Genomic DNA, 72,089 nt, shown 5'->3' on the forward strand with positions numbered 1-72,089 from the left:
CTCGCGAGGATGCAGGGACACTCCTCGGCCCTCGGGCACACGAGGAGCGTCGTGGCGAAAACGACTTCTCTTCTTTCCGCAGAAAGAATGCGCCTTGAGAAGTCTCCTCCTGGCTAGGGAGGTGGCTAACCCTCTAGGCCTAGCGCACTAGGCCGAGAGTACAGCCGAGCCTGGAGCGGCTCTGAGGTCAAGCTCATAGTACCTGACGAATGTCAGGGGCGAGGACCAATTGTCAGGGGCGAGGACCAACCCGCAGCATTGAAGATGTCCTGGAGGGGGACACCTGCTGTCAGAGCTTTTGGAGGCAGGCAGCCTCAGAAGGAGTAAGTCTTGGCTCCCATGGAGCTGGGAGACCAGAGGACTTGGAAGTAGTAGGAATGGCATCTGTGATCCATCTACTGATAGCTCTGAATGTGCCACATGCTTTCTTTGTGGCCGTATGTGCCCAGTGCGCATACTGGACAGATATACTTCCCATTGGTCGCACTCCAAGAATGGAGGTAATAGAGGCTTGAGACCCCTCAGGGTCTCAACCTGAGTGCACCACCGAGGAAACCATACCGACGAGCCACCACGAGGGGCGTGGTAGGCCAATAAGCCGCCACGAACACCCTCAGGATGGAGTGAGCTGGTTTTGTGGGTTTGCGAGGACTCAGTACTGTACCAACGGGCAGTAACTTGGTCTAGATGGTGTTTGTGACACCATGAAGCAAACAGGTTCCACTTAAGGTTTCCTCGTGAAGGGAGCTCTGGAAGGAGCAGGGTCTCAACAACCTCGGTTGAGAGACCCGAGTCTGGTGCACAGTGATCGGGAGAATGTGTACAGACGCAGCCTCAGCCACGCCTGTACTATGGCGTCCAGTCCGGGCGGACCTGGAGGCACTAAGGAGAACCAGAGAGAACCTTGCGATATCTATCGAGTCGCCAGAGGTCCCAACTTCTGAGTCTCCATGCTTCATTACTTCCTGATGAAGCCTCGATCTCCCGACCGTGGAGGAAACGTGTGACCAGGGGGTACTTGCCCACTGAGAGGCCACCTAGAGGGGCGTGGAAGGCGTTTATAGCCGCCACGCAACCCTCAGGGTGGAGTGAGCTAGCCCTGCGGAAAGGCGAGACTGTAGGAACTCCAGAACTGTACCGACCGGGCAGTTGACTGGGTCCAGGTGGTGCTCGCGGCACCATCTCGTGAATAAGTTCCACTTAAGGCCATACAGTTTCCTCGTAGAGGTAGCTCTGGATTGGAGAAGGGTCTCAGCAACCTCGGTTGAGAGACCCGCTCCTATGAGTTGTGCCCCCTCAGGGGCCACACCCATAACCTCCACTTCTCTGGGTGGGGGTGGCATATTGCGCCCCCAGCCTGAGACAGGAGGTCCCTCCTGACGGGAATCTCCCACGGAGAGCCGTCTAGGAGAGATACCAGGTCCGAGAACCATACTCGTGCCGGCCAGTACGGGGCTACTAGTAGCAGCCGCACTTGAAACCGACGGACCCGTTCCAGAACTCCCGGGAGCAGAGCGATCAGGGGAAAGGCGTACAGACGCAGCCTCGGCCACGTCTGTGCCATGGCATCCAGCCCCAGTGGAGCTGGAGGAACTAGAGAGTACCAGAGGGGACAGTGCGATGTCTCTTGAGTCGCAAACAGGTCCACCTGTGCCTGGCCAAATGTTCTCCAGATCTGCTTCACCACCTCTGGGTGAAGCATCCATTCCCCGGGCCTCAGCCCCTGCCTGGCAGGACGTCTGCTCCCACGTCCAGAGATACTGGACTGCTCTCAGGGAGAGAAGTCTTTCCTTAAGACCATAGGAGAATCCGGTACGCCAGCTTATATAAGGGGCGTGAGCGGATACCTTTTGGAAGGAAACACTTCAGGGCGTGGAACACGGCTAGCATCTCTAGGCGATTTGTGTGCCAGGAGAGATGGAATTGCTCCACAGGCCTTGGGTTGAGCGGCCACTCATGACCGCCTCCCCATCCGGTGAGGGATGCGTCCGTCGCTAGCATGACGCGGCGACGAGGAGCTCCCAGAACCGGACCCTGAGAGAGAAACCAGGGTTTCTTCCACATGGCCAAGGCACGTAGGCAGCGCCGCGTGACCTTGATCTTGCGAAATGGGTTTCCCCTCGGGGAGAACCGCCTGGTTTGAGCCACCACTGAAGTGGTCTCATAAGCAGCAGTCCAAAAGGTATCACGTTGGAAGCGGCTGCCATAAGACCTAACAGTACTTGGGACTGTAGACAGTGGGTGACGGGCCTAGCTTGACCGCATTTACTGCAGTAAGGATCGACTCGAACCGAGCAGGTGACATTCGTGCCTGCATCGTGGTCGAATCCCAGACTACACCTAGATAAGTGATTTTTAGAAATCACACCCTTCTTGGTGTTGAGTCTCAACCCCAATTCTTTCATGAGAGCGAGAACAACACCTCGATGTTGAGCCGCTAATTATTCTGAGCTGGCCAGAATCGACCAGTCGAGTATGCGGATGTCCTGGAGTCACGGAGGAGCCAGAGCAACATCCACACACTTCGTGAAAGTTCGGGTGAGAGCTAGGCCGAAAGGAAGTACTCTGTATTGGTGAGCTTTGCCCCTGAAAGCGAGCCTGAGAAACTTCCTGTACTGACTTCCTGTTCCAGACCCTGCTCGGGGTTTACCCCGCTGAAAGGTGTCGGCTTGGCGCCGAACTGAATAGTGTAACCTTTCTCTACAGTACGCAGGACCCACTTTGAAACATTTGGCAGTAGTTTCCACGCTGCCAAAGAGTTTACTTAGGGTACCAGCCTCTCGAGACTGGTGTCTGGATTTACTCGAGGAACTAACTCGGAGACCTGTAACAGCAAGCTGGCAGGAAGCTCCTGAACTAGCTCTTCGAGAGACCCCCGCGGGGGCTGCGAACTCTCCAGGGCCGCTACGTTTCCGGGCGGAACAGCTAGAGGATGTTCGCGGGAGATAGCCGCGCCCTGTAACACTGGCAGGGTTAGCTGACTCATCTCCTGAGGGCCACGAAGGGGTCTGAAACCCGCACCCGGAGGTACGGTGCAAACCCCCTCGCGAGGGGCTGCCCTCAACGGCCCTGAGCCACAACCGTCAGGGCCGTTTAGGCGAGGACTTCCTGGATAGGAGGACGACCCTCAGGTCGAACCTCTTCTTTTTCTTGGAAGCCCCCGACTTAGAGCGTTGCTTTCCGGGTCCTCTAGGCATAGCCGGAGGAACGCGGGCGGCATCGCTCTGTTTCTGATCGGGAAGGACAGAAAGCTCCGTTTTGAAGTGCTGACTTAGTCCGGGCTCATATCTTATTTAGCTAATGCACAGTCAGCACAACCACCAGCTCATCATACTGAGGCGATCAGGGGGGGCGGTTTAATACTTTTGACAACGCACTTTACATCAACCTCCTTGGAGGAAGATATGGAAAGCGTTGAAAACCTTTCCTGGAGGGAAGTAACCGCATTGCGGGCTTCCTCATCCAGAAAAAAGGTTTACCTATCCATCAGATAGGAGAGGAGATAGGGTATTTTTTAAAACACCCGTCTCCAGTCCCTCTAATAGATCGAGCCGCGATCTCAGCGAGTGCAGCAACCGCTCCGCCTCGGCGGAAGCGGGGCCAGACCCGCGAGAAACGCTGGCGAAGGCTCCCTCCTCGAAGAGAACCTTCCGTGGAGCACCCGCAGTGGAGATTTTTACGCTCACACTGTGGGCAGTCAGCCTTTTCGAGGGCTGACCGTGCGTGCTCTAAACTCAAGCAGACCGCACATAGACTGTGTGTATCCCCACCAACAATGAAGCATTGGCAAGGAGGAACACACTATCTATGTGGCTGCTTGTACCGCCTAGTTTCGTAACACTTCTTTCCCCCATGGTTGTATTTTAAAGGTCATACTACTCAAATAAAAGCCGTGCAAACTGGCACGAAAAAACAGCAGTATGACCGGGACAGACACAGAGCGCTCTCGCTGAATGACAAAAGCTGCCGCCGGCTTCAAACGCACGCGTTTTATACTTCCCGGTCGATGACGTCACCGCGCCTGTGACGTCACTCCCGTCATTTCATTGGTTGTTACTTAGACATACTTCAGAGTGCGGCCCGCCAATGGCGTTCCCCATAGCGTTCCTGACGCGGCTCGAGTTCCCGGAAGGGAACTGTTCTTATTTTTTACACTTCACACACACTGTATTATGTTTTAAAGGTGCCATAGAATGCATTGAGAGAATATTTAAAATTGTTCTCTGATATCTACATAGAAGGTATTTGGCATAGGAAAGGGCAAACAATCTCCAGAAATGGTTTTACAGGTCCATTTACAACCCTAGAATTTGCCCCTGGAATGAAATGCTCTGTTATTTGGAAGCTTCATGAATATTAATGAGCTCCGCACTGATTGGATGTTTCACAGATCGGCTCAACTCTATAGCTCGCATATGGATAAAAATATATATTTAATTAGGAGCTCTAGCCGCTTTTAATATGCGGTTTGTTGAATCTGCCGTTTTGAATCGCCGACATTTTAGTCTCATTGCAGTGATCCATGTGCTCTGTGTAACGTTATAATGCAGAAGGAGTGCTTCTTGGCCTACCACACAAGTTGAGCTGCTCCTCAGTGATTCTCCAGATCTGTAAATCATTCGTCATCATCAGGCAGTTATTTCTCCATCATTCACCATCATCAGCGCAGGCATCTCTCTGTTTATGTGGTAAGTGAAATCCTATGTATAGCAATGTAACAGGCTAGCGCTAGCATTAAGCTAACCGTGTCCCTTCAGTGGCTTGCCTTGTTTTACTGATGTACTGACGTTACCGATGATTGGGCGATGCAAATGTTGGAGGCGTAACTATTAACGATCCCCAAGACTGTTTCGTAACAGTCGCTGTTATGTTGGAATTGACCTATTTTTCGGTGGTCTTTTGCAAATACTAGATTTACATAAGAAGGAGGAAACGATGGTGTTTGAGACTCATGGTATGTCATGTCCATGTACTGAACTGTTATTATTTAACTATGCCAAGGTAAATTCAGTTTTCCATTCTATGGCACCTTTAAGAAATAAGAGAATTGCTCTTTAGCTCTCGGTGCTGTCATTTGGTTGCAAGTGCAGTGTCCAAAACCTTAGTGGTCATGTCAGGTGCTAAAATAGGGTGAGCCCTTAAAGAGAGCCACCTGCAGAAGTGCAGACACAATTATACCTGTCCCAGTTATTGCCCTTGCCCTCAATACATTTTAGGTACTCTCAAATGAGTTAAAAGAACAATTTTCGACATAACTTCTGTGCAAGAGGATGCACCCCATGGAGCTTCACATAAAGCTGAGTTCCCTAAATTTATCACCCAAAGCCTTTTGAATCTTGAAGATCCACAGTTATGTACTATTTAGCATCACCTTGGGTGCATTAAGTGAGACTGTATAACACTATAAAAACCAATAGATTTAAGAAAAAACATACTCTCCTCCTACATGTATTTGCATTACCAAAACAGAGTTTTCATCGACTTGTAGAATATTAAACTATCTGGTGCATCTCTCTATTGGACCATTCCCCAGCTAGCTAATGGGCAAAACAGCAAGTATGAGAAGACGCTAACACTGGTATGTCATCATACTCAATTTACTATACTCTGTGGATATAATTCCACTTTGGTAGATTTATTAGCTAAGAAAAACACATGACGCAAATAGACTCTACTGGGGTTTAACATTTTGTTAGACATGGTGATATGTTGATTAGAGAATGTTTAAGGAATTATGAGCAGACAATGTTAAGGTGGCTGGACGCATATGGAAATGAAATTACATCAGGCGGCCTGCAAAAAGCAATGCATTTTTTACAGTCTGGCTTAAATAAAGTGGTATTACAGCTTTAAGTTCATGCAGCACACTATTAATACATGTTTTACCTGCCAACAAAATGTGTACACACTTCAAGGAGCTAATCTGACTTCTAGTAGTACTCGTGTTTCTCTTTGTTTTAAAGTCAGCATGACATGCCATTTGCATCCCAGGTTGACTTTATTGACTGAATCTAAAAGCTAGTGTACATTTCAAACCAGAATGAGTTTAGCTCCATCCCTAATCAAACACACCTGAACAAGCTAATCAAGGTCTTCAAGATCACTTTTTTCAGGGTTGGAGCTAAACTCTGCAGGACATTGACACTCCAGGTCTGATGTTGCCTATCCCTGCTCTAGACTAGAGCAACCAACACTGTCTCATGACCAATTTGTAAGTATTTTACGAGGTGGTTAATTCGTCCGACCTCCACAAATTGGGGAACTCGTAAAATACATACTATTTAGCGAAAATTGCATGAATTTGTATGAGTGAGGTCGTACGAATTAGCCACCTCGTAAAATATGTATGTATTGCTGTGAGATCGGGTTGGAGCAAATAATTATCAATTACTCAAATAATTATTTTCTATTTATTACCTTAGCACAGGGGTTCCCAAACATTTTTGTCAGCTAAACCCCTTAGATGTATTCCCAAATGCACTTTGAAATGAAATACTGAAAACACTGGAATGCAGTTATTTAACTGAATCACAGACTTTGACTCAAGTTATATCCTAATTTTCACATAGTCCCATTTTCAATATATATAATTATTAGCTTTTCATCAGCTGATGAACCCCCTTGCCTTATAACAATATCACATTACAAGACTGTATAACTGCAAAAGTATGAGGTTATGTGGGAACAATATTCAGTATCTTACAAAAGTGAGTACACCCCTCACATTTCAGCAACCATTTTAGTATCTTCTCAAGGGATAATACTATAGAAATGAAACTTGGATATATTTTAGAGCAAGTGTGCAGCTTGTATAGCAGTATAGATTTACTGTCCTCTGAAACCAACTCAACATACAGCCATTATTGTCAAAATAGCTGGCAAAAAAAATGAGTACACCCTAAGTAATAACAGCAGTATGTTATGTTGCAGTATGTTAGCAGTGACCATGCAAAGCCACATGTCCTATTCATTATGTTCATGTTTTGTCTGCTTGACAGGACCATACAAAGTTGTGTATCTTGTATAAGAGCAGTTAAAATTAGGTGCTTTAAGTACAATTGTCTCATACTGACCACTGGATGTTCAACATGGCATCTCATAGCAAAGTTCTCTCTGAGGATTTGAGAATTAGAATTATTGCTCTCCACAAAGATGGCCAAGGCTATTAGAGGTTCAGTAACACCCTGAATCTGAGTTACACTATTGTGGTCAGGGTCATACAGAGGTTTTTCAAGATGGGTTCCATTCAGAACAGGCCTTGCAAGAGTCGATCAACAAAGTTGAGCACTCATTCTGTGTGTCATGTGCGGAACCTGGCTTCAAAAAACAGATGCATGAGTGCTGCCAGCATTGCTTTAAAGGTTGCAGAAGTAGAAGGTCAGCTTGTCGGCACGCTGCAACAAGTCGGCGTTGTCCCAGAAGGAAGCCTCATCTGAAGCTGGCTCACAAGAAATCCCGCAAACAGTTTGCTGAAGACAACCTGTCCAAGAGCATGAATTAGTGGAACCATGTCCTGTGGTCTGATGAGACTATAAGATAAACTTGTTTGGCTCAGATGGTGTCCAGCATGTGTGGCGATGCCCTGGTGAGGAGTACCAAGAAAAGTGTGTCTTGCCTACAGTCAAGCATGGTAGTAGTAGCATCATGGTCTGGGGCAGCATGAGTGCTGCTGGTACTGGGGAGCTGCAGTTCATTGAGGGAAACATGTATTCCATTATGTACTGTACATTCTGAAGCAGAACATGATGTCTTCCCTCCAGAAACTAGGCCGAATGGCAGTTTTCCAACATGATAACGATCCCAAACACACCACCAAAATGACAGCTGCCTTGCTGAGGAAGCTGAAGATGATGGGGTGGCCAAGTATGTCTCCAGACCTGAACCCTATTAAGCACCTGTGGGGCATCCTCAAGCGTAAGGTGGAGAAGCACCATGTGTCTAACGTCCATCAGCTCTGTGAGGGGTGGAACACTGACTACTCTAAAATATATCCAAGTTTCATTTCTATAGTATTGAGAAGATATACTAAAATGGTTGCTGAAATGTGAGGAGTTTATTCACTTTCATGACATACTGTACATATTTTTGACTCAAACCTGTTTAAAATCATAAAGTACATCTGTAAAAACCCAAATTTACCTGACCATTTTTTATAGGCTTTAATTTGGCAGCTAAATTTAGCATTGGATGACTTATATCACAGTTAACATGTGATGAATGAATAGCCCGTGTGGCCTAGGTGACATCAGCTGAAAGTAATTTTAGAGGCAGAATGAGTTATTATATTGTGCAGAATAACATGCAGTGTCAAAAATCAGTTATGATTTCATATTCACTGTAAACCCAGTGCTGCATACTTAAAGGGATAGTTTACCCAGAAATGAAAATTGTGTCATCCTCATGCTGTTCCAAACCCATAAGACCTTTGTTCATCTTCGGAACACAAACTAAGATACTTTTGATGAAATCCAAGAGCTCCCTGACCCTCCATAGAGAAAAGGACCTCCATAGAAAGGTAACAAGAACATTCACAAAATAGTCCGTGCGACATCAGTTGTTCAGGGCAAAATTTATATCACAATATATCACGATATATTCCTATATGAACATTTGTTTTAAAAAAAGCCTCAGAAAAACTGCCATGAACACTAACAACAGATGTCTACCTACAAACCTCTGAAAAATGAATTTGCCAAGTCTATGAAACCTCCTCCTATAAAACTATATGATATATATATATATAAACGGCACAAATAAATGAATGTTCACCTTTTATATTTATCCTTCATACAAACAAGAAATGTGAAATTACTGTCAAATAAACATAAGAGACTCAGACTCACCTTATTAATGGTAATATATTTAACTTTAAACTTTTAACTTTAAACTTTTTTATAACATAAGCAGATTATTCTTATAGATTAAAACAAAAGTGTTCAGTCAGGACAAAGAATATGAAAAGTTCTCAGAGTTGCTGCAGAAAACGGTATGAAAATGAAAATGGTATTAAAACTTTTATGAAAATAGTCAGTTCCCTTCAAAGATACATTTATATAAAACACCCACGCCATGTTTTCATTTTGGAATGTGCAGTGTTCATGTTCGCCACAAATAAATCAATGTATGGGAAACACTGGTAATGTATATTGGAAATGTGTTTAAAAAAATTGTTATTTATGTCACACTAGTCCCATATTGGAGAGTCCCACAAAATTTTCTCTGCACGTAAACGTTCACGTTCATAACATTTTGGCTGAACCACATGGACTATTTTGTCGATGTTCTTGGTAGCTTTCTGGACCTCGAACGTGGAAGGACCCTTGCTGTCTTTGCAGGTCAGAAATCTCTCGAATTTCATCAAATGTATCTTCATTTGTGTTCCGAAAATGAACAAAGGTCTAACAGGTATGGAACGACATGAGGGTGAGTAACAATGACAGAATTTTCATTTTTGGGTGAACTATAGATTTAATAGTGTCCAGTGTCTACAGTCTCTTTACCCACCAAAAATGATCCTGTTACTAATATGATCTTACAGTACGTTCCACATTCTGCCTTCTGTTCAATTTTTCCAGCCATTGCCATGACTGCACCTTGGCATTCAGGCTGCTTTTTGTCTGACTAACTATGCTCACCCTGTGATTGTGGTATGAATTAACATTTCATTTGGCCCAAGTCGTGAGGAGAATTCTTCAAAAGATTTATATTAGTGGAATGTCAAAGGTCTAATATCGTAGGGATATCAATTACTTCACAATTTCTTGTGCGGTAAATGTACCCAGATGAGACTTCCTGTACGGTAAAAAGTAATGTACAATAACTATATGGTAAAAGGGGTGAAAAATCACTTAATACACCAAAGTACAGTATTTCTTTAACATGACTGGTACCACAGCTTGGTGTGCCAGTACCAATTTAATTCCGATTTTTACGTCGAAGCCAGTGACAAGGTAATCCGTACGTCTGGCTAGCACCAGAAGGAAATGTGATCTGTCTTGGCGCAGTGCTTATTTAGATAAGACATGTGGAGTTGGTTATAGAGTCTGAGACAGAGTAACGCTGCATTTATGCTCTTCTCTACAGACTGTCAGCGATAGGCTCTGGCCGAGAACCGCTGCACGTGGATACTGTGACCTTTCAGAACCACCGTTGCTGCCTTAGAACAACAGCTGCCCAATCAAAGAAATATATGTGATTGCTAAAGCAACGTATAACCAATTATATTCAGCAGCTATAAAAGAGCCAAACACAAATCACATGGGAACAGAATGTCCCACCAGCCAATTGCTTGAGTTATACCAATGAGAAAAATGAGTGCATTATAATAGCGAGCCCATCAAACAGCATTAGCTGCAATTAATAAAAGAACTGCTAGATATACCAGACCAAACTGGAAACATAATAGCTGTTTTTCTTTTTCTTCATCTAGGATTATAAACTCAGGCCTGTAACAGCAACTACGCACACATTTCATGGGACAGCGCCATGTACCGCAGTCGTCATATATTTTCCAGTACATGCAATGCTGTATCTGTGACCAAAGTCTAGGAATCAAAACAACAGATCAAGAGGGCGCTGAGACTGTTAACTGAATGACTCAAAAGGCTCATGGTACATGTGATACATTTGCTGACACTGTTTCTATTCAGATCATTCCATGGGAATATAAAACCGATTTTGTCATTTACAGACATACCGTACATCTCTCTGGGCTGTGTTCGTTTTATTGTGTGCTGCAGCGCATTTGTGGCTGTGGTGTTCGTGGTTTCAGATTTGCTCTAATTGGTACTATATTGCAGTAATCTCAAGTTGCCCAATGGTTTTTCATTGGGGCCTGTGAAGAAACTTCAGCTGTTTTTGCAATGAATTTTACAGCTTCATAACCATATATTCTCATTACATTACACAGCATTACTCAGTATTAAGTCAACATATACACTTAGAGCAAAGGAAACAGGAAGTACACATGTAAAAGTACATCTTAGTGCACATATAAAAGTACATTTTCTTGGAAAACTGGGTTTGGAACATCGCTGAGTGTAAGCATAATTTCTTTGAGTGCAAAAACAAGTGGGAATTAACCTGTGTCTTTTATGTGGAAAGTTTTGTACATTTGCAGCATTGTGCAATTTAAGTGAACAACTCGACCTTAACGTGTCCCTTCTTTTTGTGTTTTCCTAGGTGAAAAAAGGGGCTACGTGTAGCTAGTATCAACAAATGTGGTAGCGAGGCTATCTCTGAGGGAAAGGAATTTATGGTGTGTGTTGCTGTGTTATACGCCTGGGCTACTGGAGAGGAATGTGCTGTCTGCTTTAAGGTGTCATATGGGGATGTTCTTTGTGATTACAAAAGCTTGGACTAAAACACCCCTATGTGAGAACATCTGTGCTCTGGTCTGGGTGGGGAAAAAAAGATTTCTCCATAACCATAATTATATGTAATTTAAAAACATATATTTTGCCATAAAATGTTTTTATTCTGAGTTCAGTTTGAGGTGGCACTAAAGGCTAATGTGCTAAATGTATCAAATCTAGCTGCAAATCATCATAATTCAACTTTGTTAAGTGGAGTAAAACATTGGGCATTTTATCTAGAACCATAAAGAATAGTGTATGTATACATCAGTGGTGTGCAGTGTTCTGAATTTTTTTTTTAATCAAATGTAAATTAATGTCCCAATTGCATTTTAATGGTTAAATAAACATTACTTAGTCTATCAGAAGAAAAAAAGTCATCAGATCTTGGTAAATATTAGTCATAGACACAGAGATTTACTTTAAATTTCACTAAAACTTCCACAGATCATGTTTTCATGTTTGCAATTTTTGACATAACAACAGGGTTCTATCTAGGTGTGTGAGTTGATTACTTGCTTTTAAATAGTCTTCCTATCAACGCCATTATATTGTTCGTTCAGACTGGTTCGTGAATGCAAAACATGCACAATCACAAGAGGCAGGATTGATCGCATGAACCAATCACAGCCGGTCATAACCAGTCATATCACGATGAAGGCATTGCCTCCTTTTACGAGACTTTCCCCCATTCACCTCAAAATTACCCCCTAAAAAGCTACAGCACGCTATCTACCTTTTTTTTACGCGGAAATAAACCGTTTTTGTTTTTTTTGTTTTTTCTGTGGATGGGCAAAATTTCCGTTTCATAGCCACTGTGATATACACTGTAAAACTGTTTGCACTACAAACTACCAGTGGTGGGGAAAGTTACTTTTAAAAATAATGCATTACAATATTGAGTTACTCCCTAAAAAAGTAACTAATTACGTTACTTAGTTACTTTATATGGAAAGTAATGCATTACATTGCGTTACTTTTTAAATCTGGGAAGGGCTTGCTTGTTTGTTTTTAATATAAAAAGTTATATTTTTTGCAAATGTAAAAGCCTTTTTACACCAAAAGCCTCAGGCTTAGAGAAAAGTAAATTCCTGTCTGTACAGTAGACCGCAGAAGACAAAATGTCAACTCTTCAAGCAATAAAAAAAGGAAAGCAAATGTTAGATTATCTTGAGTAATTTTTGCTTTTTAGTATGGATGAATTGGATCATCGAAGTCCGGCAGCAAAGACATTGCATGCGTTACTTAGGAAAAAGTAATATTATTGCGTAACTTGTGTTACTTGTAATGCGTTACCCCCAACACTGCAAACCACTGTGCTCATTGTTAAGATTTATACACTTTTTAATGTTACAATTTGTAATATTGGCTTTGTTTTATTTTTGTACTAGCCTACACATTTTTTTCTCATCCAATATTTTGAAGAGACACTACCTCCCTTACCTCCTCTGAGGCAAATCTACCAGTAAATATTTAACAATTAGAAAATTTTAGCTGGAATAATTGTTTATAAATAATATAATAATATTCTAATCAGATATTTCCTTGTTCACCTCCTGTCTTTCCTGTGAGTGAGTGAGTGAGTGAGTGAGTGAGTAAGTAAGTAAATAAATGTATCTATTTAAACTCAAATCAATCTCTCATGCCTATGTAGCCTATTTGTTTATTTGCAGAGCTGGGTAGATTACTTACAAATTGTTCTCTGTTACTGATTCCAAATTACATGACAAAAATTGTAGTGAGTAATGTAATCCATTACATTACAAATTTTAAGGTAATATAATCAGATTACTTTTAGATTACTTTTGACCTAACTTGTTTATCAAATTGATTTAAAAAGCATAATCTTGTACCATGATGTAAAAACACAAAGATTGAGAAAATGTATTCCTTTCTTTGTAATTAACATCATGAAGTGCATTAAACATTATATTACATCAAGCTTTCCCAAACTAGGGTTCGTAAAGGAACTGCAGGGCGTTTAATGAAAGGTAAATCATAAAAATATCAAATTAAAATAAATCATTTAAAAATAACAATCAAAATAATTAACTTACTAAAAAAGAACAAATATGTAATGTTTACCTGCACGCCATATGACCATTAACCAATTTTAGAGAACCGTGAATATGCAATTGTAATACTTAATAGCCTAATTAAAATATTTATTTTAAAATCTCAGGGGTACTTAAGGGGATCATTGATTATGATTTCACTTTTTTAACTAGTTTGTGTGTAATGCTGCTGTTTAAGCATATAACATCTGCAAAGTATTGATGCTCAAAGTTCAGTGCAAATGGAAATATTGTCTTTTACAGAATTGCTGATTGACCACCCCTTTAAAGTAAATATATTAGGTGAAAGAGGTTCAGACAAAAAGTTTGAGAATGTCTGCAAATATGGGAATTTGTGCTTTTTAATGTGTTTTAAAGACAAAGGCCATTTCATAATACATAATAAAATAATAATAAATAACACACTGAGTGATCATTCAAATAAAAATAAATGCGTACATCAGTGGTTGATGCAATGTTGAAACACTTCTTAAACCTGAAATGATTTTTGTGAGTCCATTGGTCAAATGCTGTTTCGCCACCTGACTAGTGACTAGTCTTTGTGTGAATGTCTACAAAACTGGACTTTCTGAGTGTATATAAGCGGCAGACTGTTTAGAAAGAAAAATTTTAAAGATAAAAAAGAGGAATTAGAGAGAATCAATAAATGATGAATAATTCATTATTATTGTGTGAATAATATGTAATCATGTAATCAATAAAAAAGTAACTGTATCTGATTACGAGTATTTAAAATGTAACTTACTCTAATTACATGTACTTAATTTTCGGAATTTTATTACGTAATCCAGATGTAGTTAGCCAGCTCTGTTTATTTGGTAACCTCGAAATAAGCGGAATAATACATTTAATTTTTTCCACAATGTTTACACTACGGGATCAAGGGGAAATAGTTAAGGTGAGTTTCATGAATTAATGTTTTCTTGAAGTTGTTTTAGTTTTAAGTAAAGGACTAACTAGCCTATAAAGTCTTCATAAACTCTTTTACTTTCACCGTATGTTCTAACAAACAGCATTAAACAACTGGACAAAAATAAGCGCCTGCTTTAAACCAGACGGTCCTAGTTAATTACCGGTGCTGTGCTGAGCCTCACCAACGCACCTATAAAATGTTATCCGTGAAATAAGCAGGTTACATATGAGCACTCCACTGGAGATGATCCAGTCCCGCTTGCAGCCAGACGCACAGTAGCTGAATGGACACGAGCCCGCCAGACTCATAGGGAAAGACGAGATTCGCGCTGTATTCATGTTCCGGGGTGCGAAACCCTCTAGTGTTGGGTTGATATAGTGGAGAGACGCAGTCGCTGAGCGCACTGCTGTTGAATATGAGCAGATGGGATGGAAGACACTGACATTATAGTGTCGCTGTAGTTTGACAACTAACAGGAAAACTTTGTAAGTACTTTTACATTTTTAGGCAATTTGCTACAGTTGCTACTGCAATATCGTTAGATGATATTATTAGATTATTAAAGTTTACTTCTTAAACTCAGTATTTAAATACTTTGCCTATTGGTCATATTTTATTTACTTATTAATTTATTTACCGAATACATTGTATAACATTATTTGTGATTTATGTTCTAATTCTAATTGAACAGCCTGTGGCCTGCATATATTATTTTTTAAATCAGAAATACTTCAAGTAACATCCCATTCGTTCACAGGGGCATTATAACAGTATAAGGAAATTTCCTGGACACACTTTGGAGCTATATTGTAATTTGGCACATGGCATTTAATGAACGCACCGCGAGCAGCGATGAACACGGCAGTCTTCAGTAAGTTTGATCAGCTGCACTTTGAGGAGAGCGCACAGAATGTGGAGAGAACCAGCAGAAGCTATTTAGAGGTGATTGATGGACAACATTCAGATTTACTGACAAGCCACAAAGTGATGGGTGGCACCGAAGCTCTCAAACACAGGAGAAATGGGTATGTAGCCCTGTGTGATACACAGTTACCACGCATGAAACGGTCTAAATGTGTGACTGCATGTGATTAGTTGAATAGACGCAGCTTTTGACATATTCTACCACTTCATATGTATAAGTAAATATTCGTTAACAATATGTTGATTTATACTTTTCATATCGGAAGTATTAAAAATGTTATCTCTGTTGTAAATGTAGTGTAACAAACCAGTTTTGTTCTGCTAGCTGATAATGAGAAGCAGAATGAAGATTACTGAATATTGGCAGTAGGTTTGCTTTGGTGGTTTGAATATACATGGTTGGTTTCTCCCTTAATTTATAGGAAAGCAGTAAAATATAGCTCACTATGTAAACACGCAATATATTTCTTACTCTTGCTCCCCAAAAAGCTTATGCGAAAATGACAGAGAGGTAAACCTCAAACCCATAGGCCTACAATATAAGTAAATCCTCATTGGGTTATATACGTGAACCAATCGGCACATCAAATAACTATATGTGTAAGGTAAAGATGCAGCAGGGATGTTACACATACAGTACTTGGTCCACAGTGACATCTGCTGATTGTCTTGGTGCTTGATATCCACGTTTTCTAATTGGAGAGCAACTATTGTCGTTTGGTCTTAATTAGAGATTATGCACTGACAATGCAATCATTTCTGTTAATATAGTGTGGTGAGTGTTATGAATGCTTTGTTGATGGTTTGTCAAAAGTAATTTCTGTCAGCTAGTTTTGCACTAGATTACAAAGAACCATTATAAAATCAGCAAAGTAACTAAGGGAAGAAATTATATAAACAATAACAGCTTGCGGTAAAGACCGCATTTCAGTAAATATGACTAATGATATATTCCATTCCATGCTGAGAAATACAGTATCAGTACAGATGGCTACAGATAACAATATTGTTTTTAAAAAAATTAACAATTATGCTTTAGTTTATAATTAATTGTATTCCACATAGACACTGACATCTGCAATATAATCTGGAATATAAAATTACAACTTTGCCTCTCTGTGTTGTTTTACTTGATCAGTGGAGGGAAGGTGCGGCACAAACGTCAGGCCCTGCAGGATATGGCTCGACCACTGAAGCAGTGGCTTTATAAGCACAGGGACAACCCGTACCCCACTAAGACTGAGAAGATACTGCTGGCTCTGGGCTCCCACATGACCCTGGTTCAGGTAAGGTTAAAACCAACACTGAGACTGAATGAGACTGATATTTGATCAGAACAGACTGGGGTGGTTTTAAGGGAGGACTGGGATGGATTATGAAATAAAAACAGGAATTTACAGCATGTAGAAGTAAAGTTGCGGGAAAAAGACTTGATCCTATTTTTAAAGAAACTATGTACAGTGGTGTTTAAGATACTGATCGGTCACAACCCAAAAATGGGTAGCAGGTCTGTCATTTTTCTGTCAAGCTTATGTTATTATAACAAATGTGCATATTGTTAGGGTCTATGCAGTTCATGGTTATTCTAAGGACATTTGTGCTTAATTTTGTAGACATTAAGTATCTTGCAGACATGGCCATATTGGTGTTACGTATTTTCATGGCCTGCATCTTGTTTAGAGACCCAAATGTACCGGTATTAAACAGTTTCAGCGCATTTGTATTTTTGCAGTGTCTACCTTGAAGGATTTGTTTAGATCACTTCACAGAATTTTAACTGAATTTCAAGGACTTGGCTGAAATAAAAATAACACATTCTTCGCTTTTGTTGTTCGCTTCTGTGTTTTGGGTCAGTGTTGTGTTGCATAAACCGTCCTCTTTTAAGTTTTAGATAACAGACAGATGTGCTGATGCTCTGCTGTATGCTTTCTTGATACAACTTGGAATTCATTAGTCCTTCTGATTGTAAAATGTCCAGGCCCTGAGGCATCAAAACAGCCACCAAATTATCATATTCCCTGAATTATTTTATCACAGCTTGGATGAGTTTTTGGTGCTGGCATGTACAAACATATGGCTGTGTAGAACTAGCTAAAAAATTCAACTTTTTTCTTATCTTTTTACAAACCATTGTTCCAATAGTGCTGTTGTACATTCTTTAACGATTGTGGAACAGGCGTCATATATTTTGGAGATGGTTTAGTGGTTTTCTCTTATAAACTCACATACATTATCAAGTGCACTAGTAGTTTGCTAAAGCCCACTCAGAGGAGTAACAGTCGTGTTGAATTTCTTCCATTTGTAAACTATCGTCCTGATTATGGATGGACCGAGGGCCAAGTCTGGAAATTCTTATGCAACCCTTCTAGTCTTATGAACTTCAACAGGTCTCTTTCTAAGGTCGACTGAAATCTCTTTTGATCGAGTTATATTACACATAAACAGAATCCTTTCTTGAAGAGCGGGGCACTAATGTGTTTTTGATACCGCAGAGCAGGTCAGACTAAATGCATTGAAATATCTGACTGTAGTATCCTTCAGGGTCACATACTTTTTCAACTGATGATCTTAAATGTTTAAATTTTGGGTCCAATAAATTTGTGGCGCTGCAAACCGGTGCATGTGTTATTTGTTAAATAAGTCTGAATTGAATATCATGACATAGATGGAAAATCTGATATCATTTAGTATACACTTAAGGAGAAATCCAGATCATTTTGACATGATTCTTGTTTTATTTTTATATTTTTTTATGAATTGCACTGTGAAGCAGGTCAGGGAAGGCAGGTTTATGTGACTAAACATAATAACTATTTCAAAACTTCACTAAAACTAACCCTAATGTCAAGACAAATACTTGGATTTGATTATTTACTTATTTAATTGCAAGATTATGTTTTAAAACCTCAAAAATTACTAAATAAATCTTGACAAAGCCAGTCTTACCATTGCCAAAAACATTCTATTTACAGAGTAACTACATATAATACATTTCTGCAGTGGAAGCAGGCCAGGTTGGTTGCTTGAATAATATACAAATGCAAAAAAACACCTTGCTGATTTATGTATTACATTTAATTTCTGTTGTAAATTTACTGTATGAATGCATCACTGGTACAACGGGTAAAATTTTGTGACCCCTTCTAATGTCAGGAGTCATATTGGTAGGGTAGAAATATTTCATTTTAAAACGCAGACATGGATTATGTAACCAAACATAAATTGTAGATATTTGTATGTGGACATTTTATATTATTGTTATATATAATGCACTACCAGTCAAAAGTTTTTGAACAGTAAGATTTTAAATGTTTTTTCAAAGAAGTCTCTTCTGCTCACCACTTCATTTATTTGATCCAAAGTACAGCAAAAACAGTAAAAAGTTTTCTATTTAAATACATTTTAAAATGTAATTTATTCCAGTGATTTCAAAGTTGAAAAACATTTATTGTTAAAAACAGCTGAGTAGATTTTTTTTAGGTTTCTTTGATGACTAGAAAGTTTAGAAGAACAGCATTTATCTGAAATAGAAATATTTTGTAACATTATAAATGTCTTTATCATCACTTTTGATCAATTTAAAGCATCTATGCTAAATAAAAGTATTCATTTCTATAATTTATAATTAAATTTTTTTTTTTTAAATTATACTGACTCCAAGCTTTTGGTATAGTGTATAACGTTGCAAATGCTTTTTATTTCAAATAAATGCTAATCTCTTGATCTTTTTATTCATCAAAGAATCCTGAAAAAATGTACTCAACTTTTTTTTAAACACTGATGATAATAATAATAATATTAAGGAAGGATCATGTGACACTGAAGACTGGAGAAATGATGCTGAAAATTTAGATTTGATCACAGGAATAAATTACATTTTAAAATATATTCAAATAGAAAACAGTTATTTTAAATAGTAAAAATGTTTCAGAATTTTACTCTTTTTGCTGATCAAATAAATGCAGGCTTGACAAAAACAAAACAAAACTTAAAAAAAAAAAATCTGTTCAAACACTATCTATACCAGTTCTTTTGACTGTCAAATGTCAAAAATAAACCACAACAGCCTGACTTTGAATAAAGGGATGAAAAACAGCTAACTTGACTGAAACTAAATAGACCATGTATTGCATCATTTGTTAACTTTTCATTGAAACATCACACGTCAATTTTTCAATAATTGTGGTTTTGTATTTTTCAGGTCTCAAACTGGTTTGCGAATGCAAGGCGTAGGCTCAAGAACACAGTTCGACAGCCTGACTTGAGCTGGGCCCTACGCATAAAACTGTACAACAAATATGTACAAGGCAATGCCGAGAGACTCAGCATTAGCAGTGATGACACAACATCAGACGGTACGGATTTAGGTCATTTACCTATTCTATAACAATCAAAAACATGCATTTTGTCTTTACAACAGCAATATAGTAATTTAACCGTTTTGTTATGTAAAGCTGAAGTTGAATATGTTTGTGTTTCGCAGATGGGGAGAATCCTTTACAGATTCAGGCCAGTGAATCAGACTATAACAGACCCATGCACAAGAGCGTTATTCAGGACAGCAGAGGCAAAGGGGTGGGGCGAAGCACAGACCCCTCGGTTTGTGAAGATTATGTGTCACCACCAAAATACAAGAACAGCTTGCTAAACCGCTATCTTAATGATTCACTTCGGCATGTAATGGCGTCCGAAAAAGTTATGGACTCTCGGAAGAGAAACCACTCTGGATCGTTTAGCTCCAACGAGTATGAGGATGATTTTCTCTCACCATCATCAGAAGCCGAGGCAAACTTCACCTACCGTACAGGTAAGAGCTGCCGCAAACTTTCAAGATTTAGAAATGCAATTAATTAAAGAGGATATTGTCAAGGACACACTTTGATGCTTCCTGCTGTGCAATTCAAAACAGTGCTGTTACCTTTTTTGGAAAATTTTAGATTCTTTCTTTAATTCATTTAATGTTTTTGCAAACCTGTGTGATTTTCAAAAGAACGTTTTAGACAGCATTTTCCCACAGCTCTTTTTATGCAACATAAAATTATGCTCTATAAATAGACAAAGCTATTTTATGACTTCAGAGGAATACGCTACTTCACAATGCTTACATGGTGTTTTTTTTTAGAGCATAACAATCCCTGATGACCATACGCTTTCATTGTGGAAAAGTGCATCATCAACATTTGGCTGAACTTCTTAACTTCAAAATCGAGTTTTGAACACCGTAGTTTGCTCTGACTATCTGCTATGTCAAACAGATGGATAAAAAAACATAAATGGATACAAACACAATGAAAGATTTTGTGAATCCCATTAGAATTAAGTATTAAATTGAATGTAAAGCTCTGGTTTCATATGGTTTGATTAGTGAGTGGAACGTTCCTGGATTCGTAGGTTATAGGAACACCTGCTGATGCCTCATGAAAGAAAATGCTTTAGCGTTGCCAAAGGAGTTGAGTCTAATTCATCATTAACATAATTCCACCTCAACATTTCAAAATGTTCTGCTTCTCTGTTTATTTTGTTTCGGTGCCCTTTTGGAATGGTATCGTTTTGGGAAAATGAAGGAATGCTCTGCTTTTTTTTTTTCATTTATTATGAAGTATGATTCCATAAAAACATGCAGGTGTTTTTAATGAAAATAAGCAATCTAACAAAGCAATTTATAATAATATTATAATAATATTATAATAATATATAATGTGAGCTACTACAGAGAACAAATATTTTATGAAAATGAACAAGTTTTTAATATGGTTTTTAAAATTTCAAGTGTGAACTGTACAATTAAAATTTGCTGTTGACAAAAGCTGCCATTTTAATTTAATTTTAATTAATTTATTTTATTTGATATATTATTGTTTTTTATGTTTATTTATTTTACTTCTGAGCCTGACAGCCCCTCATCACCATTCATTAATTTATTTCATTTCACATGGTGTGTGACAATCCTGCTTGGCATTTCAGTTCGGTAATTTGGTAGTTATCAGTAATAAGTCTTGGTAGCTATTTGGGTATTTTAACTATGTTTGCGCCTAACTTGCAATAATAATAAAGTAACAACAAAACTGTTCACTCAAAGTCACTGTTAAAAGAGAGGCTGCTTGCTATAATAAATATATAAAGTAACAAAACTGTTCACTCGAAGACAGTGTAAAAAAAAGAGGCTGTCAGGAATGTTTCCTAAAAATGAAAAAACAGCTGGCAACTGTTAAATTTTTGTTGCTTGTAGACTTGTTCCATTGTTATGCCGTCATTGTCATCAAAATGTTGATTAGCTGTAAATATTTTCTTCATTGATTTTTCATGTTTTAGTTACAAACGTTTCAGCCAATGCTGAAATGTCATTGTTTCATCGAAGCATGCCTGTGACCCCGAGACACACCTTACAGTTTCCTTCGATGGAAAACCACTTGTTTTCCACAAAAATATTGTAAAACAAAAAGGTCACTATTTTCACATAATAATTCCATTCTGTAGTTCGGGATGGATAATATGCTCAGCTACTGATAGCTGTGAGAATAGTGCTCAAAAGCCTGTGATAGAATTTTAAAGGGGATGAGGGAACATTTACGAGCCACACAGAGGCATTCCCACAGGGTAGTGAGTTCAGTTTTGACAAAAACAGTGAAATATGGTGAAGATTTTTTTTAATGTGTGAAAATGAGCAATATCGGGCTTGTTTTGGTCTTTATAGTTGGAGTTGCAGTGAAATTTAATTTTAAAACTGAAACAAGTACTGACCCTCATTACTTTCTTAAAGGGGTCCTATTATGCTCTTTTACAAAGTCGTTATTTTGTTTGGGGGGGGGGGGGGGGGTACTAGATCATCCTCTCATGCTTGTTAGTTTGAAAAACGCATAATTTTTCACATAATTTATTACAATAGCTTTCTCCCCAGGCTGGCACAAGTGGCTCGATTAGTTCCGGGTTTGATGAAGGTGCGTCTTCTGAAAAACAAAATGTGTTGTGATTGGTTAGCAGTCCCACTGTGTTTCAATTGGCGAACAGCTTAGACAGTGTTTCAGTACTGCCACGCCACTTCCCAAAGCAGCAAGTTCTGTGTACAACTGTGCATTAAAGATTAAAGTGATTCCTACGTTTTAAATATTGTTCTTACAAAAACACATAGAATTGCTAAAGGAGGCTTTTACTAGAAATCAGTTCCCTGCAGAAAATAAAAGCACATTTTCTTTTTTGTACAGCAAATCAAATTTAACGAAGAGTCCATTTACAATAATATGTTGTTCCGACCAATGCGTGTATGCGATGCTGTGTTCAAGTGTCACAACACCTTAACCAGCAGCAATATCACCCTGTAGCCCAAGATTGGTTGCCCACTGAAGCTAAGCAGGGTTGAGCCTGGTCAGTACCTGGATGGGAGACCTCCTGGGAAAACTAGGTTGCTGCTGGAAGAGGTGCTAGTGAGGCCAGCAGGGGGTGCTCACCCTGTGGTCTGTGTGGGTCCTAGCACCCCAGTATAGTGACGGGGACGCTATACTGCCAAAAAAAAGCACCGTCCTTTGGATGAGACGTTAAACCGAGGTCCTGACTCTCTGTGGTCATTAAAAATCCCAGGATGTCTTTCGAAAAGAGTAGAGGTGTGACCAAATTTGCCCATTGTCCTCTGAATCATCCCCATATTCCGATTGGCTTCATCACTCTGTTTCCTCTCCACCAGTAAGCTGGTGTGTGGTGGGCGTTCTGGCGCACTATGGCTGCCGTCGCGTCATCCAGGTGGATGCTGCACACTGGTGGTGGTTGAGGAGATACCCTTGACACTGTAAAGCGCTTTGAGTGTCTAGAAAAGCACTATATAAATGTAACTAATTATTATTATTATTATTACCTTGAAAGCACAGATTCAAGCAATAGCCGTAAGTGGTGATTGCGAAAAGAAAACATTCAAAGAAGCATTGACCAGCAAGTTTCAAAATGAGTGGACAGAAACATTTGCTTTTATTGAAAGCTATGTGCTCTACTCTGTCTGGTTTGCTCAGATTAATTGTCGTCGCAAAACTGATTTAAATCCGATCTTCAAATCCTGCATTATATTTCAATTTAAAGGAGATCACATCAAGGAAAGCAACAGATAAGCATTGCATTTGATTAATTATCAGTTTAACTAATTTCAAGATGAAAGACCACAAGCGGAGATAGCGCGGCATCCGCACTGCAAAGATAAGTTCGTCTCACTACTTTTAATGAAGATGACTGTGCGTTGAGCATCTGCCGATGTTTGTTGCATTAGTGCTGTCATAACATGCCATAAAACCTATAAAACGCTCTCATATGTTTGTTATTTTAACATTTTGGGAGGAGTAAAATTTGCATTTGTGGTTTCAGGAACCAGGTACATTTTTTTCTGGAATGCGGCCCAGACTACCTCCTGAAGTGGATCTAAAAAGATCTGAAGTGATCGGATTTAAATCCGTGTCGAAAGCATTTCAGACGGCATTTACACCTGGTTTTTTCACGATCTAATAGATATCCAATCAGAGAAAATGCATGAGGTGACCAGGTGTAAACAAAGTACCCCGTGGGCGAAATGCTATTTTTTTATAGTAAATTAGTTTATTTTAAATTGTATTTGTGACAAAAAAAAAATGTTTTAACCAGAATTTAAAAATGTGAATGTTTTTCATTCATGCATTCAGCATGTGATGCTTTATATTTGTTTATTTTTGAGTTGTACATTGACAAATAAAGGTTTTGTTATTAATATATAATTTTTTAATGGCTCTTTTGAAAAAATGCACTCACCAAAAAAAAAAAAAAAAAAAAAAAATGGTTCTTTGGTGAAAAAAGGTTCCTGACCCCCGCTCTAGTCAATGCTTGTCTTTTGACCCTCTATATCGCACACGTCAACAGCGCAACTCCAGCATGGCTACCAGCGCAGTTTGCAAACACTTTAGTAAATGCTCGCGTTTATATATCCCAGAAGTGTCTGGCTGTCAATGCTACATCGCTAAAGTTAGGGAAATCCCCCACCTCGTCCCTCCCCACCTGCCAATGATTCGGATTTCCGTAGGCGGGATTTATTTGAATGATATTCTAATGGACCGCGTTGGGACATCATAACATCCGGAAAACATACGCTGCAGTCCAAAGGAGCTGTTAGTTGTAATTCTAGAAATGGGATTTTTTTAAAAACTAAATATCTCCCTTTGGAGTGAACTTTGAGATTTGTAACTTTGTAGATGTTTTTTATGGCCAAACATACACACCACACACTGGCTAAAATTCAAAAAGTGAAAAAGCATAATAGGACCCCTTTAATGCATGTTCCTGGTCTTATAGCTGAAAATGTTAACTTGAACTTTCTTCTGAACAACTTCAATGTCAGTAATGTCGGCAGACATTACTTAGGTCACTTTGGCTATACGGAATGATGTTTAAAAAAAGTTGGTGGAAATGCATTTTTGAGACAATTTTTAATGTCTCCGCATAAACTACAAAAATGTGAAGTAGTGAAAACGTCATGTCATGCATGTGTATTACATGTTTGTGTGATGTTTTTTTACAAAGTGACATTGCCAACTACTAACCTGGCATGCATAATACAGCATTTTAAAAGTCGCTTTTGTGAATCTGTGTGAATGAGATTTGTTTGACAGCATTGCTGTCTGTACACAAAAAACATAAAGGAATGATTTTTCAGTTTTCAGCACAAGGTTGTCTTGTAAGCCTACCCCGAAAGCAAAACAGTGACTCAGGCAGGCATTCATTCTGCATTCATTCAGGCTTTTGCATTTAATCCAATCAGCTTTTTTTCCCCCTCATTGAATATCCTGTTTTACTTGGAAATATATCACATTACAGACGTAAATGGGTTGCAAACAGCTATTTATGGCAACTTTAATTGTTAGTTTGTTGAATTTTCCAGAATGAAACCACCATGTGGCACATGGCTAGTTGCAGATTACCTTGCCACATATCCTAAATATTTTGGAATTTGAGAAGATTTATTTTTTTTCCAGTTAAAATTAAATGAAAACACGCATTTGTTAAGAAAACACAGCACATTTTTATCTTTCTTTTTCTTTATTTGTTTTTTTTATGATCTTAGTTTATAGCTAATTTGATTTTGCTTAATAGAGCCCTCCTCATACCTCTTGATGTATTTTCTTTCTGGTATTTTCTGGTGTGTTTTACAGGTTATGTCAATCTAAAGCATCTGTGGACAATAGAAATGAAGTTAAAAAGATGAGAGAAATCCAGTAGCACAAAGGAACCAGAGCCAAATGATTTATTAATGGTTTATAGTAGTTCTTGGCACAAATACTGTTTAAGAAATCCGAGCTGGAGATGTTTTAGGCAAAGAATATTGAAAATAGCATTTTGTGTGCTCATGCCTGTCGTCCAATTTTCCCTCTCATAGCTCCCATAAGAGAGATTTTTCTTTACTGATCTCAATGCTTTCAGCAGAGAAGAGAGGCAGCTTTACTATTACAAACCGATTTATGTAGATCTACCGAACAAAAGACGACATTTAGGCTCATTCCAAAAGATGACTGTGAAAATAAATTTACAATGTCCATGAAAGTTTAATGGATGGAAGCAAATGGATGGATCTAAATTTGTTTGAGCTGTCCTCCCTCATCTAACCAAACATGACGTTTCCTGTCATTCATTTCACACTGCAGGCAATATTAAAAAGTGTGAAAGTGTTCATCTTGGAAATAGTTGTGTGAAGACAGCGTATTACTCTATATCATGTAGTTTAACTGGAAAGAAAACCTCACAATTGTTGAATGCTAGTTTGTTGCTTAGTCAATATTCTGTCATCATTTACCCTTGTTCTAAACCCCCAATTTTGTTTTTCTCCCATGTTTTACAAAAGGAGTAATTTTGAAGAATGAACCAGTCATTCTGTTTCAATTGCAAAGAAAGGGAACAGAGCTTTCAGGTTTCAGAAAGTTTGTGTGATAAACGTATTCTATACTAATCATGCCCCATATTCCAAGTCTTTTATAGCTTTATCTGAAAAACAGATCAAAATTAATTTGAACATCTTTGGCGCTTTGACAGCCAATGAGATAAATAGCGCTTTCTGAATAATGAGCCATAAATAAATTGTTCTTTTGAGTCAGATCTTTCTAATTACCCAGTTAATCTGGTTCACAAAACTGATTCATTCACAAAGCAGACATCACATGCCTTCAGAAGGCATCGAATATACAGCACAATTCTCTCAATGCTCACTATTAACTGGTTGCTTATTAGAATGCATATTTCTAGTGCACTGACTATTTATTAGTATTTATAAAGCACATATTAAATTAGTTCACTTCCAGAACAAATATTTACAGATACTTTACTCACCCACTTGTCATCCAAGATGTTCACGTCTTTTTTTTTCTTCAGTCGTAAAGATATTACATTTTTTGAGGAAAACAATTGGACTGTTTCATTTCAACGGTGCCCGCAAGTTTGAACTTCCAAAATGCAGTTTCAAAGGGCTCTAAATCCCAGACGAGGAAAAAGGGTCTTATCTAGCGAAACGATCAGTCATTTTCTTAAATAAATTCAGATTTATACACTTCATAACCACAAATGCTCATCTTGTCTAGCTCTGCGATGAGCATGTGTACTCCTTTTGCTTCGATTCAATACATCCCATTTTCTCCTTCAAGTTTAAAATAACCGTTTCACTAGTTAAGACCATTTTTTCTTGGCTGGGATCATTTAGAGCCCTTTGAAACTGCATTTTGGAAGTTCAAACTCGCGGGCACCGTTGAAGTTCACTATATGAAGAAATATTTTCCTTAAAAAACAATCCCAGACTGAAGAAAGAAAGACATGAACATCATGGATGACAAGGGCGTGAGTAAATAATCTGTAAATGTTTGTTCTGAAAGTGAACTAATCCTTTAATGCCTTATTTTGCATGATCAAAGTTTAGACTCCTTAGTATTCTTAAACTTAACAACTATCTTACTAACTAATAATTAGCAGCAAATTAGAAGTTAAAGGAATAGTTCACCCAAAAATGAAAATGTTATGTTTATCTGCTTACCCTCAGGGAATCCAAGATATAGGTGACTTTGTTTCTTCAGTAGAACACAAACAAAGATTTTTAACTCAAACCGTTACAGTCTGTCAGCCATATAATGGCAGTCAATGGGCACTAAATCTTTGAAAGTAAAAAAAAACATACACAGACAAAAACAAATTAAACCCTCCGGCTTGTGACGATACATTAAAGGGTTAAGACTCAAAACGATCGGTCTGTGCAAGAAACTGAACAGTATTTATATCATTATTTACCTCTGATCCACCGCGATGGTCAACCGTCCTGAGTGAGTTCACAACAGCCGGCGCGCGATGCGTCAACCTGATCTGCCATAGTAGATGCATGTGCGGAAGCAATCTGTCGCACGTATACTCACTCACTGTTTACACAGTGCATAGCGGCTACTCAAAATGGAAATTACTTGTGCTTATCCTGATTCTGGCAGCCGATTAAAAACTAAAAGATAATGTTTCCTTGTGCGAACTCATTCAGGAGTGTTGACTTTTCACCAACTACATTGCCAGAGCATGACGCGTCGCGCGCCGGCTGTTGTGAACGCGCTCAATACAGCTGGACATTGCCTTGGATCAGAGGTAAATAATGATATAAATACTGTTCAGTTTCTTGCACAGACCCATCGTTTTGTGTCTTAACACCTCAGTGTATCGTAACGAGCCACAGGTTTTAATTTGGCTTTGTCTGTGCATGTTTTTTTTTTTACTCTCAAAGATTTGGTGCCCATTGACTGCCATTATTTCACTGACAGACTGCAACATTTTGAGTTAAAAATCTTCGTTTGTGTTCTACTGAAGAAACAAAGTCCCTGGGGGTAAGCAGATAAACATCCAATTTTCATTTTGGGTTGAACTCATCCTTTAAAAGTTAGTTATTGGTGATAACTGGTTCCCAAACTAAATTGTGACTACACAAGACTACTTTTATGCTGCTTTTGCATTCTTTTTGGAGCTTAAAAACTGTGATTACTCAGACAAAGTGCGTCCTTTTGTATTCCACATAAGAAAGAAAGTCACATAGGATTGGAACGACATAGGGATGTAACGGTATTGTAAATACCGTCGTACCGCAATAACAAATTTTTTCGATACTACCGTGGTCGCATGACTCGATAAAACAATAGGTCTTCTGAGAAAAGTTTGCTCAGGCGAATGGAGCGAACGGGAGGTAGCGGGAACTACATTTCCCATCAGCCCAGGCGTGGCCATCATCCATTGCGGTCTATTGTCGCTATAGACTGTAGCAGCAAGGAACAGAGATGGAAATGGTCGAACCTGCTCCGTCTGAAGTGCGTATGCGTTACGTATTCTTTTCAGCACCCATGTTAACGGATTAGAGCGTTCACACTGCACGCGGTTGCTGTCCGGCAGTACGTCCTAGAAGCGGTGCCTTTGCAGCAGCGCAGCGATCGTTTCGGCACCGTGACCGAGTCTATTTTTGGCTGCGCTGTCTGCGCTGAATTAATGTTACAGTGCATTGTTCGCTGTAAAAATTATCATGGATTGACACGGAAATGTACCATAAATGCATATAAATTTCACAGTCAACACGTGGCTTTTTGGCTAGGTTTAAAATAAGGAAAGGTGCAGTTTTAAATAAACTAGGCGACATAATAGATGCACTTGTCCAGGTAGAAAAGTTTTTTAAAGGATTGTTTTTAATAAAGATTTAATGTGAAAGAAAGGCATGAGAGCCTACTGCACTGCAAAAAAATGCTTTTCTTACTTAGAATTTTGTCTTGTTTCCAGCCAAAATATCTAAATATTATTAAATCAAGAAGGATTTTCTAGACAAGTAAAAATTGTCTTGTTTTTAGTATAACCAGTCAAAATTAAGTGAGTTTTTGTTTAAAACAAGCTAAATAATCTGTCAATGGGGTAAGAAAAAAATCTTATTTCAAGCAGACAACTAGATTCAGACAACTCATTCAGCTAAACTGATTTGACTGTTTTTTACATTCTTTTAATAATTTTTTGTTACTAAAATAGTTACTAAAGTTTCTGTTTCAAAGTTTACAGATAGATGGCAAATGTGTATGCCATTGATATGTTCAGTGTTCATGTAAACTGTTTAATAAACACTTCTGGCACTTTTTTCGTGTCTCTTCATTAGTTTTGTTTTTCCTGTAAATGATTCAATAAATACCGTACCGTGCCATTCATACCGAGGTATTACCGTACCGTGAAGTTTTGATACCGTTACATCCCTAGAACGACATAGTAAATGATGAAGTTTGATGTTGGGTGAACTGTTCCTTTAACGCAACGTCATGACCATTCAAGGAGTCATTAGTCAAAGGAAAAGCTGTAATAATTGAAAAAATGCAAATCAGTCGCAGAGTAGTGGAACAACGTGTCTGTTTCTGACACTGAGCAGATATGCTTTTTCCATCTCGAGAGCACAGGGGAAGCATAATTGCATTTGTTTTGGCTGGAGCGCATGAATGTGGCTGTAGGCACAGCCTGCGGAGCTCCACTTAAATCTCCCTGAGCTCGACAAACACCCACTTATTCACCCATGTACATACATGCACATGTGAAACATGTTTACTCATCGGTTCCATCGATATGAGGCGAGAGCAGCTCAGGGATCTTTCATTAGCAGCATAAATGATGTACCAGCTTTTGGCCAAGTAGCTTTTGTGGCCAGTTTGAATATCCAGTTTATAACTCATTTCACCAAACTCTATTTTCAGTGACGTTGGACTGTGGCACACGCCAAAACGAGAGGTAAGAATGCTATTGCCTAATGAATCATAAGGTTTTTAAGTACTGCTAAAACTCCTCATTAACCATTTCCTTTCTATCTGGCAACAGCGGTGCTCGTAAAGGTGGTGGAGGAGGAAACAACGAGACCTACTGGAAAGAGTTCCACGCCGCCATGGCCCTGACAAACCTGGCCCAAGGGAAGGAGAGCTCAACGCCGGGCACCACCAGCTGTATCATCCAGAAGTCTTCCCATATAGCAGAAATTAAGACTGTCAAAGTGCCCATACAACCCCGACATTAGTGGCTAACAGACTGGACAGCGGTCTGTACTAGGTCATAATTGCTAAAAGACTACCTGAACACTTGAGTATGTACTACATGCAATAATTTTTGTTAAAAAAGATCCACAACAGCCTTTTCTGGGAGGAAAAATACATGTTGACTGACCAGCGTGCCTTTTTTTTTCTTCTTCTTCTTCTTTTTTTCCCACTGTCCGATGTCCTGACCTAGTAAAGAAAGTTTGATATGTGGACAATCACTACCACTAAACACAGGAGCACAAAAATGTAATCATTTCTGAAATACAATTTTTGCCAGTGGCTAAAATGTAATATATTCATATATGTATTCATTTTTTCTAAGTTATGTTAATTTTATTTTATTTCTAATTGACACAGGATTATTGTCATCCTATGGCAATGGCATATACGTGTGGATTCTTGTGTTTAAGTATGGCATATAGAGGAAGTTTCTTTTTTTCCCTTTTTTTTTTAATATTTTATCTATGAGTGAAGCAATCTTTTTTGGTTTGTTATTGGATAGCGTTTAATTTCATTTGGGCCATTGCCTATGAAGATTATTGTGCAAAATACAGTCAGATGAGAGCAAATAAAGTGTTTAAATAGAATACAGTTGTGCTTTAATTAAATTTGCTTCTCTCATTGCCTCAAAGTAAGAAATTGAAAAAAAGATTGAAAATATATATAAAAAAAAGCTGTCACATTGTGGGATATATACTGTTAAAGTCAAAAGTTTACATACACCTTGCAAAATCTGCAAGATGTTAATTATTTGACTAAAATAGAGGGATCATACAAAAAAGCATGTTATTTTTAATAATAAGAATAAGATATTTCACATAAAAAAACATTTACATATAGTCCACAAGAGAAAATAATAGTTGAGCTTATAAAAATGACTCTGTTTAAAAGTGTACATACACTTGATTCTTAATACTGTGTTGTTACCTGAATGATCCTGAACAGTTAAACTGCCTGCTGTTCTTCAGAAAAATCCTTCAGGTCCCACAGATTCTTTGGTTTTTTTAGCATTTTTGTGTATTTGTACCCTCTCCAACAATGACTGTATGATTTTGAGATCCATCTTTTCTTACTGAGAACAACTGAGGGACTCATAGGCAATCCTTACAGAAGTTTCAAATGCTCACTGATGCTTCAGAAGGAAAAACAAAGCATTAAGAATCAGGGGGTGTAAACTTTTGAACGGAATGAAGACGTACACATTTTTATTTTATTTTGCCTAAATATTGTTTTGTTTCATTTTTTCATTTAGCACTGCCCTTCAGAAGATACATGTTTCCCAGAAGACAAAACAAGTTACAGTTTCCCTGGTCTTTAAAGGGGGGGAAAAAAGAAGATATTTAGGCAAAATAAGAAAAATTTACACATCTTCATTCTGTTCAAAAGTTTTCACCCCTGGCTCTTAATGCATCCTGTTTCCTTCTGGAGCATCAGTGAGCATTTGAACCTTCTGTAATAGATGCATCAGAGTAACTTAGTTGTCCTCAGTGTGAAAAGATGGATCTTAAAATCATCAATCTGAAGGATTTTTCTGAAGAACAGTGGGTGGTTTAACTGTTCAGGTCAAACAAAGGACTCATGAACAACTATCACTAAACAAAAAAACACAGCTGTGTATCATTCAGGTAGCAATGTAAGTTTTAAAAAAAAGTGTATGTAAAGTTTTGAACAGGGTCATTTTTATAAATTCAACTATTATTTTCTCTTGTGGACGACATGTAAACGTCTTTTTATGTAAATATATATTAGTATAAAAATAAGTATTTTGTATGGTCCCTCTTATTTTGCCAAAATAATTAACATTTTGCAGATTCTGCAAGGTGTATGTAAACTTTTGACTTCAACTGTAATCATACTGTTACAATAATCAGAAATGATTGCTTGATATGAAGTCACAACTGCAAGATGTAAAGTTGTAATTGCAAAATATACTGTGCATATAAAGTCATAGTTTTTAAAATATAATGTGAGAAACAAAACCACAATTGCAAGATATAGTTACTCTTAAAAGATATGAAGTGCTATATTAGTATTATGTATTGTTACAGTCTCTATTAATATTTTGAATTAGCTTTTATGTTAAATTCTTCAGTTTTCATTTTAATTTTAAAGTGTAAGTTTTTGTCATTTTTTAGTTGTTAGTTTTATTTTTATTTTGTTTTCAGATTTAGTAGTTTTAGTACTTCTGCCTGAAGTCTTTTTTTTTTTTTTTGTTAGTTGCAAAGGCAACCTTTTAAGGCAAATATTAGGCATGTAATATTTATATTTACTTTATTTTCAGCTTTCTTTCAATTAACTAAATGTTTTTTTATATTTTTAGTTTTAGATAAAAATAACAGCACTGAGATGAAGTTGTCATGAATAGAAAGACCTAACAATTACTTTATTTTTTCACCCTTCTAAGGCAGAAGCAGAACTCCATCATTTTTATCTAAGTGTGGAACATAAAGAGTTGAAGCCACATTTTGGTAAAGGCAACTAAAACTTCCATCTGATAAAGAAATAGCACTACCCATGTCAAAACAATTACCCTTGACATCTGCACAGAGCTCAGCTGCTTGTTCTAGGCCATATTGGTTAAGCATTTGCATTTCAGTTATGTACCTGATAGGTCTTCTAGATAAGCTGTTTGAACAGTCCGATATGTTTCAGTCCTGCTGGCTGCTTTAAAACGGTTCAACCAGCAGTAAGAATTTAGAACTGAGTGTACAAGACGGTCTACCCTACAGTATATCTCCTTACAGTCCAGACCACATGCACTATGCTTTGCTCTCAAGTCTTCTTTCTCCCCACCCATGCTTCAAGGAAGGCTAAAACATAATATTCACCATTCTTCTGGCCTTGCCCTCATCTAGAATCATTCAGTGGTCAACTGCACCCACTGTATCAACACAAAGAACCCAATACAAATAGTAAAACACCTCTAAATGAAATGGAGAACTAGCAGGAAAAGTGTAACATCGGTGGAAATCTGTTGATTTTGATGTCGTTTCAGTTCCAGGCATCATAAGGGCCACGGTGATATTTATATAAAAAAAAAAGGTTATGCCACATTAAAGAGTGGAATCTGATTGCTTGCAGAGCTCCTTTGCCAGTGTATTGTACAGCTGCCTGGAAAGTGAACTTTAGACAGATCTTATCGGACACGTAATATCAAAATCACAATTAGAAACGACTCGCTGTATGTATACAAAATGATTCTTAGCAAAACTGAGGTTTTCCATATTTGAAAAGCTTACAGATTGTGGTGCGGTGTGGCTGTATTGAAGTCATTATAAGAAATGTAACTTTGACAATAATTTAGAAGATCTCTCCAGTGTTTACTTTCCAGGAAACTGTACAATGTACTGACAAAGGAGCTCTGCAAGCAATCAGATTCCACTCTTTAATGTGGCATGAGAGCTTATTTATAACTAATTATGTCCGATTTACTTGTGATTTCATTTCACACCCTCCGGAGAGCTGTTCTGTGTAAAATATGTGTAGTGGATAAGAAAACAGCTTACAAAAAAAAAAAAAAAAAACGACTGCCTTTTTATAAGTTGTTATCTTATATAACAATTCGTTTCATTCCACAAATTTGACTGGCCGAGTGGCATTCCTCCCATCCAGCAACCTGTCTTTCACATAAGACTGCAACAAAAGAAAACAACATCGATCCAATGGTCCAATCAATTCCTCACGGATAAAATCAAATCCCATTCACTCAAGAAGCCATTTCATTTGGACGTACATCACAATAGGGAATAAAAGACTATCACAACTTCCGTTTCATGCTGATTTAAAATATAATAAGACTGTTCATGTTTTTTTTTATTTTTATCAATGTGCTTGTCTGTGGTTGTGTTTCAGTAGTGGTGATTTTTTTTCAGCGTTTAGTGGCTCTACAGTTTACATGCAATCATTAAATCCAAATAATCAGACTGATGACTCAATCAGACTGAGAAGTCTTTGTGTAAACATTTCAGTCAAGTCAAATCACTTTCAACAGATTATTTCAAAGCTGCTTTGCAATAATAAATAGGAAAATAACCAAATCAAACATGCAGACTTTATCAAAAATTAGAGATATCAAGCAGCTGTAACAAGACAATAGTATCATTATTTACATAGTGTCTTAAAGGAGTAGTTCACTTACTGAGCAAAAATTTAGCCCCTTTGTCATCCAAGATGTTCATGTCCTTCCTTCTTCAGTCATAAAGAAATGCTGTTTTTTGAGGCAAACATTTCAGGATTTTTCTCTATATAATGGACTTCTAAGGTGCCCCTGAGTTTGAACTTCTAAAATGCAGTTTAAATGCAGCTTCAAAGGGCTCTAAACGATCACAGCCGAGGAAGAAGGGTCTTATCTAGCAAAACAATGGGTTATTTTCTAAAAACAGTTACAACTTATATACTTTTTAGTCTCCAATGCTCGTCTTGCCGAGCTAGACAAAACAAGCATTTGAGTTTTTTTTTTTTTAGAAAATAACCCATCGTTTTGCTAGATAAGACCCTTCTTTCCTCGGCTGTGATCGTTTAGAGCCCTTTGAAGCTGCATTTTGGAAGTTCAAACTCGGGGGCACCATAGAAAACCTGAAATGTTTTCCTCAAAAAACATAATTTCCTTACGACTGAAGAAAGAAAGACATGAACATCTTGGATGACAAGGGGGTGTGTACATTATCTGTAAAAATTTGTTTTGAAAGTGAACTACTCCTTTTAAGTCAGTTCAATATTTGTTCAGTTTAGCCCAATAACTGTGAAATTTATTAATTATGAGTTGCTACTTGGTCTCATTACAAAAACCTGGGGGCACTTATTCGCAAGACACAAAATATGTGCCAAAAAGTACATCCCTGTTGAAAAAAAAAAAAAAAAAAAAACTAAAACCAGCCTCGGCTGGTTGGCTGGTCTTAGCTGGTTTAAGCTGGAAGTAGCTGGTTTTAGCTGGTGACCAGCCTGGTCAGGCTGGGAAAGTGGCCAAAACCCCTTTAAAACCAGCCTGCTGACCAGCTATGTTTTTTTTATTTTTTTTATTTAGTACTGCCCTTTAGAAGATATGTTTCCCAGAAGACAAAATAAGTAAAATTTTCCCTGATCTTTAAAGAAAAAAAAAAAAAAAGAAGATATTTAGGCAAAATAAGAAAAATTTACACATCTTCTTTTTGTTCAAAAGTTTTCACCCCCAGCTCTTAATACATTGTTTTTCTTCTGAAGCATCAGTGAGCAATTGAACCTTCTGTAATAGTTGCATCAGAGTCCCTCAGTTGTTCTCAGTGTGAAAAGATGGATCTCAAAATTATACAGTTATTGTTGGAATGGGCTCAAATAAACAAAAAAGCTGAAAATCCAAAGAATTTGTGGGACCTAAATGATTTTTTCTGAAGAACAGCAGGTGGTTTAACTGTTCAGGTCAAACAAAGGACTCATGAACTATCACTAAATTAAACAAACAAACAAACAAAAAACACACAGCTGTGGATCATTCAGGAAACAACACAGTTTTAAGAATCAAGTGTATGTAAAGTTTTGAACAGGGTAATTTTTGTAAATTCAACTATTGTTTTCACTTGTGGACTATATGTAAACGTCTTTTATGGAAAATATATTAGTAAAAAAAAAACGTATTTTGTATGGTCCCTCTTATTTTGGCAAAATAATTAACATTATGCAGGGTGTATGTAAACTTTTGACTTCAACTGTAATCATACTGTGTTACAGTAATCAGAAATAAACTTATGATTGTATGATATGAAGTCACAACTCGGCTGGTTGGCTGGTCTTAGCTGGTTTTAGCTGGTCTCCCAGCCTGGCCAGGCTGATCAGAAAGCCCCTCTAAAACCAGCCTGGCTGACCAGCTAAAACCAACCTAGGCTGGTTTTAGCTGTTTTTTCAGCAGGGATATAGCTGCAGTTTCCAAAATAAAAAGAACACTAGAGGCAGTAAGAGGCATATCTATGGGTTTTCATAGATGGTAGGCTTACGTAGTACAGAGATGTACTTGAGAGGTGAAGTGTTACAGTTCGACAAAAGAGTTCAAATCTACACACAAGGAAGTTTCTAATGGCGTCAACAAATGCGTTTTATATCGGTTTTGCATTTATTAACACTATCGGGTAGGTTTAGGGTTGGGTTTGGTGTAGGGCACATTTCCAACACGATAGAGCATTAATTTTTAGCAACAGTCCCCGGATAGTTGAACTCTGAACTGCCGCAATACGTACCTGTATCAACGGAATAAAAACGCATCAGGGTTCACGTATTGAACCTGTGTTTTCACTCAGTAGACATTTATTTTTGAAACGTGCTGCTAAAAGGTACCCAGAGGTACTTATTTTTATGAGACTGGGTTGACGAAATGAGTTAAATTCAGCTATAATCAGCTCTACAGAAGACATCTGCATCAGTGCATCATCCAGCTTAAATCAATTCAGGTTTTGTTATCTAAAAGTATTGAGGTCTTGGCTTAGATGATACAACTGAGTTTGACCTGGATGAAATTTTAAATAGATTGGAAGGTGCAGTGTAGATCTGAAACAATCTAATCAACCCAATTTACTTATAGGTATACCTAATTTATGGGTCTGGCTTCCGGTCTCATCCACATCCAGCTATTTTTAGCTGTACAAAACAGCTCATTTTGCTGCTTGATATTACAAATTGGTGTGTCTTACTACGTCTTATTTTAATGCATTATCTTAATTATGAACACACTGGTTTGTAGTGCAAATAGTTTTACTGTTTACTGCACATTGTTATTCTTCCTTGTTATTTCCCGGAAGTCTCGCCTATAGACGGTTTCAACAACAACAACATAATAAACGTTACTGCGCATGCGTGCTTTTGTGGCCCTAACTTAACTTCCGGTAGACATCCAAATAGAATCAATAACAACAGCTAAGTCCTTCTAGAGTAGATTATTTTTTTTATAACAAGCGAAATATGTTGGCTGCGTAAATTAGACTGATTTATTAAAAATGCAAACTCATTCTCTGCCAGCAGGAGGTGCTTTAAGCACGAGAAACGAGGTTTCCCCGGTAATGGCTATAGACAAAGCAGCTCTTAATTTACAAATGCTGCCTTATGCAGGATGAAATGAAAATGACATTTTCTAAAGACAGTCTTTCTTCAGAAATACAGTGATATAAAAACACCCACGCCTCGGTTTGATTTTTAAACGTGCATTACGTGCTCATGTTTATTCAACGAAGCCTATTGGAAAATCGGTCGGTTTTTATATCGTGGCAGGTCGCCACAAATAAATAAATGTTTGGGAAACACATCCCACAGCACAATAACCTGAGACCAACTTCATTACTCATTATTAGCTGTGTTTGTAGCCCGCGACACGAACCAAACAAACACAGACCGGAAGTTAACTTAGGTCCAGGCGCGTGCGCCTGATGAAACCGTCTATAGGCTTACATCCATATTGAAGAATAAGGATAGGAATTATATTGTTTGGCCACAATGATGTAGCCTTCATTTGGCGCAAAAAATGAGAAGCCTTCAACCCTAAGAACACCATCCCCACTGTCAAACATGGTGGTGGGAACCTAATGTTTTGGGGGTGTTTTTCAGCCGGTGGACCAGGGAACCTAATCACAGTAAATGGCACCATGTAAAAGGAGCAATACATCAAAATTCTCAACAACAACATCAGGAAGTCTGCAGAGAAACTTGGCCTTGGGCACCAGTGGAAATTTCAGCACAATGACCCAAAACACACAGCAAATGTGAAGAAATTGTTAGCAGACAAAAACATTAACGTTTTGCAGTGGCCCAGCCAGAGTCCTGACTTAAATCCAATTGAGAATCTGTGGAGGGAGCTAAAGATCAGGGTGATGGCAAGGAGACCCTCCAACCTGAAAGAGTTAGAGCTCATCGCTAAAGATGAATGGGCAAAAATACCAGTGGACATATGCAGAAAGCTGGTCAGCAATTATAGGAAGAGTTTGATTGCAATAATAGCCAATAAAGGCTTTTCTATTGATTATTGAGAAGGGTATGAATAATGCTGGACATGCCGCTTTTTGTTTAAATGTAAATAAAAAATGAGTAATAATTTTTCCACAATGATGCCTCTTGTACATCATCTTATTATCTTCTGGGAGACAGCTGTGTCATTTCTAATAATAATAAAAAAGTCAGAATTTGCTAGGGGTATGAATAATTTCAGGCTTGACTGTATTTAGGCAAAATAAGAAAAAAGTACATTCTATTCGAAAGTTTACACCCCGGCTCTTAATGCATCCTTTTACTTTCTGGAGCATCAGTGAGTGTTTGAACCTTCTGTAATAGTTGCATATGAGTCCCTCAGTTGTCCTCAGTGTGAAAAGATGGATCTCAAAATCATACAATCATTGTTGGAAAGGATTCAAATACATAAAAATGCTAAAAACCAAAGAATCTGTGGGACCTATTCTTCTATGAAGAACAGTAGGCAGTTTAACTGTTCAGGACAAACAAGGGACTCATGAACAACTATCAGTAAACAAAAAAGCACACAGCTGTGAATAATTCAGTTAACAACACAATATTAAGAATGAAGTGTATGTAAACTTTTGAACAGGGTGATTTTTATAATTTAAACTATTTTTTCTCATTTTCTCTAGACTAGGGTAAACATATTTTATGTGAAATATTTTAATCAGGTCAGTACTAAAAAAACTACTGCTTTTGTGTTTTGGACTGTTTTCGTTTCTGACAATCAGAGATCTGTGTAACCAGAGCTTTCAATGAAAGAAGAGACTGCCTGTTAGACCTACAGCTTCATTAAATGACTTGAGGTGCCACAAATCAGTTTGAAAGCACTTGACATTTGTTTTGATTAGTGTTTGTGTATATAGTGCACAGTATAGAAATGTTTCACAGTATACGGCTTGTTAAAACTCATATAAAACTGTAGGTATTCATTTCCTGCTTTGTGTGATCTCCAAAACATCTATGTGTCCATCTGGAGTTCATTTACATGCTAATAATTAAAATATAATTTTGAACAGACATTCACACAGACTTTAACAAAAGGCACTATGCTGTGGTAGATCAAGCTATAAACACTTCTACAAGTTAGATATTTTAATGCAAAAAGAATGAAAGATATATAATTTCTTCTAATTTTCCACTGCATAATGGAAATCGCAAACAGATTAGAACATCTCTGTTGAAGGAATACAGCCAAAATGAAAGCAAACATCTACAAAGCTGAGCATAAGAATTTATGAAAACAGAACTGCTGTATGTGAATTTAACACCTGATAAATTGTAAGAAATCCTAATTAGACTGATGGAACGTCTGGAAAGTAAGCAATTCTTCCTATGACTGAATAAGTCTCTCTGCAGCAGAACAAACACCTCTATTAAGGGAATCAAAGTCATATTAATACTCAAACCTTAGGGTCAAGATATGTTTATAATTAAATGAAATGACCACTTTATCCATGTACCATTGGGCATTTTGACTGGCTACAATAACACACTCTCTCTACAGATTCACAGTGCTGTAGTGGAGATCATATTAAACATGCAGATCTAATAAATATTAAGGCATGACCAAATCTTCAGTTTCAAGTCAGTATGTCAAATGAATCAATAACAAATCACAAGGCGGCGTCTTGATTAAAAACATGACCACAGAAATTCTTTTGGTATCCATTCACATTTAACTAGAAAAGAAAACAAAAATTGGGTCAAAGATTAAAACACAGTGAAGTAAAATGGATCATCTCATGTGTTATTCAGACATAAGTCATCATAGATTACATTATTTAAACATGCTTAATGTACCTCAACTCATGAGTGCTGCAGCTAAACAGAATTTCATAGACTACTGTGTGAATTATGATTCAAAACAGCTACTGAAGACATTATTTACAAAATAATATTTCAAACTCTTCAAGAAGGTAGAATCATGCTAAGCAATATTTCTAATGCCAAATTTTATAAAAAATAACATGGGAGTATGAATTTAAATAAAAAGTGGGAGATTAAAATGAGAGCAGCAGAGAATATGTTAAGCAGATGAAATGTAGTATGGGTACAAAGGACATTTGATGACATTCATGTTAAATGAGTTCATCACACTCCTGCCGTTTCTCCGCCCCTCGGCTCCTATAATCCTATTGGCCTACACACATCAGGTCAAAGACGATGCTAGCATTGAGGGGGAAGCATGTCAACTCTCACCTTGCTGGGAAGGTCATAATATCTGGCATATATCAACATGCTCAGGGTGTAATCTTCTAAAGGACTTGTTTTGCATAATAATGGTTTACATTGGCTACAGGTAAGGTAGCACTGTGATGCATTAATCGAGAATAACAGGACAGAATACTGGGACAGAATGAAACAACATCTGAGTGACAGAAAGTGTGCAAACTGCAAAGGTCCCTTTGACCAGCTCTAAGGGAGCAGACCATTCCCCCTCAGAGGAAGCTCTCATTAAGAAGAAAGAAAACGGTGCTTTCCATCTCAGTTTGTGGTTCTTGGGTCGAGGTGAGGACGTTAAACCAGGGAACAGTAACCCCCACAGGCACCTTGGCGCTGCTGTTCGTGATCGGACAGCTGGACACCGTGGTTCTGGACGCTGCTCTCCCAGAGCCCCGGTGTCTGCAGGATCTTTTCAACTAGTTCTTCAAAGGCACACTGAACTCCGTCCCGCGTCTTTGCGCTAGCCTCTGATAATGGCACCACATAGGTTAAGACAGGAAAGGAGCAGGAAAATAAAACCAAACAGTAAGTTGACTTATAAAGCTAAAAAAATATGTGATGCAGTCAGAGTTCAAACACGATTATATCACACTGATACAACAACCAAAACCAGGGGTGTCCAAACCAGTTCCTGGAGGATCACTGTTCTGCAGAGTTAAGCTCCAACTAATTAAACAAACCTAAACCAGCTAATCAAGGTCTTCAGTCTAGCTAGAAACTTTTAGACAAAAGTTTTAAAGGGTAAGTTCACCCAATTAGCCCATGATTTACTCAGCCTCAAGGCATCCTAGATGTATGTGACGTTCAATCCAATCGGAATTATACTGAAAAGTGTTTTTATTCAACGGTCCAAAAGAAGTCTAATAAAGTGCAACCATCTATAATAAATCTTTGTTTTGTTTTTGTAACTGTCTTAAAGGGGTCATCAGATGCAAAACTCACTTTTGGCGCTTTTCCACTACACAGTACCAGCTCGCCTCGGCTCGACTCGACTCGGCTCGACTCGGCTCAGTTTGGTTTTCCACTGTGTAAAAGTTGTACCTGCACCTCTACAATAGTACCTGGTTTGTCATAGCGACGCTGCAGGAAACTGCCGTGACGTAATCTTCTACGCGAGACACACCCGCTGTCTGCACCTCCTCGTTTGACCACGGCGTATTCTTCCAAGTTGCCATAATATGAAATGGATTGGATATGTCACGCAATCTCTGGCCAAACTTTTTAAAAATGGTGGGGTTATTCTGGATACTATTGCTGTCGCGTGCAATGATGACGCAGTGAATAGTGACGATTCTCTCTGACCAATCAGCAGTCTGCTGTGTTTTCACGTCACATTTAGTATCGCCTCAGCTCGCTTGGAACCTCGCCGGAGGTGGTTCGAAAAAAAGTACCTGGAAGCCGGTACAGGTACAACTTTTACACAGTGGAAAACCAAACAGAGCCGAGTCGAGTCGAGCCGAGGCGAGCTGAGGCGAGCTGGTACTGTGTAGTGGAAAAGCGCCATTTTACATGTTGTTTGAACATAAGTGTTTGTTGGCAGTGTGTGTACAAAACCACCCTACAATGATAAATATCCACCAAGTGGTATTTTTTAATCTTTGAAAGTAATATCGCTCCCACGATAGTTGATTGACACGGCCATCTTACCTTGATGAGCCGTAACAGTCTGAATCTGACCGCCATTGTGTCGACAAGACTGTCTACGATTGAGGTTTTCTGTTCGCAGAGGATTGATGAGCTGTAACAGTCTAAATCTGACCGCCATTGTGTCGACAAGACTGTCTACGATTGAGCGATTGAGGTTTTCTGTTCGCAGAGGATTGACGTTACTTTCTTTTTTGAAGGGAATGCGCCGTTCCCGATCTACATGTGCTTCTATGTTTGTGCGAATCATTTGTGATGCAGCTTCACCCACAGTAGAAGTATAAGGGTTTTTTATGCATCTTTGCAAATCTCCTTTCTTAATAATGTCTTAGCAAGTTTTGCGGCTAAACACGGCAAAAGCTCATCACGCCCTGGCAGAGAGGGGCAGGGTGAGCAGAGCTCATTAGCATTAAAGGAACATGCAACTGAATGGATCACTCTAAAAAGCACTGAGTTTGACAAGGTAAAAAGGGAGTTTTTTACACTACCACTGAGAAATTTTAACCAAAGTATATTATAGAATTCTCATTAAGACCTTTAGGGAACCTGGGAAAATGGGCAACTTTTGGAAAATGGGCATCCAATGACCCCTTTAATGGTTTGATGTTTTGTACTGTTTAAGAAAAAAAAAATAATAATAATAATAATAATTTTTAAACAAATAATTCGCAAACCATCATTTCAAATCAGGACCGGGAGTGCGTAGCGCAAATCATTTGACTTGGGATTCGCTAATACAATTTTGCATATCGCAAACCATTTTAGATAGGGACTTCTCAGGATCTCGGATCATCTAATCATTTGATTGAAATTAATGATCAAAGTCACGAGTTGAATCAATCAGAGCAGTTTTATTATAAATGACTCACTCAATTGATTTGGTTCATCTATTCCTCTTTTCACATCTTCAGCCATCTTTACATGACATTTTCAGTACTACTACTGGCTTAGCTCGCTAGTTTTGACATTAACTGAAATAAGTCAAAAAGGTGTGATGTTTTTTAAAGGGGTCATCGGATGCCCATTTTCCACAAGTTCATATGATTCTTTAGGGTCTTAATGAAAAGTCTATAATATACTTTGGTTAAAATTCTCAATAGTAGTGTAATAAAACACCCTTTTACCTTGTCAAAATTTGTATCATTGTAAGGTGATTGTGTACACAAACTGCCAACACACAATGTTCAAACAACATGTAAAATCGAGTTTTGCATCCAATGACCCCTTCAGGTGAATTTTGTGTGAAAAGATATATGCTTATTGAAAAAATTAAAAACTACAGAAACATTGTCTTTCAAAAATCCAAGCACTTTTTAAGCTCCTCTTCAGTCACACTGCTATTTTCAATGGTATTCCAGGCCTTAAAATTCAAAAAGTTAAATTCAAGTGCTTCAAGCATTTTATGCACCTTGTACGAACTCTTGTATGTGCTGCGCATGCACTGCTGGGAAGTGACAAACTCGGAAGCAGAGAGGAGAGAGCAAAATAAAACACCGGTCACGGCAGATTTGTAAAGAAAAATGTTGGAGGATTTCAATATAAGCCAAGAGGAGACTGGTTTTCCTTTGCTAAAGTAAGGAAACTTTGCTTCCTTTGCTGCTGTAAACAAACATTATTTTTTGTGACATCAGTGGCACATATGCAACACATACGACTTACGTCATCCGCCCGGAACGGCTTGCACGCATGACAGTTAGCTTAAGCTAGAGAAAAGTGATTATTACATTTTAAATATGGATATTTTTCTTACAAAAATGCACTGATTCACTACAGGAGGACTTTATTCACCCACTGGAGTCGTGTGGAGCACTTTTTATTATGTATGGGTGCGCTTTGTTGGACTTCTTTTGGACTGTTAAACAGAAACACCCACCCAATGCCATTATAAAGTTTAGAAGAGCTAGGGCAATTTTTGTACTCCCGATTGGATTTGACTGAAAGAAGAAAGTCATTTACACCTAGGATATGTATAATATATATAATATGCACCTCAGCAGATTGAAAGTTTTTGTAAAGAATGTGTGAGCTTTTGGCACTTAAGATCAGACAGGGGTTACTATAAATTTAAAATATATGAATTATGTCAGAAATAAGCAATCAGAGAGTAATAGCTATAGCAGAAAAAGACTTATTGTTCTGATGTTCCATGATCTCTACAGGAACAAAGGCAAATGTATTTGCCATTATATAAGCATAGGTTCAACACAAATTCACCTTTTTATAAATGAAAACCATTCTGACATTTGTAACTTTATTTCAAAGTTCCTGGAAAATATAAAGAAAATCCTGGCAAGACAGGATTGTCTGGACAAAGGCAGACCATCATGCTCATTCACATCCTCTGATGGCTAACAGGAGACTTTAGTGCCAAGAACCAAATTAGCTTAAGATCCAGGTAAGACTATCTAAAACATCCAATCTTAACTGAAAACAAAATGAATGACAATAAAGAGGAAACATACCAATAAAAAGCATAGAGTGTTTTCGTGCAAACTTCAAGCCTTCGTTCCGGTCTACTTCACGGTTGTCCTGAAACAGAGAGGTCTTTCTAATTATAATGCTGAGTCACCCCAAGACAAAGCAACTAAAAAAGTTAGTTATAGGAAACTCCCAATGTCAGCACACATAATTTCAACACGTCTTTAAGGTCACATTCCATTACCTTTTTGGCAACTTTCTTTACCAAAAATACAGGAGCTCATGTTTCTACTTAAATAGTTTGTAAACAACTTAGTTTCTAACTTGTTCCCATCTTTTTACATAAACCAGAGAGAATTGTTAAAAATGTAATGCGCTTTATTTTAAGAAAATGTTATAAAAAAGAATAAATAAATACAACTCATTAAGTGCCAGCCCTCTGCCAAATAGGCCCTAGCATACAATATTAAGTATTTAGCAAAAGCAAACTGAATAATTAACTGAAGCCCTTTTATCATTACTTCAAGATTCGAGTTTTCTGACATTGACACTAGACTTTAAATTCTAGACTGAACATTGGCCCTTATTAGCCTAGAATTTGCCAACGAAAAAATCCAGTCTTTTACTTCAAATTTAATATAACCTTAACTTCCGTACTTTTTGTCTGCATAAAAACCAATGTTACATCACAGCTAATGTTTAAATTTCACATACACGGAGTAATATTTGGGACCAAGGCACTTTCCTTTCGGTAGGACTATCCATTATTTTGTTGTCTACTTAAAGGGACAATTCATATGAAAGTAAAAATTCTGACATTAAGAATGTTTAAAATGTTTTTGTCCATACAGTGAAAGCAAATGACACCATTTTCAAAATGTTTCAGTGCCCTCCACTAATATTGGCACCCTTTGGTAAATATGAGCAAAAGTGGATGTGAAAATAAATCTGCATAATTTATCCTTTAGATCTTTCATTCAAAAAATTCACAAAATTCTAACCTGTCATTGAAGTAAAACACTAGAACCTAGGGGTGAAATCTCATTATGAAATAAATGTTTCTCTAGTTCACATTGGCCACTATTATTGGCACCCAATTATTGCAACATTCTTTTTCCTAAGATAACAGTTCTGAGTTTTCTCCAACAATGTCTAATGAGTTTGGAGCACACCTAACAAGAGATCAGAGGCCAATCCTTCATATAGACTCTCTCTAGATTTTCCAGAATCTCGCTCTTCCCAGCTTCTTCTTGGTGCTTCTTCTCTTCAGTTTCTATACAGGGTTCAGGTCAGGGAACTGGGATGGCCATGGTGGAAGCTTCATTCTGTGCTCAGTGACACAATTTTGTTTTGGATCATCATCCTGCTGGAAGATGCAACCATGGCCCATTATAAGATTTCTAACAGAGGCAGTCAAGTATTGATTTTTTATCTGCTGGTATTTGATAGAATCCATGAAGCCATGTATCTAAACAAGATGTCCAGGACCTCCGGCAGAAAAATAGGTCCACAACAGTAAAGACTCAGCAGTATTTTTAACCGTGGACATGGGGTACTTTTTTTTATCCCTGTCTGCACCAAAGCCATCTGGAGGGTTAGCCGCCAAAAAGCAAATTTTTAGTTTCATCTGACCATAGAAGCCAGTCCTGTTTGAAGTTCCAATCATGTCTGACAAGTGAATATGCTGGAGTTTGCTGGAGAGCCAGGAGAATTTTTTCTTGAAACCCTCTGGAACAACATGTGGTGATGTAGGAGCTGTTTGATCATTTTATTTTAGGCTTTCTGACCCCAAGACTCAACAATTCTCTGCAATTCTCCAACTGTGATCCTTGGAGAGTCTTTGACCACTCAAACTCTCCTCCTTATCGTGCATTAGGATGATATAGACACACGTCCTCTTCTAGGCAGATTTGTAACATCTTTAGTTGATTGGAACTTCTTAATTATTGCCCTGATGGTGGGAATGGGGATTTTCAATGCTTTAGCTCTTTTCTTACAGCAACTTTCTATTTTGTGAAGCTCAACAAACTTGTTCTGCACATCAGAACTACATTCTTTGGTTTTACTTCTTGTGATGGATGATTAAGGGAATTTAGCTTTTGTGTTCCTCATATTTATAATCCTGTGGAACAGAAAGTCATGGCTGGACAATTTTTTTATACTCCTAGCCATCCTGGTGTGCTAAAAAAAAATTGTAATATTAATGGGAATATACTTTAGAGATATTTTACTTAGACAAATTTTTAGGGGTGCCAATAATTGTGGCCAACATGAACTAGAGAAAAACATTTATTTCATAATGAGATATCCCCCCCCATTTTCCATCGTTTTACTTTAATGAAAGGTTACAATTTTGTAAATTTTTCAAATGAAAGATCTAAAGGATAAACGATGCAGATTTATTTTCAGTCACCTTTGCTCATATTTACCAAGGGTGCCAATATTAGTGGAGGGCACTGTATATTTTCTGTCTTCTCCAAAAGAAAGCCATTAATATGGGTATATGTTCATGTATGTTCATTTTGGGGTCCCTTCAAGACACTGTTTATCTAAAATAACCTTCACAACTGTACATCAAAACATTAATGAAACAAACCTTGTCAATTTTGTTCCCCACAAGCATTTTAACCAGGTCGTTGCGTGTACAGTATGTCTCCAACTCATTAAGCCAATTCTCAAGTTTTGTGAACGTGTCCCGCTTTGTTACATCATACACTACAACAAGAGAAAACAAAAACAATCTAAAATTTACATTCAACAACTTGTGCAAAAGTCTGATTGAATATGAGAATTAATATAATCAACAATCATGTCTAGTAACAACGTTTGGCCCACTGTACATATTATTCTACATTTTACATGACTAATTGTTAATAAATAAAGAGATAAAAAAACAGACACCACAGAATGACCTGTGTAGTAAACAATAAATTAAATGATGCAAAAACACTAACCCAAAATGACACCCTGGGCTCCTCTGTAGTAGCTTGGCGTTAGAGTTCTGAACCTCTCCTGACCAGCCGTGTCCTAAAACAGAAGTTCATGAGGATTTCAGCAGCTTTCTAAACAGAACTATGTCATTTAATTCTACAAAGCGTGATAGTGACATCTAGTGGAATATACAATTGTAAGAGTAGCAGACATGACAAAATAATCCAAAAATATTACATGCATTTAGGCACTGCATCTCTTATCTTCTAAGGCACTTACCCATATGGCCAGCTTTGCCCTGTTGCCATCTACTGCAATAGTTTTCACTTTAAAATCCACACCTAAAAAACAATGAAAAAAGTACATTTAAAATATGCTTTATTTTCACAATGATGACATTATATTTGTTAAAGAGGTGAAAGTAAATATTCCAACACCAAGACTTCATTTTCTTAGTAAGATTAAGTTTATAAGCTCATTAGTTTTGAGTATTAACTGATTTCAGGCCTGTTAACAATGTCTGGTTACCAGTGTTGGGCAGTAGCGTCGCTACAAGTAGTGACGCTACTAGCTTAACTACATTTCTCAGTAGCGTGGTGGTAGCGTCGCTGTTTTCTGAATCAAATAGCTTTTCAGTAGCTAAGCTATTATTTTGATCAAGTAACGCGGTAGCGTCAACAAAAGCTACAAGCTATATATTGTTCTATACTTTAAGCTCAAATCGGAAATATAACTGCTACGGATCACTGATCCTGGGTCAGTAAGCGACGCCACCGCCACTAAACCTCGTGATGCCATTGGCTCATTAAACTGTCAGTCAAACCGTATTATTCCTCCCGCCTCTCTCGTGAATGAAGTGCGGCACGCAGTTTGAAGCATCTCAGCGTGTTTGCAGACTTGAGGTAAATAAAGAAGTGTTGATTGAAAGTACATTAATAAAGGCTAATGTTCTTTTTTTTTTTTTGCATTCGAAGATATGAGAAAAGTGTGTCTTAGTCTAGCACTGGTTGTCGAGACTTTTGTTGTCGATATTTTAGCTAAATGTCAGAAAAAAACTGAGCGCCCACATAGCAACAGAAAACTGTATAATCTGCAATGCTAGTGATGGGCGCCTTGATTTTAGTATTTGAAGCAGGCTAGTGCTCTGGGAAGATCTCAAACTCAGAAGTACAAGATGGGCAGAGAGTGGGTGTCAAATTCATGGCGAAAGGCAAAATATTTCGGTTCGTTAGTAAAAACAAACAAACAAAAAACGTCCAGGTTCCATAGCAAAATAAGAATGAAACCGTGTTCTAGTCTAAACGAATTATAATAATCTTTGATAATATTCTGAATACTTCAAACTGCTTTGGACTTTGCAGTAGCAAATTATGCCTTTACTATGACCAACATGACAGAATATGATATTCAGCTGTTTGATCGCGCTGGTGTCTTACGCGCACACTATGTTCATTTGAAAAATAAAACACAGTCACCCAAAAGTTACACTAGTCAATTTAAATAGTGTGTATAACATGCAGTTCAGCATGACCACCGGTCCTGTGGCACATTTTTGCTCATCATGATATTTTCCGTCGACGTGCATGAAGTACAAAGCACCCAATGCATAATAATTTTGCTTCAAATACATTGCAGATATGGAAACATTTGTATTTGTGGCAAGAGAGGTAGTCTACATAAGCCCATCTTTACTTTCACATTTAATTTGTTTTGGATTGTTTAGGCAAATTTATTTATTTATTTATTTCATCATTGTTCTGTTCTGAATAAGATTAAAGTTAAAGGATTTGTTGTGGAGTGAGGGAAATAATGTCATAACATTATGCTGTAGGCCTGTTTATTTCAGAATATAATAAAATGTGTCCCTGGACCACAAAACCAGTCTTAAGTCGCTGGGGTATATTTGTAGCAATAGCCAAAAATACATTGTATGGGTCAAAATTATTGATTTTTCTTTTATGTCAAAAATCATTAGGAAATTAAGTAAAGATCAAGTTACATTAAGATTTTTTGTAAAATTCCTACTGTAAACCTATCAAAATGTAATTTTTGATTAGTAATATACATTTTTAAGAACTTAATTTGGGCAACTTTAAAGGTGATTTTCTCAGTATTTTGATTTTTTTTGCACCCTTAGATTCCAGATTTTCAAATAGATGAATCTCGGCCAAATATTGTCCTATCCTAACAAACTATACATCAATAGAAAGCTTATTTATTGAGCTTTCATATGATGTATATATCTCAGTTTTGTAAAATTTAACCTTATGACTGGTTTTGTGGTCCAGGGTCACAAATGTGACTTATAGGCCTAGCCGCTGTGACCTGTCGGTTAAATTTTTACGTTAATGCATTTTACCTTCTGCAAACGAAAATAGCCGCTTGATTCGGTTATATATTCTTACTGTCAGTTAACAAATTTACAATAGAATTTAGCTTTGCTTCCCAGATAGTAACAGAGTCTGGGCCAAATCTGGCTTACATTCCACACTTGTCTTTTATTCACAGTCTTGACTGCAAAAGTTTGTGATTTGTTTTTATTTTTGTATTTGTTATGTACTATAGATTCTGACAATTAAAAAAATCAGGCTCCTGTATTCATGAAATCAATCACTATCTTTGTTCAAACACGGCAGTAAATTAAAGTGCTGTTTTTGTGCGGTCTGTCATATTTTAGTAGCTATATACAACAAATCTACAGCGCTTCCTTTAGGCTATTTATTACGAAGCTGTCAACACTGTAAACTCTGACGACAAGCAATCAGTTGACGAACACCCATCCATATATAGACTATGTTATTCAATAATATGTATAAAATTATTTTATTTACAAATTTTGTGTTTTCCCTGTTTTATTCGTTTAATATTGTGAGACTGGTGCCATTGCTTTTTTGTTTTTATTTTTTTCAAGAAAGAATTCAACCCCCCAGAATATGAGATAAATCCAGCCCTGTACATGATACAGATTTTTGTTGCCAAATTGGTTTGGAAGAGTGGTTGAATAAACAATTAAACTGAACTTGCATGCCTGTATGACTGACAATTTAATTGATCACTGAGAGAGCACTGACTTTGTATGATGTTGGTTCAATAGAAAAATGAAATTTAAAAAAATAGCTTAGATGTAGTGAACTACTTTTGCCATGATGCTGTAGCTTAGCTTGCTACATTACCAAAGGCTGTAGCTTTAGTGTAGTTAAGCTTCATTTAATGAAGAGTAACTGTTAGCTTAGCTCACTACATTTTCCAAGTAGCTTGCCCATCACTGCTGGTTACTAACTAAGGTTCACAAACACTCATAAATGACTCACCAATGGTTGCAGCTAACTCTGGGTCGAATGTATCATCTGTGAAGCGCAGGAGCAAACTGAGGACACAACAGATAAATATAAGAAAATCAGCATTAAAGGGCAAATGTATTGTTTATTGTTTCCTTACAATTTCTTTTCTGGAAACATGACAACAAACTCAATTAAGAACACATTCGCTTTTTCTGACCGGATGAGGAAGAGCTTACTTAATACTAATTTAGCTAAATAACTTGTCATCTCAAGAAGACACGTTTAAAGTACCATCTGTTAATTATAGTAAGTATTTGTCCTCTCTGTAAACTCAATCTAAGGCCTGTATATCTAGAGGTAACTGCCACACAATGAGCAGATAGCATGACTGCTACAAAAACAGCTGCCAGCTAACACTCCCGCCTGCTCTTATTAAATATTTAAAGGGATGCGACAACAGTAACAGTATACCAAGTAATTATTACCACAATATTTTAAAAAGTCAAAAAACGAAATATGTCCATTCTTCACTATTCTAAAGCTAACAATCTACAGTGCTTAGAAGTCAACACATCTAAAAGCTAAAAATATCACGAGGGGCACAATGTAACGTTAGAGCATTTCCTTTTGTTCTTGAAGCCAAAACAACATTTAGGAGATGAGTTTAACGGCTGAATAGAACTGAGCAAAGTTTGGGCACAGACGACATTAACATTAGTTTAGCGAAGCTTGTTGATCGTTCAGATGAGGCTAACGCTATTTATCAACTCATCCTAATGTACGGAAAAGACTACACAAAAAAACCCAACAGATTCAGACCGTACCTTGATTTACCGACACCACTCTCTCCGATTATTAAAATCTTTAGAGTCGTTAATACGTCGTCGTCCATGTTTTGGCTGTTTACACTAAAGCTGGTTAAACTCAGCGTTCACTGCTGCTGCGCTGGAACTTCCGACTGGAGCGTGACGTCACTCGTATCATGTTAGAGGTTGCGTAACAACTCCAAGCAATATTGTTGAAATTAATTTTGACTGAAGACACTCGGGCTGCTTTTTTAAATCGTGATTTCATAAATGGTGTTCATAAAAGAATAGGAATTGGATTAACTGTTTATGATGAGGAATTGATTGACAAAATAAATCTACAAAATATTGTCAGTCAACATATCACATTGACTCTTATGCATACTTGTTAACAAGAAAGTATTGCATAATGCACAAGGTGAAAGTAATTTGCCAACAGGCACGTGTACAGATAGACCCCAAATGGTGCTCCGCCCTTTTGGCCTCTGACTAGGTAAGTGCCATTTTGCAAATACATACTTTTTTTATTTTATATTTTAGCTTCTGATGTTTTATATTTTAGTTAAGCTTGTGCCCAACAACTGCATTTAAGTTGTAATAGACCTTAGTCAGGGTAGCGACATATTTGATTTTTGACTCTAAGGCAGGAGTTCTCAACTCTGGCTCTCGAGGTCCATTTTCCTGCAGAGTTTAACTCCAACCCGAATCAAACACACCTGAACAAGCTAATCAAGCTCTTCATCATTACAAGAAAGTTGCAGGCAGGTGAGTTTGATCAAGGTTGGAGATAAACTCTGCAGGAAAGTGGACCTCGAGGGCCAGAGTTGAGAACCCCTGCTGTAAGGGATAGAGGTACAGGGCATTAGAAACGTATAAATTGTTCAGAACAATTTCAGAAAACATCTTTCTAAAATAAGGCTCGCAGGACAAAAACTAGATAAAAACTTTTTTTGAAAGTTGTGATTTAGTGAAAGTTCATGATCTGTATGTATATCCTTCACAGCATTGTTTTCATCCATGTAAAATTCAATATGGCGTCTAACCACAAGCCCCTCTCCTAAACATCAGGATTCAGGATGTTCAGGATATGAAATGCTGTGTATTTGTCATGTAGTATTAATTTTTGTGTTTAAAAGAGAATATAGTTGAACAATATCACATGAGCAAATGTGTTTTTTCCCCAGTTATCAGTATAATGTTTTGCTCTAGTTCATCAAATTTACAAACAAGGCCAGAGTGTTGTTTTGTCTTGAAAATTTTTCAGAGTTTTTTAAACAAATCAGGTGGGTCAGTGACCCATTTATAAAGGGTACCTCTCAAACGGACGACTGCACCCTAGTCAAGGATGCATACTTCCTAGTCCAGTCCTTCTGGTATGCTCAGCATTAAATGCTAGAATAAGACAGTCCAGTAAATGCAACTTAGAAACGTTCCTGCCTGGCACAAAAACACTATAATTTTATGCAGTGGAGCTGGAGCAACGGGGCGAGCTGGCTTTTGACCCAGCACTTGGTCTGAAGTAGCTGGGCTAGTGGCAGGGCCTGCTTGTAGCACAGAGACTGCAAAAAGGGTTAAACCAGAGCTTTTGCTGCTCAGTAGCACTTATAGAGTGTTGAATTTTCATCGCTAATGTTTCAATATTTTTAAGAAATGTAAGTAAGCTATGCTCATATTCTGATTTTTAAAAATTTCCTCTAAATAACTCAAAGTGGTAGAAAATGTTTTGTGCAAATATGGTTAAGAAATACATGTTAATTGAGAGCAATGACAGATTCAGATGAAAGGTTAATTTTTATTCAGTCATCTCGATTCCAGTGTTACTTGTGCAGTGACTTGTGGCCAGTTGTTGCCAAATATAGTAATTTCATAAGTCATTCACTATGTAGTTCATTAGCCAAATCTTGCCTTATAAACTACAGCACCACCTACAGACAGACACCAGATATAATTTTTGATATTTATTTGCTAGTGGGTGCAAGACACTATAATGTAAGTGAGGATAGCAAAATAAAAAAACTGTGACATATTATACCTAAAAATTCTTCCAGTAAAATAAATTGGGACAAAAAATTATTCAGACACTTAACCTGAACATGTTTTTCTTAAGTGTTTTTTCTTTAATTGCTAATATAACCTTTTTACACCACAGACTGACAAAATTAAGCATTGCTTGGTAATTGGTCAACAAAGTATTGATTGTTGTGTAAATATTGTCATACTAATTAATCTTAATTTTTTGGTTGATTGTAATCCATTACTTACCTTTATATCAAAGCTATCTGACATTATTAAGATGAATTTCTCTGAATAACTCTGAATTCTTGTCATATTTTATCACCATTTTCTAAATTATAGCAAATAAACTGATAATGTGAGAAATGTTAAAGGTGTCTGAATAAATTTTGTTTTGACTGTAGGTTCTTTTGAATGTGTGTGGGAGTGGCAGAGTAGTAGGGGAAGATTTTATCCCATGCCCCTTTTCCACCAAGGCAGTTTGAGTGCTGGTTCAGAGCCAGAGCCTAGTTTCAAATCGGTTCTTTGTTTTTTGACACCCAAAGCACTTGCTCTGAACCAGGAACAATGGTTCGTAAGTAGCATCAAAACAATGCTGGTCTAGAAGTGCATCAGGGGCTGAGGGCGGGGTTACCGTGACTAACAAGAAACTTTTGAACGCCATTTTTTAAATAGTAGCTAAACGTGAACAAGTTGGATTCACCGTGTTTGGATGCTGATGTAGGTTTGCAAAGTCATGAACATCAACAGCAACGCATCCGCCATCATTAATATTAGGCTTGTTCGGGATGTGTCGGCACTGCATGATCGGTCGGTTCGTGGTGTTGAAGTACTGCGAAAGAAATTCAAAAGCTTAAAGAGTCGTCTGCTCTCAAATCGCTCTTGCGGTGCTTTGGTGTTGTGTGCCGGTTGGTCTGCGCTGCACCAATGCATCTCGAGCAAGCCTGGTGTGTTTGTGTTTGGCGCTGCCATGCTAGCACTGCTGGGAAAGATAAGACGTATTCAGTGATTTGAGACCTGGCTTTGTTGTGGCTCTCTAGCCCATGGAAGGACAAACTGGTTCTTAGAAGGCTCGCTAATCGAACCAACTCTGAACCGGCAACAGCACTGGCTCTGAACTAGCACCTGGTTCATGCTTGTAGAAAAGGGTATCTATGTATCAGATAAGAGAGAAATACAAAATGCAGAGCAGTGGGTCCCCAGGATTGGAATTGAGAACCACTGGCTTACAGCACCTGGTATTCCCAGGCAGTCTCCCATTTTAGTACTAACCAGGCCCAACCTAGTTTAGCTTCTGAGATTAGACGAGATTGAGCATGCTCAGGGTGATGTGGCCATGAGTGAGTGATGTGGCCAAAAGTGGGCTACTTAAAGAACACTCCCATGGGAGCGTGGCACAATGCCTAGGTCTGGACTATGTGGGGATCTGGCATGCTCAGGGTGGTGTGGCCGTAAGTGAGTGATGCAGCCAAAAGTGGGTTACCTAAAGAACACTCCCATGTGAGCGTGGCACTGTGCCTAAGTCTGGACTGTGTGGGGATCTAGCGTAGCATGGAGGAGCGGAATACGTGTAATACAGACTTATTGTTAGTGGTGGTAATGCTCCAATTAGTGAATGTCCACTAACAAGAAGACGAATCACCCCCTGCACGGCTCGGCCTAGATTGGGCTGCCTTTTTTGGTACGTTCGGTGAGGAGCATGAAGCACTGATTATTGTAGCCAATTACAGTCAAATCTGTTAAGCATGTGAACACTATGGTCAATCAGCAGTGTTTAAAAATTTGGCTCAACAGCGGGAAATGGACATTTTTAAAATTTCAGTACTGAAAGGACCGAACCCGTAATTTTTTGACACCTCTCATTGTTGGCAATCACAGATGTTTCTTGTAATTGTCCACCAGATTTGCACACATCTCAGGAGGGTTTTTGTCCCACTCCTCTTTGCAGATCCTCTCCAAGTCATAAGGTTTTGAGGCTGACATTTGGCAACTCGAACCTTCAGCTCCCTCCACAGATTTTCTATGGGATTAAGGCCTGGCGACTAGCTAGGTCACTCCAGGACCTTAATGTGCTTCTTTTTGAGCCACTCCTTTGTTGCCTTGGCCATGTGTTTTGGGTCACTGTCATGCTGGAATACCCATCCATTTTCAAAGATCTGCCTGAGGGAAGGAGGTTCTTACCAAAGATTTGATGGTACATTCCCCTGTCCATCATCCCTTTGATGTGGTGCAGTTGTCCTGTCCCCTTAGCAGTAAAACACCCCCAAAGCATAATGTTTCTACCTCCATATTTGACGGTGGGGGTGGTGTTCTTTGGGTCATAGGCAGCATGCCTTCTCTTCCAAACACAGCGAGTTGAGTTCATGCCAAAGAGCTCGATTTTGGTCTCATCTGACCACAACACTTTCACCCAGTTCTCCTCTGATTCATTCAGATGTTCATTGGCAAACTTCAGAAGTGCTTGTACATGTGCTTTCTTGAGCAGGAGGACCTTGCGGGCACTGCAGGATTTCCGTCCTTCACGGCATAGTGTGTTACCAATTGTTTTCTTGGTGACTATGGTCCCAGCTGCCTTAAGATCATTGACAAAATCCTCCCGTGTAGTTCTGAGCTGATTTCACACCGTTCTCATTATCATTAAAACTTCACGAGGTGAGATCTTGCATGGGGCTGTTGTCACCTTCTCACCAAGGTGCTTAGCGATGGTCTTGTAGCCCATTCCAGCCTTGTGTAGGTCTACAATCTTGTCCCTGACATCCTTGGACAGCTCTTTGGTCTTGGCCATGGTGGAGAGTTTGGAATCTGATTGATTGATTGCTTCTGTGGACAGGTGTCTTTTATACAGGTAACAAACTGATATTTGGAGCACTCCCTTTTAACAGAGTGCTCCTAATCTTAGCTCCTTACCTGTATATACCTGTAAAGACACATGGGAGCCATAAATATTGCTGATTGATAGGGGATCAAATACTTATTTCACTCATTAAAATGCAATTTAATTTATCACTTTTTATAATTGTGTTTTCCTGGATTTTTTTTCTGTCTCTCACTGTTAAAATAAAACTACCATTAAAATTATTGACTGATCATTTCTTTGTCGGTGGGCAAATGTACAAAATCAGCAGGGGATCAAATAATTATTTTCCCCATTATATATAGTTGAGTATCATCAGCATAATAAGTGTATGTAAACTTTTAAACAGGGTCATTTAAAAAAAAAAATCAACTATTTTTTTTCTCTTGTGAATTATATGTGACACTGGACCACAAAACCAGTCAAAAGGGTCAATTTTGAAATTGAAATTCATATATCATCTAAAAGCTGAATAAATAAACTATCCATTGATGTGGATCAAAAATCAAAATATTGAGGAAATTGCCTTTAAAATTGTCCAAATAAAGTTCTTAACAATGCATATTTAGGGAACTATTAATATTTAAAAAAATAATAATAATAACAATTTATATTCTTTTTAACCTTAAATGCTTGTCTCGTCTATCTCTGCGTGAACACTGAGTATGTTGAAAAACTCCCATCTCATTTTGTTCCTCAACTTCAAAATCGTCCTACCTGTAATCATCTAATCGTCCTTTTTTACCTTTTTTTGTAAAGAGTGTTTGATCTACTTTGCATGTTTACTTTGTGATTTTGAAATTATTTTTGAAGTTGAGGGAGAAAATGAGATGGGAGTTTTTCAACATACCCTAACTGTATTATACCGGAGATGCACAGACTACGCATGCACATCACAGTGAAAGACAAGACGAGCATTTAAGGTTAAAATGTATATAAATAAAAGGTACAAAAGCTTTTACTAAATCAGTGCCTTTTTAAATGGTACATTTTTGTACCTAAAGAGTCAATATTGGTACCTTAAAGTACATATTACTACATAAAGTGTACATATTAGTACCCAAAAGGTACTGCCCCAGCTTTTGTACTTTTTTCTGAGAGTGTTGTGTATGGAAACATATGTAAAGTTGACTCTAGTATTTGTCATTTATTAGCATTTGCCTTACTTTTAAGTAAATAAAAATAGTGTCATGAAGGAAGAGTAACATTACCACCACTTTGTTTAGAACATTTGAAATTGTTTACTTTCAAATATGGTTTTATATGACCATGAACTTTAATGTGTAACAGTCTTTGCTTTTGAAAGATAAATTATAAATAAATAAATATACAGTACACATGCAATAGAATATGGTAGGCTATTTATTTTTACTGAGGAAATGTTCCAAAAACCACAAAGAGGGCCTATAATGGAGAAAACATAAATAAATAAGTGGCAGGTATCGGAAATATCCACATCATACAATATGATAAACTAACTGCAACTTACCTCTGAACTTACCTCTTACTCAAATCAGGTGTAAGTTATTGATTTATCGTGTAATACCTGTAGCTGTTCTAGTTAAAATGGTATTTAAAATGGTTAAAAATCACTTTATATTAAACAAGTTTTCATATGAAACATTTAAACATTAAATGTGTTTTTTTATGTTTTAATAGTCAGGATACTTGCATGCATCTTTTAGTATTTACTTTGCACCGTTTTTTATTTGTACACAGGATTGTGCAGTAGGTTAAAGGTGAAGAGGACATTTTGGGGGACAATGATCTTCATTCAGCTCCTCTGTGGCGGTTGTGCTTGTTGATCAACAAGTGCTTCAATTTTGGATCATTCCTGTAGCGTTCAAGCAGCAAGTCTTTATCTCTTCACTCCATCTCCTTCTGTATTTTCTTCTCCTCCTTTTTTTTGGTCTTAACTTCTGCCCAGGTGAACAGAAAGCGTGACACTTTTCTTTTTCTCCGTGGCTCTTCCTGAACATTCACATGGTGCTGGGTCTCATTATTGGGACCTTCAGGAGAGGTTACACAGAACAGCTTTATCATGTGCTCATCTCCTTCTTTTTCTGAGAGGCTTCATCCAAATGGCCTTGAATGGCTTTAGCGTCTCCAATTTCACTGGGTTCATCATTTTTTTCCTTAAATCCCTGAACCTCTACCATTTCACTCTCCCACACTTCTTCCAGCACCTTACTGTCACTCTCCAACCAAGCAGCCATTCTTGGATTTATTTCAGTCTCCAGTAGTTGGGGGCGTTCAGACTTGGGTAAGTCACAGACCTGGATGGTCTTACTCAGTCTCCTCATGCTCTATGTCGATGAGCATGAATTGTGGAGGCAGCTCAAACGGAAAAAGTGGACAGCTGAGGCTTTACCAGGCAGGGAGGACATGGAGGAGTGGGACGTGGAGGAACCATCAGCGGTTTTGGAGGATCCACTTGTAGAGGAGTACCTGGCAGGGTCACTTCCTCAGGTGCAGGAGCTGGCTTTTGATGACACATGGGAGGTTTGGTCACTGGCGGTAGGGGCTTGAAGCGAGCAGCTGGTAGAGCAAACTGTTCAGAGACACTTGGAAGCACTGGAAGTTCTCCCTCCAGTGGCTTCAAGAAGGAAGATCTCACTAGGCTCAGTTGTCTCTCGTTCCTTCAGTTTTCTCTTCTTTATTTTCTTTTCTCCAGCCTCTCTATGCTCACTTTCTCCCTCCATCAAAATTTCGAGACTCTGCATCTCTCTGAATTTGGCAGACTCTCTATTTTTCTGCTGCACATGTCCTCTCTCCTTTATCTTTTCAAGGCTAAGTGTCTCTCTTTCTTTTTCAGCCTTGTCTTTATGACTTTCTCCCTCATTTATCTCTCTCTCCTTTTTCACCTTTCTCTTCACCTGTCTTTCTCAATGTCTTACTTGGAATTTCTTTGTAATTAATTGTGAAATTTACTAGCACGTTCTGAGTGAAAATTGTTACTACATCAATTTGCGCTTCCTGTTTTGGGCAGTGAAGTCAAAAGCCTCACTTTCACCCGCCTACGTCAACGGTACCTTCGGAAGTTTCTCAAGTACCGCCAGTTTTTGCGCTTCACACTGCTGTGCCATCTGAGGTGTCTCCCTTCTGCGCAAGAAGTGAGAAAAGTGCTCAAAAAGTTGTCTAAATATGCTGCTAAACAGTGCCATTGTGAACACTGAATGCTGCAAGTGAATTCAGTATTTCTGTCAGTATTCACAGAAAGTCACGAAAGTAGCTTTCGATCTTTTCACTCCTAACACACCAACAGAAGACAAGAGTCAGAATAGCAGTATAAGCTGCCACAATGGAATCTCCATATGGTGTTACAATAGTGTGCTGAATCCTGAGAATTCTATTTGAGTAGCCCATTAAAAAAAAAAAAAATATATATATATATATATATATATATATATATATATATATATATATATATATATATGCGTAAGAAGTGTGAGCTTTCACAATTTCTTACAAACAAAAACAATTTCTTATTTAGTCTAACTAAATAACTGGAGACAGTTATTTTTTAACTCCATGTAGATCACAATCCACTGAAATTGGTGGATAAATGTAAACATTATTGTGTTTTTACCCAGAAAAAAAAAAACAGCTTCCCTGTTTACCTCCATTTGTTTTTAAGGCAGTCTTGCCTGGATAAACATGGCGGACGTGTCAACGTATCACAGCAACGGACCAAAGTGGCCAATGAGGCGTCTAGGTATTTAGATATGTCTATGTAAAGGGTTACTAGAAAGCTACAGGCAGGTGAGTTTTAATTAGGGTTGGAGCTAAACTCTGCAGGGATGCGGCTCTCCAGGACCGGAGTTCACCATCCCTGATCTATAGTGTCAAAAGCAGCACTAAGATCATGCCAAACTAGTAATGAGATGCAGCCTTGGTCTGACGCAAAAAGCAAGTTATTTGTCATTTTAACAAGTGCAGTTTCTATACCTGACTAAAATTCTTCATAGATATCATTTGTTTTGTTTTTTTGCAGGAAGGAGCACAATTGAGCAGACAACTTTTTCTAAAATTTTAAACATAAATGGAAGATTTGAAATGGGTCTGTCTGTAATTTGCTAGTTTGTAGTTTGCTGCCAAGAGGACCCCTTCCAGGTTGAGTATCGGTCCAAATGGATTTTCTAACCGGAAGACCACAAGCAGTACGGGTCGGCAGTAACACATCCAGCACCAAAATGGATTAAGACGCCTTTAAAAGATGTCCATTTACTGTGAGGTTTGTAATTACCAGCACAAAGGGAACTTATTTAGAATACTTTTTCTCAAGATCCCTCTCCAGTTTCTGTCAGAGGATCTCAGAATCTTTGCCAATTTTCTAAAGAGTTTTCCCATTGTCTGCAACCTCAGAGGTCCATTGTTTCACTGGGAGCTAATTGCTCCACATAACATGAGGTACCTGGATCACTGCTCCAGAAAATCGTTTCCTTTCAGAAGAAGATTAACCTTTTGATTATAGGTTTGAGAGGAAATAGTTAAAAGACGGTCTAAAAAGATCCTTTGTGTCAGCACTGTTTTCTTTTCTTTTCTTTTTTTTTGTATACTGTAAGCCTGCTCTTTTTACTACCAAAAATAAGACATTCCTTACAAGTACCACTTCCATTTACAAATCGCTTTTTCATTATATTAAATTTTAAATTTTAATCCAGTGATTTTTTTTTCCACCATTAGTTCATTATCCAGTGATTATTTCTCTCATATATATTTTTTAATTATATCACAATTTTAGGTATAGAATGCATGATTTATATTTCAGTTAAACAGAAGTTTGATCCAGGTATTTTATGTTTTTTTTTTCTTCATGTTGAGATCAGATCTTTGTATTGATTATGCTCTTTGAGGTTATGCAAATTAAATACAAAAATCCCACTGGATTATCACAATTAATGATCAAAGGAATATCTGTAAACATCTTATTTTACATTGGCACACTAAAGCAAAATATACACTTAAAACATTTAATTTAAATTTTGGTGAAATATAACTTGTATAGGCTATAGATACAAGCACAATTATGCATACTCCACCCCAAAAAGAGGGCATGTAATACACTTAAATAGCTACTTAAAATAACAAAATAAGGTGGTTGTACATATTCAAATGAGCCATATATAATCTCCTTGCCGCCAGATGTACAGGTCAGTGCACATCTCTGCAGTAGTCATGGTGTCCTGCATCACAGACTGCATTGAGAAGCCCATCCGACTTTGTTTTGAAAGAGTCGGTAAATTCGTAGGGCTCCATCCGTGGTGGTTTGTCACTTTACCGCTGGCGGTGTCCGCAGGTCTCGGAGGAGGATTTTACTTTTTGAACGACCTGAAATCCAATGACATAGTGGAGCAGTTTACACCGAAAAACGGCCGCGCTAAAGTTGAGAGGCGTTTCTTTAAAAAAACTTTTCCACAAGTTGACTCAAAATTTTCGATTTTACGACTGAACACTGACGGGGTTTTTGCGTCTTTGATATTCTCCTCTCAGACAAACATACTCGGTGTTGCCGCACTAGAGGAGGTTATCCGCATAGATGGAGAAGTTAGAGAAATCACCGCAACTCACGACGCACAGCAATTTGTGTTTTCGGATATTTGCGCAACTGTGAACGGATCATGCAACTCTAACGTACTGCTTGATGTTTTAAATTACAATGCCAGCAACATTCATTTTGTCAAAATATCGTATCCTGAGTACTGTCACTCCGAACTCAACTGTATCCACATGGGAAACATCATTAGTAAGGTGGAGGTGGACAACAGTGGAGTTGTTCAAAGTGCCAAAGCAATGAGACTTTTCTATTATCTGCAAGAGAGCAATAATACACTGGAAGATGCCTGGCTTCAAGAACTGATAGACTTGCTCTCAAATGTAACGACATCTGAAACAGAAGTAAGTAGGCTATCTTTGTAGTCACTATTTGTTTGAATCTGTTTGTCCATTATGTTAAAAATGTCCAGGTTTAAATCTTCTAATAAATTCCATATAAACATACCCAGTGAATTCAAAGAATGCTACATCAAAGATTAATTTGGTGAAATCTAAACTGACTCAATTACAATAACATTTTAACTCTAAAATTCTAAATTATGGAACACATTAATGTTGCATATTTTTGGGCATGTCACATAAAAGTGCTTAAAGAGTAGATCACTTTCAGAACAAAAATTTGTATGTACTTACCTCCTTGTCATCCAAGATGTTAATGTCTTTCTTTCTTCAGTCATAAAGAAATCACATTTTTTGAGGAAAACATTTCAGGATTTCTGTTTATTTATTGGATATGTATGTTTCCCCTGAGTTTGAACTTCCAAAATGCAGTATAAATGCAGCTTCAAATGGTCTTATCTAGCAAAATGATTGGTTATTTTCTAAAAAAATAATAATAATAATTTCTATACTTTTTAACCGCAAACGCTCGTCTTGGTCTAGCTCTGCGTATTTCTGTTTATGACAGTTAGGGTATGTCGATAAACTGTCATTCTACATCGCTGCAGAAGTACCGACCCAGTGTTTACAAAGTGAACATAAAAGAAAGGTCAAACACCCTTTACAAAAAAAAAAAAAAGATAAAACAGCGATAGGGCGATTCTGAAGTTCGAATTGAAAATGAGATTGGAGTTTTCAAACCTTACCATCATAAACAGGAATACACACAGTTCACGCAGAGCTAGACCAAGACGAGCATTAAAAAGTATATAAATTGTACATTTCTTTACAAAATAACCGATCGTTTCGCTAGATAAGACCCTTCTTTTTTGGCTGGGATCGTTTAGAGCCCTTTGAAGTTGCATTTAAACTGCATTTTAAAAGTTCAAACTCGGGGGCACCATAGAAGTCCACTATATGGAGAGAAATCCTGAAATGTATTCCTTAAAAACATAATTTCTTTACGACTAAAGAAAGAAAGACATGAACATCTTGGATATCAAGGGGGTGTGTACATTATCTGTAAATGTTTGTTCTGGTAGTTAACTACTCCTTTAACCCTGCATATTCAGTGGAAAAAAGCTGACACTTCAGCCACACTTACGACACTGCATTATATGTATACTATCAAATGGCATTTGCAAGCATTTTATGTAATGTTTTGTAATTTAATTGTAATTAAATTTTTATAATTGGGGGGGGGGGGGGGGGTTCTGTATCTCATACTGTGATTTTTAGTCTAATAAATCCTAATCTTAAATATGTGACTAAATGATAATTCTTTTTCTTAGGTATCTTATTTCACATCCATGTCAAGACAAAAGGAGTTTGAGAAGAGCACCCAATCTGTCACTAAACTTTTTGCGATTACTTATTTTCTTGCCATCTCATTTTCAATAATATCTTGCCTGAGGTTTGTGTAATACTGATCATGACCTAAAAAAAACTAATTGTAAAAAATATGAATTGTAAATAGTTATGCATTATTTCATTTCACTCAACAGGTTTGACAACGTGAGGAATAAAACATGGGTGGCTTCTCTTGGAGTTTTCTCCACTGCACAAGCTGTGCTCTCCAGCTTTGGGTTGTTGTTACTCATAAAGGTGCCATTTGTTATTACTGTGGCATCTTCTCCATTCCTTATTCTTGGTAAGATACTGTATCTTAAAAGCAGCAATTACAGGGGTTCAAGATTTAAGGCATTTAAGCACATATGAAAAAAAGCTTCATGTAGCAAGCCAAATCAAACCAATCAATCAATCAATGATTTAAAAAACTATTTTTGGCAAATCCAGGGAATTTACCATAGAAATATTATGTTTTTAATGTTTATGACTGTTACAGCACCAGCTGTGGTCCGATCTTTGCATGCTTGTTTAATGGTTGTTTACAATCACAAGTCGCATGTGCTCAACCAGGTTTCATAATGTTTTGAGTTTTCCCTTTGGCTTCATAGGATTTTGGGTAAATTTGGACTAGTTCGCAAAAGTAGCTTTTTTCATCTTCTCAATCATTTAAAGGGGCTATATGTAACTTTCTGAAATTTAAACTCGAGTCTGACACCTGTGGCCAAAAAACAGAACTGCTCTTCCTTTCTGCTCGCTCTCGCAGCGCGCGCTCGTACGTGTACACTTCACAAATCAACCGCTGCAAAGAAGTAAGAGCAGTCAAATACATATATTGTTTGAGAAACTAAGTTTGTTTGCAATATATATGACTAGCGGTGGTGGCAGAGTGATCTGAAACGTTTAACATGAACGCGCTTGATGTCACATCCGCAGACAGCGCGCGAAAAATCCGACCCGACAGAAAATAGGAAAAATAGGATACAGGCTTATAGGTGCACCCGCTGTGAGCTGACAAGGTCAGTATGCTCATCAAGAGATGTTTGAGTCATAAATGGTCAAATAAAAAGGCTATTGTTACGTTTATTTTGGGGAAAAAGTTACATATAGCCCCTTTAACAAACGATTTCATTTACAGCAGTGGTTCTAAAGGCAAAGTTGTCTGGAATGAGGAGTTCCAACATAATATGACACGAGTATCGTGTGTATGTGCAAAAAAACATCCAATGTACAATTGTTTACACCCTTGAATACTGGGTGCTCAAACTTCATCGGCCAATGGCAATTTTTGTCCTGTGACCTCAGACTGCACTCTTACATAAGTGTTCTCAGTTTGGCGAATAGATCTCATTCCATTCAGGAGTTATAGGCATTTTACTAAAACAGGCCCCGCCCCTTTTGAATGTTTTGGCATTCTTTTGTGACAGTTCAACTTTTTTTTGATAATTATTGATATTAAAATCTCTCTACACCGGTTTTAATCCAATCGGGTGAAAAACCTAGGACTAGTATGCAAAAGTATGTTTTTCCCAAAATACCCAAAATACCCCAAAATTTCGACAAAAACATAACAGACTTGAGCCTGCGACTGACGGTTTAGGAGTTATGAGCGATTTTGTTCTTTTGATCGCTGTAGCACCTCCATCAGACTGATTAGGGCAAGCCTTGGTGACGTTGCTGGCGGTACTACCATCCATCCAGGTTTCAAGTCTCTACGATTTAGCGTTTAGTCTGCACAATCAGTTTTACGTGGAGATTGCTGATCCTTGACCATTCTAATAGTTACAATAGGGTTTCAGAGGGATGGTAATACTCACACCGTCTACAACGTCACTAAGGCTTACCCCAGTTGGCCTGACGGCGAAGCATTTTTTGGAAAAACCTACTTATGCGAACCAGTTCTAGGTCTTTTACCCAATCTGAACCAAAGCAGTGCATGAAGATTCTCTAAAGACGGAATATCAATAGTTATACAAATTTGAATAGAGTTTGAATAGAGGCAGGGCTGCCTTTACTAAAACAGCTATAACTTTTGAATGGAACAAGATATCTTTGCCAAACTCAAAACGCATATGTAAGAGCCTAATCTATGATCACATGAAGAAAGTCATGGAGCTTGGCCACTTGGTGGCGCTATAAGGGGGGAAAAAAAACCATAAAAACCATAACTGTGCAACCGTTTGTCCTATCGATGTGAGAATTGGTACACAAGGTCTTGGTCCAAAGTGACACAACTGTCTATAAGGACATTTGCATATCTTAAAAAACATGGCCGCCATAGGCAGATGAACTTTGAGCACCTATTAGATAAGGTTAACGAAGGCCGATCGGAACGAAACTCGGTAGCCCATAAGGTCTGTAAGAAATTTGAAAGAAAAAGAAAAATTGGCCACTGGGGAGGCAATATTGGATTTTTCAACGATTGTATATTACATGTTTTTTTTTCTTTGTTTTTTTTTTTACACATATGCACAATATTTTTATCATGATAGACCTCCTCATTCTGAGCAACTTTTCCTGTAGAACCACTGCCGTCAATCAAACCGTTTGTTAAATGATTGAGAAAATGTAAAAAAACCTACTTTTGCGAACTAGTCCTAGATTTTTCGCTAGAAAAAGTCTAGAAAAAAAACTGCAGTGCAATTCTCTGGGCTCTCTAAGTCAATAATTATCAAACAAATGTTGAAATTTACCCTTTAGCAAGCTTTAACAGGGTCGTTTAGAAAAGGGGCCTGTCCAAATATTCCCTAAAGCCTAAATGAAAACTCAAAACTTCACAAAACCTGGTGAGCACATGCAACGGGTGATTCTAAACAAGCATGCAAAATGTTAGGCAGATCAGACCACTATATGGCACTATAACAGTCATAAATGTTATAAACATCATACTTCTATGGTAAATAACCTGGATTTGCCAAAAATTTCTTTTTTAATCAAGTCAGGCTTCATAAATAATATGTAATGTCTTTTTTCATACGTGTTTAAATGCCTCAAAGTGCTTGAACCCTGGTAATTACTGCTTGCAGCTATATTGTTTATTATCTTTACTTCTGAACTGATGATAATAACAGCAAGGTCTAAATTTGTTACAGCTGTTCTGACTGCACAGAAATAAATTGGTCCCTAAACTAAATTGTTACCTAAATACCTATTTAGGAATACACAATCCCAGTCTAAAGTGTTGATATATATTATTTATGTTATATTACAGCCCAAAAATATTGAACATTTAGAATATTTCAATTTACTGAAACAATTTTTAACACTTTGAGGCAAAGCTCATTTTTAGAAGACCCACTGGCACAGCATCTGATACACTTTGCCTGATACACGCTACTATTTTTTATTACTATGAAAAATGCTTAATTTAACAATTTACATGGTTTTATACATGTACAACTGACTAATATGCATAATATGCATTTTGAGACATAGACAGATTTTCAGTGCCATATAGAACATACAGCTGTATATATGATGAACTCTTTCTAAATATGGCCATGTGATTAAAAAAGGCTATATTTCATATTCTCTTTAACTGACAGATTTTTATTCCAAGATGTGAAACTGTTTTTTAGGAATCGGTATCGATGACATGTTCATCATGATCTCCAGCTGGCAACGAACTAACATTCAAGACCCGGTGCCAAAGCGCATGGCTGATACCTACAGGGAGGCAGCCGTTTCCATTACTATCACAACCCTGACTGACGTGCTAGCCTTCTACCTTAGCTACGGCAATCCCTTTGGCTCTGTTCAGTCTTTCTGTCTGTATGCAGGCACAGCCATCTTGTTCTGCTACTTCTATAACATCACTTTTTTCGGAGCTTGTCTGGCTCTGAATGGCAGAAGGGAAGGGGCGAACAGACACTGGTTGACTTGCATGAAGGTCCCAGATGAGGTCCCACCAGGACGGTCTAAAGTGTATACTCTCTGCTGTGTTGGAGGATCTTACGACCATAACACAGGAACTGAGGAGGAGCACCCAATGACACTGTTCTTCAGGAAGTACTATGGACCATTTTTGACAACAGTTTGGAGTAAGGCATTAGTCATTGTTATTTACTTAACGTACATCACTGTTAGTGTTTATGGTTGCCTCCAACTCAAGGAAGGAATTGATCTCAAGAACCTAGCTCTTGATAAATCCTACATCGTCCAGTACTATGAAGCTGAAAAGGCATACTTTGATTATTATGGTCCAAACGTAATGTTAGCCATCAATGACACATTTCCATATTGGGAGGAGAGTCAACGTAATCAACTTGAGTCGTGTATTGTACAGTTTCAGGAGTTGAATTTTGTTAAGAACTTGTCGACATCTTGGCTTCATTCCTTTGAAAAGTATTCAGAGGAACACAATAATAACATCAGCTCAGAAGGTCAATTTAAAACACATCTTTATGAGTTTCTGGACCACCAACCAATGCTCAAACAGGATGTAAACATAACCAATAATGAAATAACTTCTTCACGTCTGTTTCTTCAGACAGTTGTTCAGAATTCAACAGAGAAGATCATATTGAACTCATTACGGGAGACAGCAGAGAGTTGTCCATGTCCACTGTTGGTCTACCATCCAGCGTTTATATATCATGATCAATACACAGTAATAGGGAATATCACTCTTCAGACCGTGATTGTGGCAACCCTAGTAATGCTGGTCATATCCCTCATGCTGATTCCAAATCCTCTTTGTGCCTTGTGGGTGGCCTTTGCCATCGCTTCAGTCATTTTGGGAGTAACCGGCTTTATGGCACTGCTAAACATTAGTCTTGATTCAATCTCCATGATAAACTTGGTCATTAGTATTGGCTTTTCTGTGGATTTCTCTGCTCATATCTCCTACACATTTGTGTCCAGTACTAAGGCCGATGTGAACGAAAGAGTTGTGGAGGCAATGACACACCTGGGCTATCCCATACTTCAAGGGGCTCTGTCTACAGTTGTGGGTGTGGTTGTGCTTTCAGCTTCCAGCAGCTATATATTCAGAACATTCTTCACCATTGTGCTCCTGGTCATTACTTTTGGGCTACTTCATGGGATTGCTTTTATTCCAGTATTTCTAACTTTCTTTAGATTTTTCCACACATTATGGCAGCCGCAGCAATGAATTCAAAAATCAAACGTATGCTTTTTCTTCTCATTTTCAATATAATTGTGAAATTAACATTTCTTTGAATAAAAAGTATTAAAAAAAAAACAATTTCTTGTCAAGTGTGTTGTTTTAAATGTCTTCCACAATTTTTATCATAGACATGCGCAATAAAGTTGTTGTAATCAGTGCTGAGAAGTAACTGATTACATGTAATCTGGATTACAGTACTTGTACCTGTAATTAGATTAAATTACATTTAAAAATACTCGTAATCTGGCTACAGTTACTTTTTTTATGGATTACATGATTGCATATTATTTACACAACAGCAATAAATTCATAATTTATTGATTCTCCATGATTTTTTAAATATTCCTCTCTAAAATAGCGTACTGCTTATTTACATTCAGAAAGTCTTCCAAGTTTTGTGGACATTCACACATAGATCAGTCATTATTCGGGCGGGGGGGGGGGGGGGGTAGCATTTGACCACTGATTTACAAAAATCATTTCAGATTTAATTAGTTTCAACATTGCATCAACTACTAATGAACACATTTTTATTTAAACGATCACTCTGTAAGTTATTTAACCATGCATTTCTGTCTTTGGAAGGCTATTGTCTTTGAAACACATTACAATTCTTTAAAACTAAAACTTTTTTGTCATCTGATACTCGTTTACCTACAATATTTACAGTTGAGGTCAAGTTTACACAGAAGGATTCATACAAAAATTTTATTTTTTTATTTAGTACTGACCTGTATCAGATATTTCACATAAAAAAACATTTACATATAGTACACAAGAGCAAATAATAAATGAATTTATCATTTTAAATGACCCTGTTCAAAAAAAGTTTACACACATCCTGAACAGTTAAACTACCCGCTGTTCTTCAGAAAAACCCTTCAGGTCCCACAAATTCTTTGGGTTTTCAGCATTTGTGTGTATTTGAACCCTTTCCAACAATGACTATGATTTTAAGATCCATCTTTTTACACTGAGAACAACTGAGGGACTCTCATGCAATTATTACAGAAGGTTCAAATGCTCACTGATGTTTTAGAATGAAAAACAATGCATTAAGAGTCAGGGGGTGAAAACTTTTTGAATTTCAAGATCAGAGAAAATTAATATCAAAAGTTGTTTTGTTTTCTGGGAAACATGCATCTTCTGTAGCTTCTAAAGAGCAGTACTAAATGAAAAATATATATATGACATCTAGGCAAAATAAGAAAAATCTTGATTCTGTTCAAAAGTTTACACCCCTGGCTCTTAAAGGTTGTATCAGCGATTTCAAGCCTGAAACATAAAGTGTCAAATTCAGCTGACCTTTCTTCATGATCCGCTCGCTGCCTGCCCCATAAATTGGCTGTAAAAAAAAAACGCATCTCTGTGGTCAGCCTAGGGTCCGAGATATGCCAAAAAAACAAAAGGTGTGAGGGAGGCAGAGCGAAAGTCCACAACACCAACCCCCTGACGGTGATTGGTTGGAACACTGTTTGTTTTGCTGTGGAATCGTTGGTAGCACCTTTTGTTTTTTTGGCATATCTCGGACCCTAGGCTGACCACAGAGACGCGTTTTTTTTTTACAGCCAATTTATGGGGCAGGCAGCGAGCGGATCATGAAGAATTTGACACTTTATGTTTCAGGCTTGAAATCGCTGATACAACCTTTAATGCATTGTTTTTCCTTCTGAAGCATCAGTGAGCGTTTGAACCTTCTGTAATAGTTGCATATGAGTCCCTCAGATGTCCTCAGTGTGAAAAGATGGATCTCAAAATCATAGCTATTGTTGGAAAGGGTTCAAATACACAAAAATGCTGAAAAACCACTGAATTTGTGGGACCTGTAAGATTTTTCTGAAGAACAGCAGGCAGTTTAACTGTTTGGGACAAACAAGGGACTTATGAACAACTATTAGGAATCAAGTGTACGCAAACTTTTGAACAGGGTCATTTTTTATTAATTCAACTATTATTTTCTCTTGTGGACTATATGTAAATGTCTTTCATGTGAAATATCTTATTCAGGTCAGAACTGTGCATTTTGTATGATACCTCTTATTTTAGTAAAATAACATTTTGTAGATTCTGCAAGGTGTATGTAAACTTTTGACCTCAACTGTACTTAAAGTACCCCTTAGATTTTAAAATAAATATTTTAATAATTATCACATTTGCGTGTTTATGGATTCTCTTACATTGGTTATAGTCACTTGACATGCAACAAATAAAATATTTCCCATTTTCTTTTTTAGTACATTTTTATTTTGATTATTAACTTAACCTTTTTTATGATTTAATTAATTATTCGTTTTTCATTAAACTCACAAACCCCCTGCAGTTCCTTCAGAAACACAAGTTTGGAAAACCTTGACGTGATATAATGTTTAATGCACCATATTTTCTTATTCTTTGTATTTTTGTCCAGGTACAGTATTTCACGATTTATTAAATCAATGTGATAAACAAGTTAGGTCAAAGTAATCTAAAAGTAAAATGTGTAACAAATAGACCATGTTACTAACTACAATTTCTGTCATGTAATTACAAATCAGTAACAGATTACAATTTGTAAGTATTAGTAGTAGGTAACATGTAACCTGTCATATTGATGCAAAGTGAAGTGAAATTCTTTTACAACCTAAATATGAACCTTTTGAACTATCAAATGTTGAGTAGACTGACTTCAAATGGAAGAACAGAAATCTTGGATTTCATTAAAAATATCTTCATTTGTGTTTTAAAGATGAAAGAAAATCCTCAGACTTACTTTGGGCCAGTAAGCAACTATCAAGAACTCCCTATCAACCACAACAACCACATATCAACAAAAGAAACACTCGTTAGCAATATCCTAACCAACTTTTGCACTACTTGCATTTTCGTCATAAAATTAAGCATTTCGTTTAGACTGGTGTGGCTGTGTATATGATAATGTTATTGCATGCAGAAGTTGTCACAATACATGAAAATAACAGTTATGCAGAATTGTTTCCTTTATTCAGTTCAGCTCCCATTTATTATTTATTGTGCAACAGCATCAAAAGAAAATATTTTTAAATTACAAACCAAGCAGAACTCAAACCAGACTAAAACCAATCTAATACACTTATATACACAATGATACAATATCCTCGTTTTCATTGGTTATAAATATATACTGTATATACACAACTAAAACGAGCTTGGGTAAAAGGCAAACATACATGAGGGCAAGGTAAACTCATAGATGTAGAGCTAC

At 37.7% G+C, this 72,089-nt stretch overlaps 3 protein-coding genes across 3 annotated transcripts; 2 read left to right on the forward strand and 1 right to left on the reverse strand.

Moving 5' to 3' along the window:
• The first annotated feature begins 15,105 nt into the window (after positions 1-15,105).
• Positions 15,106-30,879, forward strand: mkxb (mohawk homeobox b). The gene is made up of 6 exons (XM_073849822.1): positions 15,106-15,367; positions 16,405-16,552; positions 19,468-19,621; positions 19,750-20,073; positions 29,990-30,023; positions 30,111-30,879. Exons 1-6 carry the CDS (start codon positions 15,174-15,176, stop codon positions 30,301-30,303), a joined length of 1,047 nt encoding a protein of 348 aa, XP_073705923.1. The 5' UTR covers positions 15,106-15,173; the 3' UTR covers positions 30,304-30,879.
• Positions 30,880-39,943: 9,064 nt separating this feature from the next.
• On the reverse strand, positions 39,944-51,745 carry rab18b (RAB18B, member RAS oncogene family). The gene is made up of 7 exons (XM_073848909.1): positions 51,612-51,745; positions 50,818-50,873; positions 47,786-47,847; positions 47,530-47,602; positions 47,172-47,290; positions 44,620-44,686; positions 39,944-40,980 (listed from the first exon to the last, which is right to left on the reverse strand). The coding sequence occupies exons 1-7, from the start codon at positions 51,677-51,679 to the stop codon at positions 40,808-40,810; spliced, it is 618 nt and encodes a 205-aa protein (XP_073705010.1). The 5' UTR covers positions 51,680-51,745; the 3' UTR covers positions 39,944-40,807.
• A 9,893-nt stretch (positions 51,746-61,638) lies between these two features.
• Positions 61,639-68,854, forward strand: ptchd3b (patched domain containing 3b). Its single transcript, XM_073849446.1, has 4 exons — positions 61,639-62,358; positions 63,687-63,808; positions 63,900-64,045; positions 67,320-68,854. Exons 1-4 carry the CDS (start codon positions 61,639-61,641, stop codon positions 68,852-68,854), a joined length of 2,523 nt encoding a protein of 840 aa, XP_073705547.1.
• Positions 68,855-72,089: the final 3,235 nt, after the last annotated feature.

This window comes from Garra rufa, chromosome 10, assembly GCF_049309525.1.
Source record: "Garra rufa chromosome 10, GarRuf1.0, whole genome shotgun sequence".
NCBI classification, from domain to species: domain Eukaryota; kingdom Metazoa; phylum Chordata; class Actinopteri; order Cypriniformes; family Cyprinidae; genus Garra; species Garra rufa.

Coding starts and splice junctions, on each gene's coding strand:
- mkxb (XM_073849822.1), top strand. CDS start 15,174: ATGAACGCACCGCGAGCAGCGATGAACACGGCAGTCTTCAGTAAGTTT. Junction 20,074..29,989: donor AAACTTCACCTACCGTACAG/GTAAGAGCTGCC, acceptor CTCTATTTTCAG/TGACGTTGGACTGTGGCACA. Junction 30,024..30,110: donor GGCACACGCCAAAACGAGAG/GTAAGAATGCTA, acceptor ATCTGGCAACAG/CGGTGCTCGTAAAGGTGGTG.
- rab18b (XM_073848909.1), bottom strand. CDS start 51,679: ATGGACGACGACGTATTAACGACTCTAAAGATTTTAATAATCGGAGAG. Junction 47,848..50,817: donor AGAGTTAGCTGCAACCATTG/GTGAGTCATTTA, acceptor ATTGTTTTTTAG/GTGTGGATTTTAAAGTGAAA. Junction 44,687..47,171: donor TGGGGAACAAAATTGACAAG/GTTTGTTTCATT, acceptor TCTCTGTTTCAG/GACAACCGTGAAGTAGACCG.
- ptchd3b (XM_073849446.1), top strand. CDS start 61,639: ATGGTGTCCTGCATCACAGACTGCATTGAGAAGCCCATCCGACTTTGT. Junction 62,359..63,686: donor TAACGACATCTGAAACAGAA/GTAAGTAGGCTA, acceptor TCTTTTTCTTAG/GTATCTTATTTCACATCCAT. Junction 63,809..63,899: donor TCAATAATATCTTGCCTGAG/GTTTGTGTAATA, acceptor TTCACTCAACAG/GTTTGACAACGTGAGGAATA.